Source organism: Megalops cyprinoides, chromosome 11 (genome assembly GCF_013368585.1).
Source record: "Megalops cyprinoides isolate fMegCyp1 chromosome 11, fMegCyp1.pri, whole genome shotgun sequence".
NCBI lineage: Eukaryota > Metazoa > Chordata > Actinopteri > Elopiformes > Megalopidae > Megalops > Megalops cyprinoides.
The window spans coordinates 17000000-17060947 of record NC_050593.1 but is presented as its reverse complement, the minus strand read 5'-3'; the positions used below and the strand labels follow the sequence as shown (position 1 = coordinate 17060947).

Here is a 60948-nt window from a genome sequence, read left to right as displayed (position 1 = left end):
AGTTCATTTCTCCCTGATTAACTAAAACCAGCACTGACGGTGACTCACCAAGAACAGGACCAAGAAACACTGTAGTTGACACTTGTGTCATTTTGGCAAGTTTCCTAATATGGCAATCTGTCCATAAAATTCTTTTTTTTTTCAGTGCATTCGGTGTGTACAATTGTCTCAGCTCTGCATAGCTCAGAATTCATACAATAGCTGCAGTAGCTCACAGACACTCCAGCCTGGGGTCTTCTGAGTGTGAATATACACTCAATGCAGAAATAATGTCTTAAAGTATGCAAAAGCCAGGATCTCAGTTGGATAGGATCAGGCATTTCCACTCTACTCTAAAAATGTATGTTAAAATAATACAGTGTGTGTAGATTATTGCAATAATATCAATGTGTCCATAAAGGAAACCATATTTGTAAAGTTAGTACAATGTTTATATGACATCCCCTTTACTTTAGTAATTCTGCCTCTAGTGTTTCAAATTAATAATCTCTGAAATCTTTACCTGACTCTTTTTTCCTTCAGATGACTACTACTGAAGTTACTTAAGTACTGAAGTTAACAGGGTTACCATAACACTGAATGAATAAGTTAGCAGGGCAGTCAAATTTTTTTCATTTAATCTTGCCCCTTGTCTCAGACAATCAATAAAAATGTTCCATATCAAAACTGTACTGGATACAACTGGATATTACAGAACCCTACTCTGAAATGGGTTAAACATTAAGTTAAACATTTAACACCTGCATTCATTCTGTGTTCTCCTGTGCAATCTTGTTGTGGTTTCTATACAAATCCTGTTTCCTGCTTGCCTGCAGCTGAAGTAACCTCATGGCTGACTGTAAACTACATATGTTAAATACTTTGCCTAAAACCTTGTATGAATCAGACAAGTGTGATGTTTCCCATCAAAATGCAAAATAAAACATATACTTCTCTGGTCATTAATTTATTTATAAATCCAAAAATACTCCATATCTTGTTTTGATTCAGTTATTTTACCAAATGACAATACAAGAAAGTATACACCAAACTCTAAATACATTTTCAGATCAGTGGATTGGGAAACAATGATTACACAACATAGTTACTGAAACCCATAGCAGCTTTAAAATACATGGGTGTAAATAAAGTAAAAAATTTGCTGCTTAATAAAATGCAGTACAGTATGAAGTATGATAGGACATTGATACTAAGACCCCTAAGAGACAGCGTTGAGTTGTGACATGAAACATAGCAATTCTTTGCTCGAATGTTATATGTAAGCAAAGTAATACTACTTAATACTACCTACCCAATACACAACACTCTTTGCACTACCTTACCACTGTGACACCATTATTTGTTAGCTGGGTACAACCTCCAACCACTGGTCAGAATACACTGATCAGCATGGATGTTATACATCTACTCTGCTCTGGATCCTTCTGCTCTGACTAGTGCAGATCTATCCCTGCCTGTTTCAGCAGACATTGGATGCTATGGCAGATGACATCAATACACTGTCTAGTGGTGAATTTTAACTGATTTAAAGGTATTTCCATTTAACAGTTGGACTGGGAACATTGTCTAATTTCAAAGTCCCTCCAACTGTGATTTTACAACATGTCAGTTTGGATATAAATTTATCACTAATTTTAATCACTGTTACTGTTTGCTTTTCTTGTTGCATCACGAGGATTATATAAAACAACATCAGAGCGACAATACTAGACGCTAAATTTTCCACTGAGGATACAATAGCTATAGATTGGGGTCTCAAAGGGTTAACAAACGAGAACGCATGTAGGGTGTCTTTTCAGCAGTGGAAACGGGTTATTCCGATCTTGTAGGCGAGAACATTCAAATACTTGTATGTAATTAATTAGCCTTATCTTTTAGTTGATGGTTACAACTACTTTATGATACAGTGATGTAGCTGTCCTGCTATTTACAGTATCGAAAACGCCTCTGCTCCTTTTAGGATAAGCTAGCTAGACATATCTTCCTTTCAACACAATGGATTTATGAACGTGGAACACATCTTAACAGCAAGTTCAAGCAACTTGAGGCAGTTGTTTGCTCAAGATCATGCAGCCACATTATGTCACCTACAAACAGTCAGGGTGATCTGACGGCTTTGATGGCAGGTTTAGAGATGACTAGCAAGCTACGTACATTTAGCACACAATCTATGATCGGGTAAGGAGTGCGACTCACATTCACCCAAGAATCCACTGAGTGAATGGCTTGGACAAGTGAAATCACGTTTCTATCACGTCAGAAAAACATGTTCTTCTTAACCATTACACCATGTTGCAAAAACATCACATTCTTGTACTGTGATTTGCACAAGACATAGACCGCATGCGCTAATCGGCGAGATTTTTTTAATACATTCCAGTCGTATTCAACTGACGCCTGCGCAGATCCATCTCACAGTCCCCAACTTATTTGGATATGTCAATTGTATAGCGTCGATCAACCAATCAGAAGGAGAAACTGTAGACATGTGGTTCTCAGAACCCGCTTTGTGGGCGGTGCCAAGTCTCGAGCTGGGCTTAAAACCAGTGAGTAAGACAGACAGAAGCGTTAGTAGAGGGAGGGCAAGAGAGAAAGTGCGGGGAACTGTGACACTTTGTTTTTAGCGAACTTATCGAATAACAAAACATTTAAATATCCCTTGCAAACCAATAACCTTCCCCAGGATTTAAGGTTTATTTTAATTAATTAAGGGAGAAGGACATCTATATTCACTGTTCTTACACTTTTTAAAGAATGTGTGAGACAGCTAACGTTAGCTACGCTATCTTGCTAGGCAAATTATTATTTTAGCGGAAGGAGACGGACAAAAGATTTTTTTTACTTTGGCAGACTGTACAGACACTAAGTCCATGCTGAACGTGTCATCACCAACACAATGCCCGTTTTACTTTTTCTGATAGACACGTCCGCTTCAATGAACCAGCGCACCCATCTGGGCACTACCTATCTGGACATTGCAAAAGGCGCTGTTGAGACTTTTATGAAGGTACTGTAACCCCCGGAGAGACCACACACAAAACGCCTTGCTTTTGCCTCACTAGACCGAGACAGTTTTATATGTCTTGTCACAGAATCTCCGCTATAATTTCGCCTCCGTGATCATTTATTTTTGTATTTTTCCACAGCTCAGAGCCAGAGATCCGGCGAGCCGCGGAGACAGGTATATGTTGGTGTCTTTCGAGGACGCTCCCAATGGAATCAAGGTAACGTGTTTTTTCCCAATCACATCCTCTTTTTATTAGGCAGCTAGCGTTTCCGGTGTTTACTTCAAAGATCCAGATTTTGACACTTATGTAAAATCGTTACAGGAGCTCGTATCTCTTCTGAAACATGGCCGACATTTTGTTCCAATATGCAGCAATGAACTATGGGTGATATTTATACCAATAGTGTCAAGTTGGGAGAAAAGAAGAGGGTAATTGAGAACATAGTTTACATTTGAGAGAATGTTGACACTTGTTTGTTCATATGTTCAGTTTTATTTATAAGCATGCTATTTCTTAATAGTTTTTAGCCAAACATCAATCTGTGAAGTGTCTATGAAGTTAGCTATTTTTGTTATGCCATATGATGTGGAAGAGCCCTAGCTAGTTACAGGACTCAAATTTATAACAGTACAATATTTTTACAAAATAATAACCATGAATTGCTATTTAATGTCTTATAGAATTTTGTGGAATTTAAATGAATTTACTATAATTGTTGAGGTTAACAATAAATAATTTCCCCTGTTTTTCTTTCTTCAGGCAGGCTGGAAAGAAAACCATGCTACATTCATGACAGAACTAAAGAACCTGCAAGCAGTTGGACTTACGACTGTTGGCCAATCATTAAGAACAGCTTTTGATTTGCTCAATCTCAATAGATTAGTTTCTGGGATAGACAACTATGGACAGGTATGTAGAAAGAGAAAAGGAACCTATGTTGACAAACCCTTTCCCTCCCATTCCCTCCTTTATCCTCAGTTCTACAAGCATTACACACCTGTACTATGCCCCCCGCCATATATATATATAGTATTTGTACACTTATTATTTATATTTATATATAATAGTTGTATATCAAACCCAGAATATTTCATTAGCCCCCCTCCCACACACACACATACACATGCACAGGCACACACTCTTATAAAATATTTGCCATATTTTGAGACTCCTGTATTACGCTGTGTGTTAAATAGCCCTGAGAAGACTAGAGTCTTTGCTGACACATTCACAATGGCCAACATATTTTTTTGAAAAACTAATTGAAAATGACTGAAATCAAAAAGGAGCCAGATTATGTCATAGTGTCTGACAAAGATTCAGATCACGTCTTGTGCAGTTGACATTTCTCAAGAGTTTTTTCAGATTTTTTTTTTTTTTATATTTTTGCTCTTTGGTTTCTTACATTTAGGGCTATAAATAGCAGTTCTACCTCCAACAGTTTGGAATTTAAATGGAAGGCAAAGTGTCTGAGAGCCAAAACCTAATATGTTGTAATAATATAATTGATCATTTTTACAAGTATACTGTCGATTCTAATGTAAGTCGGTTGGTGATCGGTGCAAGGGTTGTGTGTGCAGACATGTCCTATGGAGGTGCAGATGACATGTCTGGCATACTGTTCAGGCTAGAGAGGGTCTAGGTGTTGTGAAGCCCTACAGCCTCTTACATATTACCTACTGAACTGCAGCTCTCCCTGGCACTCTACAGATGAAATTTGCAAGAATGAAAGTCTTGAGAAAATGGGTAAATACTATTTAAATGTGTGTCAGTTCCATAGGTTTGGAGAAGAAGGTGAGCAGCAGAGTGAGGTATAGTCATACAGGTTGGCCTGTAACCACTGGGCTGTGGACTCCAGTGTTGCTTCTTCTGTGAGGTCATTTCGTGGTGGAGTTGTGTTCTAATAATGAACTGTAGATACCGGAGTTCTGGCTGAGACTTGCCAAGGCAGTCAGTCAGTGTCTATGTGTATTACTGCCTACTACTTCCACCACTGAATAGCATTGGCTTCTGCACTCTGAAGTAAATTGCTGAGGTTAAGAATAGCAAGGTGTTGAGGGTCAGGAGGCTGACCCATTGGGAGTGTATTTGTATGTGAATGTAGGTATAATTCAAATGGTCTGAAATGCAGAGGGAAGAGATCAAGGCCTTCATAGGCAGCACACATTTGTACTCTTTTACAGGTTCAATACCTTCCTGCTGTGCAAGAATCTGATTTGTGTAACAAACACAAACGCACACACACACACACACACAAGTGTAGGCGGGTTTTGTGCACTTTTGACAGGAGGTTGTGAGAGGGCAATAGGTGGCTGCCTCTCGATATTGCCTTCCCTCTCCCTTTTTGAAGCTGTGGGGGATGTTCAATGACACTTGTTGTGCTTGTAGCCTGGTGCAAAGTGCCGTAGTTTCGGTTGTCAAGGCAGAAGGCAGCCTGGCAGGCTGGCGTGGGCTGAGGGAAGGCTGTTAGAGGGCGGGGGTGTCGAGGGCAGATGTCACTTCTGCCAAGTGGAGGTATTGTGGCCCAGTATGATGGCCCTTACGTCTAACTCTGCCGAACACTGACTAACCCCACCTGCCTAACACTTCCCAGTTGAGAATGCTCAGACTCCTCCTTCACTATGCACAGGTTTAATTAGAAGGGTCTCCTGGTGGTGGACCGACAGCCTGAAGCCAGTCAAGGAACTATATGACGGAGGAGGGGGGAAAAAAATGTACATGTGAATAGGGAAGACTACATGGGAATTTTAAGCCAATTCATTTGCAGATTTAAATGTTTCTTGCTCAGGTGATCCTGATAACAAAGAGCTTTGTTGGCTTTAGAGCCAAGAATTGAAGAGCTTAAGATTCTTATTGAAGGGGTGGAAAACAGAACTCGTATTCAGTTAAAACGCTGATTGTATTTGCCGTGTGTCCCCCAGGGCTATTCTCTGAAAAAGAGATCTGTCATTTACCCTACAATTTCCATTTGGCACATATTTTTTGAAGCTTGTAATTCGAAGCTCTCTGTAAAAAAGTATTTAAAAACTTATTCCGTACGGGTATACTCAATATATCAAGGAAGCACCAAATTAATGGCCCTGAAGAAACTCATTCATAAATGGTTGGCACATCCAACCAAACTCATTCCCATGGTTTTTTTCCTCATAAAACCACCATGGGTGTCTTTTAAAGATTAGTATGCAGTTGTCATCCTTTGATCATCCTCATCATTCTTAACCTTTGAAAGCGACATCAGTATTTCAAAAATTGTTTGATTATAAAGCGACATAAATCGGCTTAAAAAAGTCAGGCCTTACTCTTCTGCACACTCATGAGAATCTTTCTGCTCACTTTCTCTTGTACACATTAAAGAATCCTTTGGATTGTTGCTCTCTCACAGAAAAAGCCAATTTTAGTTGGCAGTCCAGACATAATATGTTTTTCCCTTGGAGACAGTCTATTAGATCATCATGTCTGAACATGCCTTTGTGTCATCATGTTTTACCACATGGCTGCCAAGATCTTCTGTGGTTCCGAATCCAGTGAAATGTCTCTCAGGGGCTTAACCTGCATCTGAAGTGTCAATTTTCACACTGAGCCGTGAGTTCTCTAAACCAGGGGAGTCAAACTCATTTGGTATTAGAGCAGAAATGGGTAGACTGCATACATCGGCCACTGTTTGCATATTACCCTCTCCCTAGGTGTCTTAGTTAAACGCCTGCTTCAAATGAAAAGAGCCTTCTCTTTGGTGCCCAGTTAGGCTGCCTGTCTAAATACAGCATGCGCAATAATCTAAACTGTGTTGTAAATTGGATGTTTGGCAATTGAATCCTGTTTTGCCATTAACACAATGCCATATATGGGGGCTGTGTTCCTGAACACAAGCTAGAAAAACAATTTTAAACCCAAAGAGGCTGCATCAACATGGGAGTAGGCTAAATCAAATATTCATACAAAATGAATAGTGTATAAGGGTATTAAAATACAGTTAATTTTGTCTCTCTCTGCTCTCCATATTACCATCAGTGTTTAATCCTCATAGAATTATTGATTTAAAGTAGTGGATCTGCAAAAGAGTGCAATTAAATTAATCAGAGTAATTGCACTCATTAAATCATCACAAAATGTCTAACATGCATGTCTCCTGTTTACAGTGTGGCGAAGTATGAAAACTCCTGTGTGTGTGCGCGCGTGTGTGCATGTGTGTGTCTGACCCCACTTTTTTCCTCTCTGCAGGGAAGGAACCCTTTCTTCCTGGAGCCCTCCATCATCGTCACCATCACGGATGGGAACAAGCTGACCAGCAGCAGTGGCGTGCAGGAGGAGGTCAGGCTGGGGGTCATGAGAGTCTGTGACAACTTCCTGTCAGTCAGCTGGAAGGCTCCCAAGCCTTCTGTGTGTGAGGGGGCTGACTGACTTTGCTGCTTTTGCGATGTAAAAGGGTTTTCAACCCCTGGTCCAGACATGGATGGGGTCTTCAGCATTGGTTAAAGAAAAAATTGTAATTATCATTTAGCAATGGTTTGAATCTAAATTGCATATCATATTGGTTTCAACCACAACTAGGGTCAGTAAAGTTGGAGGGCGTCTTGTATGGTTACGTTGTTATCGTGTGTATTATTCATGACGAGCGGCCTAATATAGCAACATTTAAGAGATGGGCCATATTTTGTTTGAGGGATGCTTGCTCCTGCTAACCCCCTGTACAACCTTGACATCGGAAGGAAACTTCAAACCGTCAGGGTAGGCAGTTGATCCCCCACCAAGCTGCGGCTTGCTGTGGGTGGGTCTGCGCAATGCCCATGTATAACCTAAAGTTAGAATATATACACACACACACATACACATATTCTTGCACACTCATAGTACCACATACTCCTGTCCACAGATCAAGATGTCATCCCTCTAGTCAGCCTGGAGCCCATTTTTCTAAACACAGCACAATGTGTCAAATGTCTTGGGGTGGGGGGGGGGGGGGGGGGATGTGGAAAATAACTTAATGAAAAATTCTTTCTGTAGACACGCCTGAACTTTTATTGCATTTATTGAGTTTCTTTCCTGTATGTAACAGAGGGTAAATGTGTTTTTTAATGAGTTGTTTTGAAAAGAGCTGCTGTCTCTGTGTGCTCCAGCTCCACCTGCCCCTCACCACACCGCTGCCGGGCAGCGAGCTGACCAAGGAGCCGTTCCGGTGGGACCAGCGCCTGTTCGCCTTGGTCCTGCGCATTCCGGGACACGCCGCCCCCGGCCCGGAGCCCCTTGGGGGCGTCCCGCCCGACCAGTCCGCCATTACTCCCATGTGTGAGGTCACTGGAGGTGAGTCACACTGTCTCATTTGGTGTCTGCCGTTCTGAGGAGGTGGAGGGGTGAGGGTTGTCTCAGGTTTTGGCTTCACTTCCTCATTGGATAAGTATGGAGCTGAGGAAACCACAGGACAGACGACTTGCCTCGGTAGAGCAAGGGACCGCTCCTGACATGTTGTAGCCTCTTTGCCTGGGCTCTGGGCCCCAGTTCACGAAGGGCATTTACAACAGCCCTGCTGTAGGCCTTTTTTTTAACCAGCCACAAAACTCACCAAAGCTTGGCATTTTAAAATGGCTGAACTGCGAGTGCGAGAGCACTGCGAGAGCACAGGAAACGTCACTCATCGTGACAAGGCTTTTATGGGTTTGGTGGCGGGAGAGGAAAATGTATCCTGAAATGGCTTTATGATTTGGGGCCAGCACATCCCCGACGGTGACCTTTGGACACATTTGGAGTGTGCTGTAATGTTGAGAACAATGCTGCTGGAAAGGGTCCGAGGCTGAGTGTCAGAAATAGTGCTGATGGTTATTAAGAGAAAAGGGCACTGTCCCGAGTGAGGCTTTCTGTGGGAATTGAATGCAAACGTGAGACGGAACAATAGCTCCGGCTGTGCCCATATGTACTGCCTGTGCGTTTAGTGCTGATGAAAGACTGGGAACAATGGGACTGAGTCGAGCCCTGCGCGTATGTCCACTCACTATCGAGGATTGTGGGAGACAATAGCAAAGGGAGCGACCGAGCCTGTGTGCGCTCCTGTGCGTCTGTCACTGTGGTACGCGGGCTGCTGGTTGCAGCGTAAGAGCAGAAGAGCTCCCCCTGTGTGTTAGCCTTAGTACTGCTCTGTGCAAGTCTCTTCTTTTGTTTTGTCTTTGTATAAATTCTGGCCCTGTCACTGTCTCTTCATTTGAATCACTTGAAGTTGTTGTAGAACAGCGAACGGTAATGAAAACGCATCGTGTCATTCACAACGCACCCTCTGCCATACATGCAGATACGCTGTACTTTTAACGGTCACTGTGTTGCAACTTCATGTTCCACACATTGCGTGAGTGAATGCTGCTCTCTTTTTAAAAATGAATACACATATGTATGTATATAATAAAAATCATGTCGGTGGTAAACATTCTGTTCTGATTGATGTGCTCTGCATACGTGTTACTTGTAGTGGCAATCGCAGCAAATCCCTTTCCCTCGCAGGGATGACTTACGTTCTATTTCCAGGTCGCTCCTATAGCGTGCTCTCCCAGCGGATGCTGAACCAGTGCCTGGAGTCTCTGGTGCAGAAGATCCAGAGTGGAGTGGTGATCAACTTTGAGAAGACTGGGCCTGACCCCCCACCTGTGGAAGGTAAGACGAGGAGGGGGATGAGGAGGAGGAGGCGGCACTGGGAAGTGTAACAGCAGTAGGGTCTCAATCGGCACACGACAGCATGGTGCGTTTTATGACTTTTCTCAGTCCGCATCATCACCTCTTCAACAACAAACGTGAGAGAATTCAGGACTTTGTCTGATCATTTGTCACATGTTCCTGATATTACTGTTTAACCGTGCCCCTCCCCTTCCAGATTGTCCACCAGAGATCGTAAAACCGGGGCCCCAGCCTTGGCACTGCTGCCACAAGCTTATCTACGTGCGCCCCAATCCCAAAACCGGCGTGCCTCTCGGACACTGGCCAATCCCGGAGGCCTTCTGGCCAGATCAGAATTCGCCCACACTGGTGAGGTCCCATAGGGTGGGTGAGGGACTTAGCGGGGCAAAGGCCACGGGTTTCAGGGGTGCCAGGCTGTCTTGGGTCTTCAGCTGAGTCTCATTCAGTCGTCACACCAAGAGCTGCACAGTCACTGTTCTGGCGACTGCGATGGTGGTTTCCTGGCTGAATGAAAACTAATGAGGCTGAAATTGCATTACTTCAGAATTTTGAGGTTGCCAAGATACCCTTGTGGTTGGTGCCAAACCTTGATGTTATGTCACCCGTGTTATGCCATCAAGTTACATTGCAGTTGCTGAGTACACTCTCTTATCCAGAGACACTTGCATAGCTTATGATTTTTGCATGTTAGCCATTTATACAACTGAATAGATTTTGAGGCAATACAGAGAGCTAGCTTACTCAGTGGTACAACAGCAGTGTTCTGTCAGGGATTCAAACCAGCAACCTCTGGCTCACAAGCCCTGTTCCTTCCCACTGTCCCACAGTGTGTGGTTTTGACCTCTTCACTGACCAGTGCCTTCCCGCCCCCCAGCCCCCTCGCTCGGCCCACCCGCACGTGCGCTTCTCCTGTGTGGACGCAGAGCCCATGGTCATCGACAAAATGCCCTTCGACAAGTACGAGCTGGAGCCCTCGCCCCTGACCCAGTACATCCTGGAGAGGAAGTCCCCTCACACCTGCTGGCAGGTAGGCCCCACCCCGCCAGGGTGCACAGACCCGGATATCCGTGTAGCACTGAGACCTTTATCAGAGGGAAGGGAGCCGGAGCTGGAGCATGCATGCATGACACTCGCTGCAAGTCCACTGCACTGGTCCTTTTCTAAGAGGAGGAACATAACTGGTTGTGCTTGCTTTGTGTGGGTGTTTTGTTTTAATGCCACTTCAGTTGCTCCCTTTGGCATGTTATTCCTGACACCCTGTCTAACTTAAAACATTTGCAAGAAGGTGCTGGCTGGCTGTTTATAGGATGTTTTCTTTATGTCTGCACCTTATGTTGTTATTCATTGTAATGTGGAATCTGATATGGTGAGAGACACTGACACAGAGTAATGGTTACACTGGAGATTTTGGTCCTGCAGCACTGTTATTATATCTCTGGAACGAGTGACTTCACTTGCGTTGCTGTGATACTGAATTGTGGGTGGCGATAGGAAAGGGCGTTTTACCAAATGAATGAATGTGCTCTTGTGTACCACTGAAGGTGATCCAAAGAGCTCACTCTGCCTTTCTCCATTGCCCTTCTCCAGGTGTTTGTGTGTAACAGCGCTAAATACAGTGACCTGGGCCAGCCCTTTGGCTACCTTAAAGCCAGCACTGCTCTCAACTGTGTCAACCTCTTCGTCATGCCATACAACTACCCTGTCCTGTTGCCCCTACTGGGTGAGTGTGTGTGGCTCCTTGCCATATGTAACCCCCCCTTACACGCTCTATCACACAGCTGGAGAAAGAACTAGGCTGTTTTTTTCACTGTGCTTCTTTACCATTGCAGATGACTTGCTTAGAGTCCACAAGTTTAAACCCACTCTGAAATGGCGGCAGTCTTTTGAAAACTACCTGAAGACGATGCCTCCGTACTACATTGGGGTAAGCTGACGAGGCTGGCCAGGCTTTCTTGGGCTTTTGGCTTTGGATAGGGTCATACAAAGACTTCAGGTTCTCACTAGTTGTGATCTAGGACTAAAACGTGGACTTGAGGGAAGTTGTTGGTCTAAAGAGTGGTTGAAATGGAAGATCGTGCTGGGTGCATGTGATTGTATGTGTCATAAGCTGTAATGGGCTCAATGATTTGGGTAGAAAACCTACTGGATGTGAGAGTTCATCATAAGACCTGATCATGCCTCATCTGCAGGCCCTTAGGAAAGCACTGAGGACAATGGGAGCTCCCAACCTCCTCGCCGACAACATGGAGTACGGCCTGAGCTACAGTGTAGTCTCATACCTCAAGAAGCTCAGTCAGCAGGTACAGTCATCCCATCTGTGTCAGTGCTACACGAATACAGTCATTAGGTTTAGGGCAGGAGTGTACATTAATGGCTATGGTGCTGAATGCGTCAAACCCTGTGTGGGACACTGTAGTTGTGCAAATCCAGCTTTACAAATGAGCTACGGAGAGTTGAACTGTAATCCTTGTGTTGCCTTAGAGTAAGGAAATAAATAACATTAATAGAAATGACCACCAACACAGGCATACTTCTTTAAGATTCAGAGCCATTGCCAAATGGCTTTAAAAGCAGTGTGCCTCCTGTTTGAATAGAGGGTTATAATAATAAAGCATGCGCACATTACTCACGCTGTTTGGATTGCACCTCTACTTAAAGGCGTATCTGTTGAGCTCTGTACATACGGTTAATCAAACAGATGGCAGACTTGTTGATCAACTCATTATGTGTGCTTTGAATCCGATAAATATGTTGGTGTGAAGTACTGGTGCATGTTGCAATGCCCGCGTCTGTGTGAGAACATCTTTCAAAGCGTGCAGAGCTGAAATGCCAGCTCCGATCCGCTTTGCTTTACGGCCTGTTCTGCGTGTCCATTCGCAGGCTAAGGTGGAGTCGGAGAGGGTCCTCGCCTCTGTGGGGAAGAGGCCAGCTCCGGAGGGAGGGATCAAGGTGCGTCCTCGCCCCAGCACTCTCTCCCTCATCCAGCGCAAAGACTTCACACAGCTGCTGCAGAGCATTACCGCAGAGGTGCCTGTCTGTCCCCTGGAGCTCAACCCAAAGGAATTTGCTGGATTTCACCTGGGCACACTCAACAAGGTGAGCATACCCCTGGCCGCACCCACCACACCTGGATTATGCCTAAGGAATGAAGAATAATGTGACTTGAAGGGTTTAGATACAGAGGTTTAGTATGGTGTCCTGACAGAGTATTAGTGTTGTTGCTGAATGGTTTTGTGTGTGTGTGTGTGTGTGTGTGTGTCAGTAGAATGTTGATCTGTTCATGTTGGAATGATGGAACATTTGCTTTCTGCATCAAAATTTAGTCTGGAGCGCTGTCTCTATCCTTCCGTCCTCAGAACGTGAAGCCACAGAGTTTCCGGAACGCCTACGACATTCCCAGGAGACACCTACTGGACCAGCTGACTCGCATGAGGAGGAACCTGGTGAAGGCCGCCAGATGTTCCCTGCGAGGCCAAGATGAAGGTGACACGCACAGGAAACTCCAGTCCCCCCACTCCTTACTGCACTGCTCCCTGACCATGGAAGGAGTGTAGGCCTCAGACACTGAGAGCTGTGAGGTCACCCATACACCCACTGCTGGTACACCCATCTAACTCACCCCAGTCTTGAGCTGCTGGTGAAGATGGCTGCTTCTGTGGTGCAACCTGCTACAGAAACACCCTGCCTGACTCCAGGCTAAGAGAACAGAATATCATTTGCAGATTACTGAGCGGACCAGGACAGTAACATAGACCAGCTTGATTTATAGACCCCGATGACAACTAATCAAATGCATAGTGGTCTCAAATGGGCTCTAAAAGGGCCCCTATCTGATGCAAATAAGCAGCGGTTCATTTGTGTGGGGAGTAGCTTTGGGGACTGACGAGGTAATGAGGCTAGAGAAACCATTGATTGATTAGACTTGAGGAAACTTCTCTATGACCCCTTATTTATGAAGTGAATTGCAGTGAACGTTTCTCTTGGGTAAAATTACAGTGGCAAATGTATTACTTCTCGTTTTCAAGTGCTTGAGTGCATTACGTAATTTAGTAAACGTTTACCAGAATTTTGTGTGAAAGCACATTATTTTGAAAAGGTAATTTTGTAGGCCTCATTATGCACCGTAAATTCCCAAACGTGCAGTTATGTGTCTGCATATTTGGTCTTTCTCAAGGCGCTTGTTTCTGGCTGTGTTTCTGTGCTGACCCGTGCATGCTGACAGTGCTGTTCTCTCCCTCAGACCATTTGCACAGCGTCCCCATTGCGCAGATGGGCAACTACCAGGACTTCCTCAAGCACTGCCCCCAGCCACTGAGGGAGGCAGACCCAGACCAGCCCAAACGCCTGCACACCTTTGGGAACCCCTTCAAGCTGGACAAGAAGGTTTGTATCCTTGAGCTGATCTGTGGTGCGTTTTGAGAGCTGCTCTGGTTGGTCGTCGGTGTGTTAGGAGAACTTCTCCGATTGGCCCGTGTCTGTTGCCTTCCCTTTCTTAGGGGATGATGATCGACGAGGCGGATGAGTTTGTCTCCGGCCCCCAGAGCAAAAGCAAGCGCCCCGGGGATCCCAGCATGCTCGGCGGCAGCGCCCCCAAGAGACGGCGCTGCATGTCCCCGCTGCTGCGCCCCGGGCGTCCCTTCTCTCCTTTCCTCACCAATAGCAACCATGTCGGAGGGAGCGGTCCCCCGTCCCCTCTCAGCCCATCATCCACTCCCATGGCCAACTGCACCAAGCTGATGCCCATTCCCAAAGGTGAGCCTGTCTCCACCCAGGTTTCTTCTCATGGGTGGGCCTGCCAACTAACATAGGAAACGCATTACAACAAACTCAAACATATCTGTATTGGGGTGGAGGGTATTTGCTGCATTTTTTTTTTACATCATAAATGTCTTTCGCTTTTTTTAAACGGTGTGGATTAAGATTTCCAGGACATCCCTAGGTTTAGTACAAAGAAACTAGTGAATGGATATCTTCACATAAGTATGATACAGTGTGTGACTGGCCCCCTATAGCTCCTGAACCCAACCACAAGATGCTGGACAGCGTGTTCGGCAACCACATGGGGAACCGCTACGACCCTGAGAGGGCTCCCGACCCCGTGGATCACCTGGGGCCTGAGGGTTTTCCCGGTTTGGCGCGGCACGAGCGGATGAACCACTCGAGCGAGGGGGAGGACGAGTGGGACGGGCCGCCCGGCGCCGGCGGGCTCTCGGAGGGCAGCGAGGACGGGGACTTCGGCCCGGAGGATGCACTGCGCCCCCCCTCCGCGGGCCAGCTGAAGAAGCTGAGGAACAACGAGGGCCAGCAGTACAACGCGGAGCTGAGGGTCCTCATCACCAAGGAGATCAGGAAGCCGGGGCGACGTACGTACCGCCATGTTTGTGAGGGTGAAGCCCAACGCTCCGGGAGGCTGGAACTGCTCTGCGCCTCTAAGCAGGGGAAATACTAAATCATAACCTTTGACCTGTCGTCAGTCAGAAAATGTCCACCTTTTCAGTTATAAATATAGACGTTCATGCTTTGTGGTTGCAGCTGGCACTGCTGGATATTGATATTGTTTCCTTTGCCTGATGAAATTGATCGCATATGTTTTCTTAGCCCATTTTCTCTGAATCTCTCTCCATTTCTCAGGCTATGAAAGAATCTTCTACTTCCTGAAGCAAGTCCAGGGAAGCTTGGAGACGCGGATGATATTCCTGCAGAACATTATCCGAGAGGCTGCCAGGTACACAATTTAATCTCCTGCGGCGGCTCCTCCCGGTGTGCGTTCTTTCTGGGGAAGCAAAAATGATGGGCAGATCAGACCTCAGAGCTGAGGGAGTGGCCAGATTGCGCTCTTGCTGAATAGCCCTATTAGTTTCTTATTACACAAGGCAACCCTCCATCTCCTGCTGCCATTCATCTGCATTCTGTGCTTTGTGTGGTTTCTCTTCCAAGCAGACAATCTTATCGGGGGGGGCTTTGTTTTTTTTCCAATTTCATGTAATTCAAAGACAGTGAGACAGTGGAAGTAATGACTAAGATTACCACCCCTTTGTTCCAGACCAAAAAACAATAGTTTAAGGGACTGTTAGAAATAACAAAGAGGGGAAATTGAATTTTGAGTGCCATGGCATTGTTTGTGAAATGACAATGTTTTCCAATACACACTTCCCTCCAGAATGTTGCAGTACCATAGATTACTTATATTCAGACACACTGAGTGGAGAGCGCAGTGAGGGGGTTGACTGTCTGCAGACTGTAAGCTATGAGCCTTGTTTTAGCTGTCTAAAAAGCTGCCTGATGAGCTAAAACAAAATGTGTTACCTAGCATTAACAAGCGCTTATATGTCAGTGCTAAGCAGCCTGATGGCAACTAGTTTGTACTCGCCCAAACACTCAGTCTATCTACATACCTGGTTATTGGGACAAAGTACTTTTAAGGTTGGTCTTACATTTGTGGTAGTTTGGATGGCAGCAGCGGGTAAAAGATTGTTACTGGCTTGTCAGAATTCTGAGCAGGTGGATGGTTAATCAACAGTGTTATGCAGATATGCAGTGCAGATATGTGCAAATTTAAAGTTTAGTTTGTGGCATGACCATATAACTAATGTACATACTAATGGACAGCTTGAATTTGATGAAGAAAGATGTGGCCCGGAGAAAAGATTTTCAGCCTGTTTGATCCCAAAACAAATCATACTCCTGACTGTGGGTGTGGCATAGAAACTGCAACTCTTCCAGCCACTGTGTGGTGCTGTGGGGATAGAATAGTTCTTGGCTGTAGTGAATGGGTCAGGTGTTGCGCTGTCAGGGAGCCCAGCTGAAAGCACACCGTCTCGTCCCTTTGCAGGTTTAAAAGGAGAGTCCTGATCGAGCAGCTGGAGAGCTTCCTGGAGGAGCTCCACACACGGGCCAACCACTTTAACCACCTGGACGCATTCTGAGAGTCTGATGACTGACCCCCTTCATGGGCGTGACACTCAGTGCTGGAGCACTGCGGGTAGCTGTGTCTCCAAGGAGCAGGTTCTGGGCACAGACACACACGCACACAAACACACGCGCTCTCTCTCCGCTAGGAGAGTGAAGCGGACACTGAAACGGTAAAAAGGTTCAGACTGGGCACTGCCCTCCGATAGCTGTGGTATGCGCTCCGTATTGTACAGTACTTGCACTAAGGGAGTGGTGGTGCAGAGTGGACTCATCATTTGGGCTTGCCGCCTATGCTGTCAACCTCTCGACGTTTTGGGGAGTTCCTCTGGACTAAAGATGGTAACTCACTAGATCACTGTCTTTGCTGTCCTATTGTGACCTTAGGGTAGAACTACATTCCCTTTCCACATCTGCTCGTAGGGGAGCACCGCACTGCTGCCTCGCTGGGGAGACTGCGGTAAAGTCTGAACTTCCATCTCACTGAACATTTCTGTCCGGCGTCGTAGGACACGAAGACAAAGCGGGAAAGTCATGTCTCTCACCTTACTGTCCTACTACATTTCAGTTAAAAAAAAAAAAAGAGTAGTGTTTGTCTTCTGTTCATACTTGACCGGAAAGACATCCGTTGCAATTGACTGTAATGGACTGAGATCCTCAGGCATCTGCATTTCCTGGCAGCACTTTGATTTAGACCCTACGGCGAATCCGAATATGTTCCTGTGTGAGAGTCTCGGGGAAAAAACCACCGTTCGATGCGGAGCATAAACAATAGGGCGTCACTGAGTCCCTGCAGAACCACTGGCCTAAACAGTGTTAGAGCTGTGTCTCCGTCTGTGGGGGGGAAAAAAGGGGAAGAAGTAGTCAAACGCACACTTCTTGCTGCGCCACAGTAAAATGGCTCCCTCAGTCAGTGGAGTGTTACAGGCAGCTTATGGCCTTGTGTCCAGGGCTGGCCCGCCCTCAGTTATACCTCCAGCATTACGTTGCCAAATATGACAACTCTGCTACACCACTTTCCCCCTTCTCCCACCCTTTCTTCGAGGACCAAATATTTGCCATACTTGTCCTTCTTTAGAAACTTTCAGAATATGCTACAAAAAGAAAGTATTTTGAATACTGTGTATACATGTAAATAGACAAATTTGAGAACTTTGAGAAGTACAAAGAAATTCCTTTTGTAAGTATTTCATTGAACAAAGTTTCTATTTTACACTGTGAATGGCTGATGGGAATAAAAGATGAATAGCCTCTCTAAAATTGTCTGCTGAATGTCTCAGAGTTCCAGACTTGCTTTTTGATTTTATTTTCAGAAGTGTCAAGAAAAAAATGAACATGAAACCAGTGTGAATTGTGGCTTTTCAGACAACTCCACTGAATCATTGAAGTCTTCCTCAGAATCCATTTCAGCCCCATATCAATCTTGCACCTCACTTCCACTCTGTGGAAGCTGAATTCAGTCTATAAAGAAGACTGCTTGTATTGTATTTCACACATAGGGCACTAATCATGAATCTGTTGCAGAAGTGAGTATTTTATTATTAACAGTTTTTCTAAATTCAAATGTGGTTTAAAATGGCAGTCTCTCCCTTCAAACATCACTTGAGTTTCTCAGACAAATGGAGTGTGTGACTTTTACATTTTAAATAACTTTTGATTAGTTTCTTTCAAAAAGTAAGATTGTATTAAAAGCTTTTATGTATGTGGGCTGTATGCAGAGAAGTCACAGGATGTTGTGGTTAAGTGTCAGTCTTTAAGTTACTGATGGTATGGTAATATGAGCTGCCTGCTGTTCTGGGTGTAAAAATGACTCTGCAGGAGTGTGACTCTTAAGAGCCACTCAGTTCTCCTCTAACACTATTACTCACTACCCCCCTGGCCCTGCCCCCTGAACCCAATTTAATGATGCAGTCTGGTAAAGGTGAGAAAACACTCTGTACACTTGAAATGAAAAAGAACCGTGTATTCAAATTTTATTTACAGATATGTACAAGAATATTATCCCTCTTCCTGAAGTAGGAGTCTGCAGAGCCTCCAGTCCGTCCCCAATAAATATGATCAGTGAGCAGCACCACGCAGGGGGGGTGGGGGTTGGGGGTGGGGGCAGCTGCAGGGCTCAGGGCGCCTGCTCCGCTGGGTTCATCACACGCCCCATGAATAGTACAGATCCTACAGGGGACAGATGAGGGATTTAGAGCATGCCATTTTCAAAGACAAACTGTTTCTGATAACCCATACTCTAAAGAAATACTTGTAGTAAAGTGTACAGTAATGTAACAGACATCTGTAACAGGCAAGTTCTCATTGCCTTTTTAAGGGGGCTTGACCAGAGAATTTGCCCAGAACTGGTCTGTGTGGAAACTCCCCCAGTCCCTGCTGATGGGTACTCTTACCTGTGCTGACTTCTCTCAGGAGGAAGAGAAATGGCCTGTCTGCCTTGAACACAGGAGCACGGGATCGTTTAAGTAGCACCATCGCTGTAAGCATGAGCAGAAACATGCATGAGTGACAGCGTTTTTTACCCTCATAAATATTAACCCAAGCATAATGGGTTTCCAAACTCTAACTGCAGGATCCTTTTCCAGGGACTAGTACAGGACAGTAAGCACTGTAGTACACACTGCAGTGTATGACTGGAGGCCTACCTGTAGCTGCTGCTGCCTTGGTTCCCTCTTCAGTTACCTCTATTTTGGCTTCATGGATGGCTTCTGACACGTACAGACCATCCTCTGCTGGGAGATAAATTGGGTCACACAGTGTCACAATGATCCTGGCATTTTCTGAAGTGTCTTATGCTAGGGGCATCTTTCCTAGAGCTGGAGCAGGCCTCCAGGGGTAGCCACACTCACTAAAGCTGGGTCAAGAAGGTTGGCTGTATGCTGTTTGATAAGCTCAGATCTATGAATATGGGTAGTGTTATGTGGGGGACTTCAGGAAGGGGAAGTGAGTATTCAGGGGTAAATTCCTGTCAATCGGGTGGAAAAAGGGGGGCAGGAGTTACCTGAGATTCCTCCGAAGTCTGCAGCTGCAGGATCAAAGATGTCAGAAATGCCCAGTGAAAGAAGAGCTGACTTCAAGTTGAATCTGTTCTGGATCTTGAACCTTTAAGAAATTGTAAAACAGCATATTGCATGATACAGGAAACCTGTTAAAACCACTTTTTTGTGCTGACAAAATTGGGCATGTTTCACAGTTTGTGCTACTGATTCATCTAACAAAGCTGTGGGGAACGGCTTTAAATTGAACTTGGAATTGCTTGACACAAAGTTGGGTTGGGCTATTAAGAGCGAGACATCAACTGGACTTGATTGCAGATGACCATATTTTAAAGTCACTCTCACCTGGGCAGGAAAACGTCCATCTTGGTCCGCCGCAGCCCGCTGGCCCAGAGTCCCACAGCGTGAGGGCTGACCTGCAGCTCCAGCTGGGACAGGGGGACCTTCCGGTCGCTGGGTAGGGCCACCAGCAGGCTGAGGGACTCCCCCAGGTACGGCAGCTCCACAACCGTGTACCTGTGGTCCGTGGGGGTGCGGAACTGACCTGCAGGTGACGCACATACAGGGCAGAGTATTAACCAACAAGATGCAAGGTACATCTGCTCCAGCATGCGCGGTGAGCTTTGCAGTGCCGAGACACTAAAAATGTCATTTGGATGAAGGAACTAACTAAGCAGTGATAGATGAGTGTATCATTGTAAAATATCAAAACACTTGTTCATTTGGGATAAGAGAAGCAAATCGCATACTTAATTACAGTGTAGCAGTAAGGAGGAAAAGTAATGGAAGAACGGTGACCAGAGTGGAAAAAAACTGAATATTGCTGGCTTTTGGGGTAGAACTGTAGAAGAACCCAGGTCAAGCAGGCTTTATTCACATAACTTTGTCTTACTAGAAAACTAGAAAAGCCCCTGATGAAGACATTCCTTTTCATCCCCAAAGTGGCAGTAGTTGCCTGCAAACTTACTTTTATTATTTTCTAGCAAGAAAAAGCCATGTGTATAAAGGCCTTTTCATTTTATAACTTGAAAACAGGTGTGATGGATCCCTCTTTAAATTGGTTCAAGGCAAACATCAGCACCACTCTGACGCATATTGTTTTTGTTCTCTCAAATACATTCTGTTCCCATAACTTACAGTTCCTAGTTTCTTTTCAAGCTTAACTTGTGCTTTTGTGCTAAAGTCTTGAAATGGAGGTACAGTGTAATTCAGCCAGTATGTTCCCAACCCTGGGCTACATGAACACGAGTGCTGGCAGCCAGGAGGTTATAATGTACTGTATTGTTTCTTTACCAAAGTTGACTTCTGAGGCCTGGTACATCATTGGCACTTTGATGGTGGTGCCGTCTGAGAGGGTGAAGGGCAGGTTCTGGGTGTCAGCGAAAAGGAACTGCTTCTGCCAGGCGCCCCTGAAGGCTACCGTGGTAACCAGGGCCATCTGCAACTGACCCCACCTGGGGGGGTCACCCTGTGGCTCTGCCAAACCCGAGAGGTCTCCAGGTGGGAGGGCGTGGGCCTCACCTGAAGAGAGGACCACCAGGGACCCATTAAGATACGGTCAAGCACACGCCACAACTCACTCTTGAGTACACAACAAATGCTATTATATAAAAATTTAGAGCGCAGAGCAACTGTATTAGCCCTTCTCAGTGTGTTGCAATGAAATAACTTTTCATTGCCACACTAGCCAACATGTTATGTCTTTTTTCTCTTGCAATTTCTTTATCGCAGTAAACCTATGGTTTACCATACTTGCAAGAAATCATATCTAGAATATTTGCTGCGTTTCATAGAATAATCTGTATGGTTTGTGTGGGATGTGTGTGTATGCCTCTTTGTTCAGACGACAGGCTGACAGCTGAGTGGCACAGACCCCTTGGCGCAGCACTAAGTGGGAGAGTGCTCACCCTCCAATCCTCCTCACTGTCACCATACCCAGAGAGGAAGAAAAGGCCTGTCATTGATGTTTTCAGCCTGATGTACGTTCTGTAGAAGGACTTCATTTATGGTGCAGACTGACTGGAGCCACTATGACGGGGCTGCACTTGTGAGTCCAGCAGGGATCGGAGACATGGAGGGTGCAGCACTGATGTGTGACGGGGTGTAGGTGGTGTTTTTCTGAGGGAGCAGTGCTTGCGAGGAGTGGATTGTGGGAGAAACAGTGAGAACCTCCCAGTGTCGCTTACCGTTGCCGTGGCTGCGGATCCATTGCTCCATCTGGCTGCGGGTGTGATTGGGCTGGCTGAAGTTGGTGTGGAGCACGCTGCTGTTGCCCCACGCCGATGCATGCTGGGTAAACACCGGAGAGAGCTGCATCCCGCTCTCAACAAAGAGGGCGCAAGCCAGCTGCACCCGCACGGCCTGACTGGAGTTACCCGTGTCCCCTGGCACCTGCATCAGGAAGTCCTGCATGCGCACCTCTGGAAGAGCACAACAATGTGGTTGGTGATGATGCCACATCCACAACATCCATTCTCATTTGAAAGTCACAGTCTTTAGTCTATTTCTCAGTTTTAATAATCTGAACAGCATCCACTGTCCAACATTTCCTCAGTGTTTGTGTCACATACAAACAGTATGATAATGTTGCTAGGACATGTCTACACAAATGTCAAGAGTTGGCTGGATAGCTCTAGTTCAGAGAGGGATCATGCAAAGTCCGGGGTGCCAAAGTTTCTGGTTTTACCTCCTCTGTGAGCTCATTCTCGAAATTGTAAGTTGAATCTATTTTTAGCACATCTCTCAGGATGGAAAGAATCAGTAAAACCCTGCATGCGTCCAGGCTTGAGGGACTTGAGTCACACAGTCTCCACCAAATCTCAAAGCTTCCAAAACTCGTTAGGCTGCTAACTGTTTAAGTACTAACTGTGACACTGATGTTGTCCCACACTCTCTGAAGCCTTCCTGAATGCAACCTGCAGTACTGAGTTACCAAATGAAACTAATTCACTTTTCTAGCTGCATGTCATTTAAGCCCAGGCTGGCAAGAGACATCGTCCACTGCAGGAGAAACAGACAACTGAGAGCGGACTTTTCCTCCATGTGGCGGACGCTGCACAGCACTGTTTTTATGCTGCGTTACATTGGCCTCTCAGCCACGGAGTTACTCAGCATTACCCACAGAATAATGAGATTACAGGGGAAGGCATTAGGGCTCCAGACACCACGCTGCACCCAGGGTACGAGGGACCTGGCACCGCTCTGCAGTACCAGGCCGGCACACTGTTTTTCTCCAGGCACCTTATTAAGGTCTTACGGTGTGCGAGTGAGGTGCTGTAATATCAGAAATGAGTCCCTGCAGCAATGTGAAGCAGGATGAAAAACTCTGGAAAGGGGAGCAGTTTGTTGAAGAACCTCTGTAACAAAGGCCTCAATTATACAGTGCAGCACTGGTAAATATTGGTGGTAGTGGTTGGTACTTGTCATTCACTACTGATCTGCAGAGGTGGTCCCTATTCTGACATCTGAATCAAATTTTATTTGTTGTAGTGCATGTTTACAACTGAATTGATGCCAAGTGCTGACAAAAGAGCTTTTTCAATAGAGAACTGAAAAGAACTGGAAAATGATTCTTTGACCCTGGGAAAGGGTGGTGTAATGACTCAAACTAGTAACCATGAGCATCGCCGTTGTCATCGCTGGGTCTTACCATTGGAGTTGTACCTCAGTGCTCCCTCCAGTTGGGACAGTGTGTTCCCCCTGGCCCCGAACTGCAGCAGCCCCAAGGACACAGAGATGCTCACTGGAGACACGATCAGGTTGGAGTTGTTGTCGGTCTCTGTGAGCGTTTGGTAGAGGCTGACGGCGAACTCGGTGTGCAGCTCCCCGAGGGTGTCCCCGAGGCCCCCGTGGCTCTTCCTGACCAGCCACAGGCAGATGAAGAGCGAGGTCATCGACAGGCGACACATTGCAGCATGGGGTTGGGTGGCTGGGGCCTGGGCAATGGCAGGGGGAGGATAGGTCCACAGCACTGATGTCACTGAAATACAAATAATATGAGTTTATACATTACCATAGTAGTTATTTCATTGCCTGGGTCTACATCTTGTTTGGCGTTATGAATGTTGATCCTTGCATTAAGACAACACTGTTTCCCGTTGAAGTGAATGAGAAAATGATAGTCTAGATCAGACAATTTACTGTGCACCAGCTCTGAATTTCAAAATTGAAACAGAACCCTAATATACAGTATGTTTAGTTTTATTTATTTTCTTGTGTGACACAGACATGTTTGTGTCCAAATGCTAAAAATATGTCAGAATGAGTAGCAAAAGTGTTTGTAGCTTTTAATTTCAGTATACGCTACAGCAGACTCACTGGCAAACACAGACAGTGCCCTCGTATATAGTGTTCTTCACTGACTTTAACAAAGATTTTTCTGACGTTGGAGGCTGTGCGCTCTCTACCGCTCAGTAGCTGATCCGCCCAGAGGAGGAGAATATTGACTTTTGTGAGGAAAGACTTGGAAGTGTTTCTCTCCTAAATTAGCTAAACCGCGAACCCATACTACTCCTGCCAAATTAGGAAGCATATTGTTTACTACAGTAAGAAGAATGCCTGTACATGTCTTCGCTTAGCACCAATAAACTTTTTTCCACACATATTAACGGTGTGTGTCAGTGAAAAAAAAAAATGCAACTTGATAAGAGGCGCGGTAACATTGCAGCATTTAAACAAGGAAAACGTATAAAAGGTCTTGATTTCTTCAGTACAAGAAATAATTATCTTCCGGCGTATTAGAACGTATTATAACGCATTATCTGGAACTAGAGGAAACTTATGATGTGAAATTGTTCTGCATCAGTTCACATTAATAACGTACAACGTAAATTCGGTGTTAGAATACACCCCATAAACGTAATTGTGCGTACACTACAAAGAAAACAAAAAATTACGTTTTCTTCTCGGAGCACATAATTTACGATTATAAGAAACATCTATTACCTTAATCCACACCAAAATAATGCATTAGTTGTAAAAGGAATAATTTCATAATTTATAATGCCAAGTACACTGTATCACATAGTCTTTGCATCGGATGCTACGGAATGCTACACAATGTGCTATTAACTATTTTCGACAAACTCAAACCAAGATACTGTTTGATAAATTAAGTCATCTTGAATTTCCAAAATATTGCATGGACTAGGATCCGCAGGTTACTGAGAATTTAGTGGCAAGAGGAAAAGTCCATAGGTCTGAAAGGAGCAGCAGCAACTCACCGCTTGGTACAGTGGGTCGTTTCAGCCCACTGAGGTAGCGAGAGGATAGCGCTGTTGGCTCAGTTTGATGTCTCGCCTGAATATTCCTGTCACTGAGCGCTAGTCTGCTGTTATATCCCTGTCACTTCTGATGTCGGATCGTTTTGACTGTCCGCAACTTTCGCAGCTGGCCGATTGAGGTCTGTTCAGTCATAAGACCGTGTTTAAAGGGGATGGTCCGTGTTTGCACTCTCTATCGGCGATGTCCGTACCACTCGATCAGAATTCCTGCAGGCTGGGGCTATAAAGAGCCAGGCGGCGAGAGGCATGTCACTGACCAGCAAATCCGAGAACGGGCTGAGAAAAGCCACACGCTCGCACACACACATGTCCGGTGCATGAATCGAGCCGCACAAACTCCGAGAGAAAGAGAGGGAGACACATTCATTAGTTACACAACACTCGCGCTTTTGTTGTGCGGAATCCAAAGTCATCCCGGCAACCAAAGCATACACTTGCAGTCAATCATGACAATGCATGGCAAGTACTTGAAGTTTTATGACAAATTCCTCTCAGATTAATTTAATGAATGATCATAGTTATATCAGTGTATTTATGTTGCATATATTTGTGTTGCATTTTACAGTAGCTTGCTGCTTGCTGCTGCCCATAAGCAAATGTTACAATTCTCAGTGTAGAATTAATTGAAAATTTAATAACTTCCTCAATTAGAAGTGCAATAAAATCTCAAGGCATGTGTCGCAATTTGTTATTTAATATGAATGCACTTATGAGAGTTTTTCCATCATGTGTAGGGTGATCTGTGAGAGATGAGTGTTTATGATATCCTGTTTAGCGGATGGTGTGCTTATCCTACCCTTGTCTTCGTGTTAGTCAGCATGGCCCTTCATTAAGTCCTTGTTCCAATTCAGGTAATTGGGGGCCCCTTCATTGTCATTTCATTTCATTTACATTTAGCCATTGAGCAGTCGCTCTTATTCAGAGTGACCTACAAAAACAGCGGAACTCAGCAAAACAGACCACACCAGAAATCCTCACGGTTTTTATCTGAATTGCCATTAGTACTAATTTGCTTGTAGTAGAAATAATTACTTGAAATGATGCGTATATGCACAATTAGTAAAAAAAAAAAACTTCACATAACGACAGAATCACATTTTCATTATTTAATAGCTCTTTAATTTCAGTATTTTCATTTAAAGCACATAGAGATATTTGTGGTTCATAATAAACATTTCTGCCTGTAATTTGACCTTTCCTTTGCAGTGCCATCAAGCCAAGACTCTTAATTGACACTGCCATGTCAATAAGCTTAAAAAGAGAGATGGGAAAAATGACATTTTCCCATGATAAACTTTGAAGGGACCGTGATTGGTAGAAATAAGGTATTTGCCTGCATTGTCCCATTGGATTCTCTCCATTACTGGGTCATGCTAATTGGCAGCGCATATTTGGACACATCAATAGAGATGCCACATTCCTTAATACCAGTGTTCCATCAAAGGCATTTGGAATTTGAGGACTTGAGTGGAAGAAATGTCACGGTAATTGAACATAAACAACAGTCTGAATTACTGCCTAAATAAAAGATGGCTTTCATTGTCAGGGTCATCTCTGGAAAAGAAGTCAGATGACTTGAACCTGAAAAAAAAATCACCACAATACTGGCTTGCTTTCCATCTGATTTTCCCAAGAAAGTGACCAATTGATTATATTCCTGGAGCACCACCCTGTCTGGATGTTTCCCAGTTCCTCTCCAGATGCTGAGCTGTGCATCGGTCTAATGGGATGCCCACTCCATGGAGACTCTGATCATGGATGCAGTGAGGGACCCAGGCTGACCTCCACATCTGAGCAGTAGCTGAGAAATGCTGGTCATGGAGAGCAGGTCAACCTGCTCAGATAGCATGACATATCCAGATATTAGATATTAGGTATAGGTGGTGTATACTACACACATCTTACAGTTTCAAGCCAGCCTTCTCCTTTTAAGACAGGAAGAGATTACACAATACTTCAAGCCAGGTGTTTTAGTCCGTGGCAAGCCTGCCCTGCTTTTACTTGTAGGTGTGTCTTTTCGCAACAACAGCGATTAACTCTGATCTGGCGAATTGGCAGGTTTGTTTGACTTTCGTCATCTCGGTTACATCACCATCTGGTCTGCCTCAAGTCCCACACTGACTTCCAGGAGTCCAGCAGATGAATATACTGTTAAAGTAAACACTAAGGACAGGGATGTTTCAGTTTAAGCATACGTCCCTCAAATATATTGTGCCAGGATGAATGCCCTGATCAATGTATCTGATCAGCACAGCACTGCACATTCACTGTGTACTGGCCATGACTGTTGGTCAGTGTTCACTGCTCTTTGGGACTAATTCTTGTTGCAAGTACAAGGACACAGTGTGGGATGGTCAGACTTTTTCCCATTTAGACTTATTGATATACAATAAGAAATTAAAACTATTTCCCTCTCATGTTATTTATGTGAAACTGTAACTGGGAAATGGTAAATATGTCTTCAAAAGGCTGCACTTTCTGCACTGTATGTGAAACTTTGGTGTGTTACAGTTCCTTTCTTTCAAAAATTCTGGAAAAAGAAGTGGAAAGGCCATTATTCACTTACTTTACCTCACAGGAAAATTGTGATTAAATTCAGAGCATTCACGTGGGTCATGGTACAGACACCATTCTTTAAGGGACTGAGACCCAAAGGAGCGTAAGTAACATTCTGGGCCAAAATGAGTTTCATATGTCAAAAGAAAGCTCTTGACGAGATCTATCTATTGGGAAAAGGACACTTGCAAAGTCTCTTAACTGCACTAAGGACAAAACAAGAAGGACCGAACCCCCCACTTTGTGGAGTGGATCATATGACATGATTGATCATCAAATTCTTTAAGTGAGCTTAAAAAGTATGGCTGGCTTGGCAGGGGATTCAGTTTGTTTATCAGGTTTTAGTTTGTGCAGATCAAAGATGCTTCAACTGAATGTATTTAGTTACCCTGAGATAACGAGTTGAGATGGCCATTGCTCTTTCCCCTACATATTTTGCTCCTTGAGGAGGTAGATAACTCCAACTTCTCTGTCACTAGAGTTCATGCCTCTAGATCCCAGATGGCTTTGTGATGTCATATCATGATTTGTCCTAAATACAGATGGCTTTCCTTTAACTCCAAAAGCAGAGACTAGAGATCTTATTGCAGATTCTGCTCTCTCTGTGGAATTTATGTAAAAAGAGTAACCCTTTTTTTTACATTGGAATCATTGTAAAACTAAAACACCTCCTATCTCTCTAGCACGTTGAAAAACATGCCTTTGCCTGCCTATGTGTCCTCACAACTGGATTATTGCAATGCCTTACTATTTGGCAGCTCAGACTGAATTTGGACAACTCTCCAAATGGTCCAAAATGCCGCACCAAGGATTTTCATTAAAACAAAAAATCTTGCTGGACCCTTGCAGTCTCAGCTTTCCGCTTATCCCTAAAATTTCAAAATCTAAAATATTCAGCAGGGCATTTCATTACAGGGCTCAGAACTTACAGAATGACTTGCCTCCTCCCCTGCAGAGATTTAATTTGAGATTAAAATCTCATGTCTTTATCCTATTTCACCTTTAAATACCACCTCCCTGTAGTGTGAACCTTGCAGCTATGCTTCCACAGTTGAACTGCTGAGGTGCCCTCATGTCACTTATGGTGTTATGAGACTGTGAAGCTATCATACCCATATTATCAACCATTTTCCACCTGGGAGCCTACACGCTCCAATTTCTTCTTCCTTTGTCTTTTTCCCACCATCTCTTGGATGGGGATCAATATCCCACATCCACTACAACATAATATACTCCATATCCATGCAAGAAACTGCAACTGCAGACAGCTTTCCTCTGCTCTTTGTCCTGAAGTTAATCTCTGGTTTCCACAGGAGGACTGAAGGGACTCCCACTTTTTTCCTCATTAACATCTGAGTTTTTTTTCTTTTCAAGTACTAGTCATCAATAGATGTTATATTGCGTGTAACTGTTACATCTTCTACTGCACTCTAGTCAGCACACTGTGACAATTCCTTTGAAAAAAAAAAACTATATCAATTGAATTTCAGTGACTGGGTTTGGAGCTATCATAACTTGTACTAAAGTCCAGTTTCCCCCCTGTGGCTTATGGCTTTGGTCTCTGAGTTGCATAACCTGCCCACGCGCATCCATGCACACACATGCACACGCAGAGTCACGTGCGCAGTTTATGTGGTGAATGTAAGGTGGAAAACAGGAGGAGATTCCTGGGTGACTTTGGCATACTGAACAGGGTGAATTAGGGCCATAGTGCACTGTGGGAAAGCTTGGCAGAGACCTGTGATGTGTGTGTGTGTGTTTGTCTGTGTGTGTGTCTCTGAGTGTCCTGAGTGCATCTCAGTCAGCTTACCACTCACTGGCAGTTCCTGTCCCCTGGGCCCCAGCATGGGCCACAGGCCGCAGAGATTTGCCTGCTCGCTTTGGCTGGCGCTGGACCCTGGCAATCCGCCTGGCTCCCGCATGCACTGGAGGAGAGCACTCAGGGACATGTTCTCCCACAGCCAGTAGGAAATATCTCTGTGGGAGAGTGGGTCTATGGAGGGGCTACTCAAACTGGATGTAGAGTGCGTGGAGGAGGCACTGAGTCTGGTTGCAGGGTGGTGTGTGGATGGGGGCACACAGACTGGATGCTTGGTGTATGTGTGTGTGTGTGTGTGTTGGGGGGGCACTGAGAGTGGATGAAGGGTGTGTGGAGGTGCCACTGAGACTGAATGCATTGTGCATGTGTGTGTTTGTGGGGGGTGTTACTGAGACTGGATGTATGCTGTGTACAGAGGGCAAGGAGACTGGGTTCAGGGTGTGTAGAGAAGATTTGGGGATGATGTGGATTGATGATTATGAAGATTTTATAAATATGTCAAAGCAAAAAGGAATTGCTTTTTTAGTTAGTACTAATAGCCAACAATTAGAAATGAAGGTTTATACTGGAGTTGTTGCAGACATCTGTCTTTTACTTGTCTAAGATAACTCCATGTAGTATTTTTTAAGCAATTAATTGTATTTCATTTGCCTATTCACAAATGTATATCATTTACCTATTCTGCACTCCTGTCTCTCCTAATGCTCTGAAAGTTGCCCTGGCTAAGATGAAAAGAACAATAATTACTGTTCACTGCTCAGTTTGCAGAACAGAAGCATTTGTAAAATATTTTATTGCAATAAGTCGAGCAGTAGTTTTCAACTGCATTTGAGATGGAAAAAAAAAAACATTAGCCTTAAAAAAAGGATTTGGAAAGAAATGACTTTTACTTTCATTTAGTTTAAAACCAGCTCATTTACTGATTTAAAAGAGCATAACCTGTGCTTAAACAATCGAAGGCAGTTTGAAGTTATTTATTGCGTCTGACCTCTTGTGCCCTACTTCCACAGAAAGCAGGCCCTCAGGCTGGATTAGCGGGATCCCGGGGTGCGGAGCGCGGCTGCGATGTGAGCCGGTGTCGCTGCAGCGATCTGCCAGGTACGCGCTGGGATTAGAGCCCAAGCGGCCCTGGCGCCATTAGCGCAATCGCTGCACGGCCCACGGGAAAGCAGCGCGTGCACGTCCCGTTCACAAGGCGAGGGGGGCTGTGCTGCGGACAGACTTCATTTAAAATCCCCCCACCTGCTGATCAGCGTCCCATCAGATTTTGCTTTCAACGGACCCGCACGATTCAACAATATCACAGGGCAATCTGAGTCAATGTTTGGTTTTGAAATGCTCCACTCAAATACTGCTGTGTTCTATATGCTGTTTGTGCTTGAATGCACTGTATTAGATATAACATAGAATGACAAAGAGGAACCCAACAAAACAAAAAGGCAGCATCCCATGATGCTGAGCCTCACGGCTTGAATGTGTTGAAATCCTAATCCGTGAGAGGGCTGCCTCCAGTGGCCGGACCGCTGCATCACAACGTTTCTTCAGCGTGTGGCAGGCGAAATGTTGTTTAATACCCTCTGTTGTCAAGTTGCAGTAACATTCAGAAGTGGATTAAAGTGCTTTTGAAGATGTCCATTATGTCACATGTGTCTTAATTAATTGACTGCCTCCACTGGTGTTGAGATTAAATGGGAGCGACTTCAAAAAGGAAAAAGTCATAAAAACAAAATAATAATCAGAGAAGAAGACAACCGTGATGATCAAAGGCTGTTAAAAACAGACATCAAAATATTCAGAGAAAGAGTAAAGAAATCCTGACAGGAAAACAGGATGGCATTTATTGAGAGGTAACATAAAAACATCTGAGAAAAATACACACAAAGTTAACAAAAACCACAGAAAATGTATACCCATCATATGGAGTCATGAATTGTCAGATTCCCTAAGTGTGACCACCAGCCAAATTTAAAGGAAGATGTGATACTGAAATAACTTTAATAAGCACCTGATCACATTAGCTTTTGAAATTTACACTCCATTACAGTAAACTGTGGACATTGTAAATCATTCATTTATCAAATACAAGGTTTACATAGGTTTCATAAATAAGCAGGATAAACAATGTAGTGTTTCTCCCATGAGTTATGCCTCCCATCAGGCTATACATGAATATTTACCAATGTGCCAAAACATTACTGTATCACATGCCTTGATACTCTGCACTGTATCCATCCATATATATGCACATATGCATATATGTGCTTCTCTGTGTGATAATAATACCATCATAGCTTTCCTGGTAATAGGGCCTTGCACCTCAATACAGCAAACATAACTGTTACCAATGACCTGCACTAGGGGCTCTGTTTTGGGATGTCCTTGAGCTGGGCTGTAGTGATGAACTACGCAAATCTACAGTGCAACGTAAATTTCACCTGTCTCTAATATGCCATACTGCTTTTTTCATGACTACAGATACAACTCATAGGAGCGAGAATGAAGCATTTGCCGTTGAAGAAAATTTAAAAAGCCTCTGTCAGAGTTAGGGATATAGCACCCCCTTTTGGCCAGAGAGGGGGAAAAAGCTTACAGCACCGGGTATTCCCAGGCGGTCTCCCATCCAAGTACTAACCCGGCCCGACCCTGCTTAGCTTCCGAGATCGGACGAGATCGGGCGTGTTCAGGGTGGTATGGCCGTAAGCGACAGCAAGGGGGTGTAAAAGTCATCTTATAGGCTACAGTTCGTCAGTCTCTAGACTAGACCGATGCCGGTCCTTGGGAAGCTGCGGATTGGTCTTTCAATGCCACTTTGCGAGCATGTAGGCTCCCTAGCTAGTAAATATGCTAACGCTAACGGACTGTATGGGAAATTTAGTGACAAACGTTTGATAATGAGTTAACATTAGTTAGCTACATGAAAGCTCACGGTTGTGGTACACTTGTCATATTTTCGTCTTGGAGTTTGTGTCTCCAACAACGCAACTTTTGAAACTGTTGAAAGATAGGCTAAGTTACACATGACCAGGAGATATGAAGTAAAAGACGCTGCACGCCGTAGCGGGTTGTTTCTAGCTACATTCGTGTTTATCAACAGTTTTGCATCAACGCCATGAACACCGCCACGAACAGTTTTCAAACAATTTCATTTTATCTTGTAAACAACTCAAACACAGTGTTTCTAAAGTCGATGACTAGAATTGTCTAAATTTGATCACTTATTATACCGGACGTAACTAAAGTACATTTGTCATCTGCAATAAATTAGCAAATTAGCAAGCCATGCGTATGAACATGAAATATAGGTGAGGTGTGACTGCAGGAGTAGCATTACTTAGAAAAATGCCTTTTCAATCACAATACTGCAGTGCCTTAGGGATGCCCACAGTTCCCCAGAATTGACCGATGTCCAGCAGGAGAATCAACGGAGGTTGATTAAACCAATTTTTAATAATTGAATCAATATTCATTGTTAAGATTAAAATTCAAGCGACGTCTTTTACAATTAAATTATTACTCATTGTTGGATTGTTTCTGAATGCTGAAAGCTGTATAAGCTTTATAAAATGGTTGAGAGGATGTTCACTCACTCTCAGCGTCTCCACCCTTTAACCTTTACTGGCCGCACCAACAAAGTCGCTTACCCACTTTACAGTGAAAACTATAACATCTCAAAGATGTTCATCATACTGAAGTTCTCATCATACCTGCTATGATTTGCAGCCGGTGTTCTCTGTTGGCCTTTAAGGCATTCCCACTGTCTCGTGGTCCAGTCCTCATATTTTCCCATAAAGCCTCAGGCTTCGCTACTCAGCACAACATTCCTCTGCGTGTACCTGTTTAAATAGTTTGGACTTCAGATGTGTTTTCTCCTGTTATCTTTGCTTTAAATCTTCAGAGTAAAAGCAGAAAATATCCATTTTACATTTATTTTGTCATTCATATTTGTGATCAGTTTCTGTTTAATGTCTTACTTGCCAACTTATTGTGAAATACATACAATTTCTGACAAGGTTTGTTTTAATTTCTGTTTTAACACATTAAATTTCAGAATGACTTTTCCTGTATATATAGGTCTTGAGAACACCTTAGAATCATGTTTCCTGTATTTGTCTGTTTTAGATTAAAACCTGTAAATGAAACTGTAAGTGCCTGAAAAATTCATGTTGTTCAAGCAAATTGAACATGAGCAGCTGAAGGAGTTGAATTGGGTGATTTTATTAAGACTGTTAATACCACCTGTTATATTGATATGGTGGAGGAAATATTTAGCATATAGAAAACTCTAAACTATAAAAACAAAAACAGAAATGGAGACAAAGCTTATCCAGAAGGGGGAAGATGATCTACAGCAGTAAGTATCAACCAACGTACATTCAAATGGAATCTCTCTTATTTGTCTGTCTCCATACACCACCAAATTACTCCTTTTTTTTAGATTTAATCATCATGTTGCCTGTACTTGTCTACTTTAGGCCAAGGACCAGGAAGACTCTGTACAGCAAGCTGACAAACTGCTGCTGTCAGTTATACAACAAAACATCAGGTGCCCCATCCTGGGAAAGATAAGCCCTGTCCAATGTGACTTTTACCCCTCTAGCCATAATCCCGTGGTAACCAAATATTTTCCCGGATTGTAATCTGTGTCTTGTTGGTCGAATGTTTAGTATATCAATGAATGATATTTAATTTACTAGTGAGCATGATAACTGTAAATAGTAAGTATCTAACTGTATCAGAGGCTGATGTACATAGTCTCACTCTGCTATCCAGCATGATTGAGACTAGTGACCAGATCCCTGACTGCTAGACCTGGTTCATCTTCCTGCATTGTCTTGATCTGAAGATCACTAATGTATTGAGTCTTCTCCCTGATCATCCTGTGCTTTGTCTCTTCCAGATGTGACTGCATTGGGGACTTCTGCCAACTGTTCTGGTGTTAAGGACGCTGGAAATCAGCTCCAGAAACAGCCAACATGCCAGCAGGATGAGATCTCTCTAAAGTAGCATGTATTTAAAAAGACACAGTCACAGGAAAGATAGGAGTTTTGCACTTATGGAACTGTAAATTGGGCATCATCTAGTTTAGAATGTTCATGTTATTTCAAATTTAGCTGTAACCAAGAACACCAGATATTATTTTGAAGAACACCAGATAAAACAAGCAACAACCCCTACACTAAATCCTCATATTGTAATTCCTTAAATTGTTCAAATCCTTTTATAGGGACTGACTTACTGGATTTTCTCAAACTATGAGATGTAATAGATGCTGAAAGCTACAAAAATTAGGATGTGAAAATAACGAGCTGTTCAGTGGAAGGCTGAAGACCCTGTGTTCTGTGTCTTGCAGGAAACTGGCTCAGAAGAAGTGCAGGTGGTGCAAGGGGGCCAAAAATACATCAGTTCTGGAGAAAGCAGGAGAATATCCAGCACTCTAACCAGATCCAAGTGAGAAGGTTCAGCGAGGACTAATACTGAGTACTCCTTGTGCAAGACTGCACTTTTCCTGTGTTATATAATTATACAGCAATTTAGAATTTTATTCCTCTAATTTCAGCATTTAGTAAGGATTTGTCATGGATTCTCACCATGATTTGAAACAGTACTGAAGACATAATATTATAATATTTGGAATGTAGTCCTGCTGTGGGGTATACTGCATTTCACTTCAATCATTTCCACATTTGTGGTGTCAGCACCGTTTGGCACTGATGCATGTGAATATGGTTGTTAGTGCCCAGTTTGTCCAACTTTTCATGCCACTTTATTAGATCATGCTCTCATTCTGTATGTTGTTCTCAATAAGTGGATCTACAAGATGTAAATGCAATTTATTAGTTTATCATTCTTTCCTTCCAGTTGAAATGGTGTGCAACAGAAGGAGGCAGAGAGGAAGGAAGAAGAAGGCCAGCCAGCCTTCAGAAGAGCCACACAGAGAAGGCCTTGCAACAGGGATTTCTATCAGCACTGTGACTGATAGAGACATCAATTATTAAATGAATATACATTAAATCAAAAGTTGCAATCATTAAAAAAGAAATATTGTGTTCATGCAAAGGCCTTTAGGTAATATTATTTGTTTGAAAAATTTGTTCCAAAAATACAAAAAAAACTAAACCTGGTTATAAAACTTTCTCATACAGAACCCCTATGTTATGATGTTGTCTACAAAATTTAGTCTTGGGATCAGGCATAATGTCAGTTTTATATCTTTACAATCTGTCTTATAGTCTTATAGGAGGAGGCCAAGCTCATACCTGTTTTGGGTGCTAACAACTTCCCTTTCTGTCAGCTAATTTTTTGTGGGTGTACCCTGTTCTAAAAGGGCTGGGACAGTCTTGGATCATCTTCATATACAGAGGCCCTAACCCTACTACTCACTTCCTTTTGCATGCTAGGGATGCAAGGGAACATGCTACAATGCACAAAATAGTGTAAATGTTCATAGAAAAATATTTTTATATTTTCAGTTTGACTGGCCTTGAAATGCAGTATCATTACAAAGGTTACAAAGATGTGTTTATATTTCAGCAATTAAACAACTGACCAAAATGATGAAAAACAAGAAAGCAAAAATGGTACCACAATGTGTCTCTTTGACACTTTATTTATGAATTTCTGTTACCTGTTCATGGTTTGGTTTTGTACAACAGATTAGAGTGGTAAGTAAATGGTATAATAAATATTCATGTAAATTCCTAATAAAACTTTCTAAATATATTTATTACTTGCTATGTTGTTTAAAAATGGTTAAAAAAATGATTTCCCACCTTTTCAGAGGTACATCCTAGATTCAGAGGACATTTTTCATGTTGACCACCAGGAGGCGCTAATGAATAAGAAGTTTGCAAAGAGATCCTCCTTTTATCTGCCTGGGATTTAAATGGGTCCTGGTGAGCTTCTAAGTTAACTCTCAGCAGCTTAGAGAACATATCTGTGGACATGGCTCATTTGCATTTTTATTTTGCTACATAGCTTCAATGACCAAGGTGTTCTATGTCCTCAATTTGCCTTCTGTAGCGTTTAAGAAAACTTGACATAGCATGTGCATTTTAATCCCATACCATGATAATAGAAAATAAGGAAAATAACAATTACTAAACTACTCTGAAATTTCCCTGTGTCTGTCACTACAGTCCTCATTACTGCATTCTTTCAACTATAATGTGACACTGTGAATGTGTGTGTGTGTGTGTGTGTCTGTGTGTGTCTGTGTGCAGACACAGGAGACAGGAGATGGATCATACGGGACATGAGGGACAGTGGCTGCAGTGCTCCTGTTCCTCTCTGTAGTTCTGTTTGCAGTAAACAGGGGGCAGTACTACAGTGTATCAAGTAACAGTGTGCTCAGTTCTCTGCCTTGGCGATCCATCGCCCCCTTGTGGTTCATATATAGAATTCCTGCTCCTCCTCTGATTGTGCACCTGCAAGGCTGCTGTGCTCAGCTTCCTTGCTGTGGCCGCTGTTACTCGAGCCCAGAGGGAGGCAGGCGCTGTGAGGGCGTGGTTGGGGCTGGACCGGGGGAGCGGCGGAGGCAGAGTGGCTGCTTCGTAGCAGGGCATTGCGGCCAAGTGTGGACGTAGAGCCGCGGGACAGCCCGGGAAAGGAGGGGGAATCCCGGGCCGGCGTAGAGAGGGGGCGGGACAGGGGAAACAGGGGCCGAGAGTAGGCCGACACCACCGACAGGTCCACTGTGCCGCTGTCCATCTTCTGCCCGGTGTCCACGTCAGTCTCCTCGGCGCCCACCAGCGTGTCCACGTTGAGCCGGAACGGAGGGATCAGGGAGGAGCGGCGGGAGCGGGCAGGGGAGGAGGAGGAAGACTGGAACCCCCCGCTCGTGGGCAGGCAGAAGAGGGAACGGGTGTGGTGCCCCGCCCACCAGGCGCGCGCGGCCTCGGGGTCGCGGTGCGGGACGGCCTCGTCCTCTTTACAGGCGCAGGGCAGGTCCTGCTGGGACCCCCGCATCTGAGCCTGGTGCCGGGGGTGCGGCGAGGTCCGGTGGTAGCGCCGGTTCCTGTAGGTGGCGGGGCCCCGGCCGTATGAAGAGGCGGGGGCAGGTTCCAGAGGGGTAGGTGACGGTACGGGTTTGGGCTCCGACGGCAGGTTGGTGAACTGAGCGATGGTGTGTCTGCGTCTGTATCGGGATGAGCCTCGGACCTGCATTCATAAGCAAGAGACAGAGTGTGAACCAAAAAACCTTAAATCAGCTGCAAAAAAACATTCTGACATTTTAGAATCAACAAGCTTTTCCCTTCACACCTGCTGTTTTTACTGTAAGCAAATAAATGTTTCCTGGCTCAAAGAGGGTGCATATCAGGTCACTAATTATGTCATTATGGAGTACTATTCTAACTGCGCACTGGAGTGGACCAGTTTTGTTTCAGACCTAATTGGAAGCTGGAACAGTCCAGAGTTTTGGTTTGTCCCTAACCAGACACTGAATTGGTTCAGATTTGTTTCAGACCTAATTGGACAATGTAATAGTCTAGAGTCCTGGTTCCCTCATGATTGGACACACTGAAATAGCCCAAAGTTCTAGTTCCATTCTAACTGCACCCTGGAAAGGTTCACAGTTCTGGTTCAGTGACAGGGGTCTAAGCTTGCAGTGAGCTTGCAAAGTGGTGTACAGGGAGGGTAGAGATATCCCATTCTCCGAGTAACAGCCAGCACAAAGCATGCAGGATGATGGGGAACTGGGGCCTCCACCAGAGACACAGAGATCACAGACAGACAGAAGAGTGATGTGTTTGTCTTCCAACAGTGACTACCTAGCAGGTTTACAACACGGCAGGCACTGGCAGGCTATCCTCAATGAAGACAGCGTTCCATGCTTATTCACGCAGAGCTGAACAGGAAGCGAAGGCCTCCTTGGGTGAAGCTGAGAGGGGGCGCATTTTTGGGATCACCCCCTTTGTCTTCCACTCTGGGGGGGTGCGCAACCCAGGGTAGAGAAGGGGGCGAGAGGGAGATCCCATCACTGAAGAGCATGACCCTAGAGTGTCGTAAGGGACCGAGGTAAGGATGGGGGTGGCGGGGCATTCCCCGCTGATGTGACCCCAGTGTCCAACTCTTCTGGTTTATGATTCGCTGCAGCAGCTGGAGAAGACATCAGCAGCAACAAACAGCACCTTTATGCACTCTGACGCATAAGTCACCCTCGCTGTGACTGCTCAGGTATCCACCAGGCTTCACAGCAGCGGTGTGTAAGTGGCAACAATCAGCGCAAGAATGTGTTTAAATAGAAATAATAATGTAAAGGGGTTTTAAGTAGGTAAAAGTCAATGTAAAAGAATATTTGACTGAAATCAAGATTAGTGTTTGGCTGGATCAACCGTGAATCTTCAGTATAATATCATGCTGTTATACCCAACTGTCCTGAATGAGGCCATCTGTTAAATGAAGGAGTTGTGTCATCAGGTATGATTGTAGTGAGGTTTTGGTGGAAACAATCTTAGGCTATCCACAAGATGAACCCAGAGAGACAGTGTCCGTGCTCTGGCTGCTCCACTATTCTGCTCTGACATCTGCTTTCACTGCGGGGTTTCCAGCCCTCACGCCTCCATGTGAAGCGTGCCGCAAGGCTTCCCACACTTCACTCAGATCATTTGTTTTTCCTCCATACCTTTCAGGTGCAATTTTTCTGAGAAAGCGGTTGCTCCTGAACTACCTGCGCTTGTTCCACTTTTCATTTTCTCTACTAGCGGCGACGGCTCACCCGTCTGAAAAAGCCAGTCTGTCAGCATTCCGTTAAGTGACTGCCGCGCTGTGCAGCTAGCTGTGATTGGACGTTTTGTCGCTCGAGTCTCGTGTTCTCCCTCATCCCGGCACTGCCAGGTGTAGGGGCTCCCGGGAGCACAGTCACAATGACCCAGTGTTCCCTCAGAGCACAAGCCACTGAACAGAGAGAGAGCACTGCTCCCCCCTCTCTTACTGCTGCCCAATGTCCCTTTTGCATGCCTTTGTTCCTGTCTATCAGACTCTGTCTCTCCTGTTGGGAGAGTGGGGGGGCTAACACATGAAACGGCAGCAGCCAGAATGGCCTGGTGTCCCTTTGAAAATGGAGCACAAGAAAGCACAATCGGATCTATTTGGCTTTTTGAAACTTTTTAGATGCGTGCATAACGTCCACTTAGAAGATCTCTGAGTGATTTAATTAGTAGAGGGAGGCGGGAGACTCTCATGTGGAGAAGGAGGGGCCACTGTGTGCGTGTGTGTGTGTCTGTGTATGTATGTGCGTTTTCACGTCTGTTGTTTTGGGCCAGAGGAAAAGGAGTGAGTGATGGGGGAGGGGGTTGGGCTAGACGATTTATGTTTTCATTGATTGAGCATTGTTTTCATGCAGTAGGAAAACTTCCACTTTGTTGTTCTTGAGGGTTGACAAACTAGCATGCAGTGAACAGGGAAAAGGGAGAAGAGAGCCAAATCATTCATTTTCATCTCAAAGTTCCCTGTATTGTCCTTGATTTTGCAACCCAATTTTAACTTCTGCACTGGTATTTTTGTCTGTGAGTGTGTGTGACAGAGTGTGTGTGTGTGTGTATGTGTGTGTGTGTCCCTGTGTGTGCACGTGCCTGCGTGTGTCTGTCTTTGTGGGGTATACAGGTGGTCTCTACTTTTACGACACAATGCATTCCTGGAAACCCCACTGGAATCTTGGTCATGGTAAATTGAATCCTGTCTTCCCGTAGATGTTACGCCATAAGCAGGAGTTATGTTCATGCACTCAGGCTAAAAATCACGTTTTCACAAAAATCCGCGACGAAACAGGGATCAGATCAAATGTTCATAAGATATTAAAGCTGCACAAACAGTTGCATTTTGAAATATACTTATGTAGATACGCATATATGTACATTATGTACATACGCACATATCCAGTAGAGTATAAAGTATTCAGTATTGCGATGTGCTCTGTATGACAGTTTGGGAACAACCTGGCGAGGGAGACAGTGCATATAAAAATGGGCATAAATAATTTTTCAGCTCCCTCTCAGGGGTGCACTGAGTGAAAACAACACATTAAAATGAAAAAGACTACAAAACAAAACTCAAACAAAGATCCTCAATGTTTGCGCTCTCAACTGTCCAATAGTGGTAATTGTAGAGAACAGAACACGACACTTTATTTGTTAAAAAAAGAGAATATAAAAACTAGGCATTTTTATAAATGTTGTTACTTGGGTCTTGTGCTCTGTTATAGCTGTTTGGGGTATGTGCTTGCTTGATGATGCATAGATTTGTATGCGTGCTTACGTTTGAAAGGAGGTGAATTGATCATGTGAAAATGTTCGTCTCTGTGAATGACTCCCATGGTGCTGTGCTACAACAGCAGGGGGTTCTGGGTAACGAGGCTGCTGTCATAACCACAATCTTCATTTCTCTCTGATTTTAACTGGGCTAATCCGGGTCATGCAGGTCTGACTGAATATGCTCAGTGACCCTGAGCTAACACAGTGCTGAGGAGATACGGCTTCAGGACACACAGACGTTCTGGAATTTCATGTAAAATTGCAGCCAAGTGTTGACTAAAATCTGACACTGGTGTGTGCATGTGTGTACACATACTTGCAGAGAAGTGTGTGTATGTATATGCGTGTGTGCATGTGGGTGCTGTTCTGTACTAATTGGTCATTGAAACAGCCCTTGGTTCTGGTTCAGCACCTTGGAAGTAAATTCTTGGCACAGCATGCTGCCGCATCACATTGAATTAAGTGGCAGTGAGGATAAATACACATGATCTGCCCAATCTCCGTAATGGAGTGGGCTCCCACCCTTAGTCTTAATCCCCCTCTTTATTTCACAAGCAGTCATGTAATTCCCATCTGACAAAAATCCCAGCTGTAAGTGATGGTCCTGAAAGGGACTGTGATCGGCACACCGCCCTGAAGTGTCTCTGACACCAGGTGCAAATAAGGTGTGTATATATGTGACTGTGTGTGTGTGTGTGTTGTGGTGAAAGGTGCAAAATACCCACCTGTTTACACAGATGTTACAGTTAAGGTCAGCTCTTCACTCTGTTAAATTTCGGACACTGCAGTTGTCTGCTTCCCTCTTGAGGGAGTACTTTCAGCATTCTGGTGAGAGTGTGCATTTTGGCCCATTTGTATGCATGTTTATTGTGTTTAAGTGTGCGGATGGGGGGTGGGGTCAGGATATCAACACCCTTAAAGATCTTCTCACCATCTAGTGGTAAAACAAAGGAACTGTACTTTTAGGGCTGCTTAGTCATGGTCAAATTCCCTACATAGACACATCTTCTACAAGACATGTGATCTGAGTCACACACAGAATGAAACATAACCATGTGTGTGCGCACACATGCTCATTCAGAGTCAGACAAACCTTTCTAGTGAAACACAACCTAACATGGTGTGTCACTGGACTACAGTTTCCCCCATGTAAACATGTGCTGTACATGTGGACCTGCTCAATCCCCTGGGCTGGGGAGATACATCAGGATTGCTCAGTCAAGGTCTGTCCCCTGACGTTTAACACATGGCATACTACTCCTCAAAACACATCTTCTCGCTGGAGGAATGGTTTTCTCCCAGTGTTTCATCATTGTTTATAAAAACGTAATTTACAGCTTGGAAAAATGATCTAGCCAAAAGTCTGCACTTGCCTGTGCTGACTAAATCTCAGACAGGCTGCTGCAGTGGACTCTGAGTCTGGGAACAGTATTGTATTCAAATGAATTTCATATTCTTTGTAAAAAGCCAACATATATTTGAAAATCAAAGCAAGGAAGTTGTTTGGTTGCCTGTATGATAATTCATATAAACAGGCGTCCTTAGGTAAGCTTATAAAGAAAATTTAGGAAATTAAACCTTCCAACCAATACATAAGATGATTCATCTGACATATAAAACGATCCAGCCGATATTATAACACAATCCAGCTGATAGATTACAAGATTCATATGATACATAACATGATCTAGCCTCTAGCGGATACATAACACGATCTAACCAATACATAACACGATCCAGCCGATATATAACACGACTCAGCCAATACATAACACAATCCAGCCAATACATAGCATGATTCATTCGGCCGATATATGACATGATTCAGCCGATACATAACACGATCCAGCCAATACATAACATGATTCGGCCGATATATGACATGTTTCAGTCAATATATAGTACGATCCAGCCGATATATGACATGATTCAGCTGATACATAACACGACTCCGCCGATACATGACACAACCTTATGGCATGAACATTCAGAACGTATTCTGTGTGTCCGCCAATGCTTACCTGCAGCAGGATCTTGTTCCCGTCGTAGTCCTCTGTCTGCCAGCGCACCTCACTGATGGGGGTGCAGGGCCGCGGGAGGAGGGGCACGAGCCCCCCTACGTCCCGGACGCGGAACTCCATGATGGCCGACTCGGTGGGGGCGGGGCTCTGACCCCGCGGAAGCCTCTTGAACGACAGCTGGATCTCCGTGTCCGGGTTCGAGTAGATCACGAAGAAGCAGAAGTCCTCCCTCCTCTGGGCCAGCTGCCTCTGCAGCAGCAGCCGGTACATGCTCACCATGTCCGGGAAGGTGTCGTGCCGGCAGTAGACGGTGAAGCGGACGATCTCCTTGCCGTAGTGCACCTGCCGCACGGCCCAGAGCGGCGTGCCGGGGGCGAGCGTGAAGAAGTCCTGGCTGCAGGGCACCAGCGGCAGCAGCCGGCCGTTGACGCGCTCCGTGTGGTGGTAGCGCCAGGGCGGGCGCTGCAGGGCATGGTGCAGCCGCAGGATCTGCTCCTCCCCGCCGTACTCCTCCTGCAGGAACAGGATGACGGCCAGCGCCGGCTGGCTCAGCGGCTCCCTCTGGGGGCCGGAGGAGGGGCGCGCGCGCTTGTGCCGCTGCTGCCAGGCGCCCCGCTCGGACACGCGGAACAGCTGCAGCTCGGGGTGGATCCAGGCCAGCAGGGAGTCGGCCGCGCGCTGCAGGAGCTTAGCCTGCCCGGGATCTGTGATGATGTGCACGCTGACCAGGAAGGGGTCCTGCAGGTCACCCATAAACAGCTCATCTGAAGTAAAAACAAGAGGAGACAGGAGACTGTAAAGTAAAGTAATGGTGGAACTAACAAGACATTTAAACAAACTCACACCTATATCAAAAACATAAGGCACATACATTTTACATTGTTTGAAGAATGTAATGATTAGATGGATGACAGATCACACTCTCTCCCTCCCACCCTGCTGCTCTACAGGGTTCTCTGGTTTCCCTGATGCAAAACAAGTGATGTCCTGTACCAGAGCTTTATCTCACTTGGTTGTGAGGGGGGTATTCTATTGGGTGTAACCTGTAATACAGCATCAGCAGAGCACCATCCTTTCTTTGCCTCTCTTGGGGCTCGGCCCACTTCAGCTGTCCTAACTGAGGGAGTCAGGGAACTGGCACATGGTGTTTCCACTGTGCCTGTATCACAGGCAACAAAGAGGAGACCGAAACAGGAGGAGTCAGGGGATGCGCTGTTACCTTCTGCAGTATCTCTCTCAAGGAGGCATTTTCTCAACGTCTCTGAAATGTTGTGAGAACGCTGAGGGATACCTGGGCAGGTTCTGCAGTCTCCAGAAATGTCAGAGAGAAACAGAAGGAAACAGAGGATGCACTGTTTACTGTTTACTCTGGGCAGAGAGAAAAGGCCACAGGACAGTTCCCTTACATCACAAAGGCCCCCAGAGACAGGCCCTCAGAACCTCAGATGACTGAAGGAGGCAGGAACACGTCCTCGGAGGGAAGGATAAACGAATACTTGACCAGGGGTGGCTGAATGTCAACACAGTCGGAACATGTTAGAGACAGTGCACACACAAACAAACCAACCACAAACACAGAGGTTCATCCACATTGATCTCATTAGCCTCTCAGCCTGCCTCAGTCTCTCCTTCCCTCCCTCTGCTCCAGCAAGTCCTGCTCCGTCGCTCTGCCCCTGCTCAGGTCCTTCCCTAAAATCCCAGCTGCTCACACACTGGGCCTCTCAGCGTTGTCCCCGTGACAACCTCAACAAAGCCTGACACACACATATGACACTGGGCTGGGGTGGAAAAAACCTGGAACGGAATTCATCCAGAGATACTTCTTCTGTGTTGTGAACCAAGCTGTTTTTTAAAGTGCAACAAGGTGAAAACGTAAGAGATGTTTGCTAAGTTGTTGCTGTGTGACAAATGAAAGCTGTATCCTGGAAGAGATGAGAGCAAGTGTTTATAAAGGGTGCTAAGAGCTTCTGCAGAGTGTCAGTAAGCTGTTAATCCCAATCTAAAGGGCCTATTACACCAAGGTGACTCGTGGAAACTTGACCGACTGCCAGTTCCTCTGAACAAATTAGAATTTTAGTATCATTCGGGGCAGACATACATCATCTCCTCACTCGGTCCCAGTGGGTCCTCCCACTGAGTTTGAATGAGAAGAACAAATGTAGCACTCCAGAACAGCAAGACTGATTTTCAGAACATGTTCATGGTTGCTTCATTTTGATTTGAACACTAGACATAGGAAAACTTTAAAAACTTTAAAATCGAAGGCAAAATACCGAAGGTATTTCTTCATCTTAAAAACACACTGCTTCCTTCCTCCTCCTTCAGTGACACATGCACTGCCATCAACACCACACAGAAATGATGGGTGATAACACAATGGAGGTTTTTTCCTCAGTTGTCCATTTCAGTTTTTCATCTTCCCAGTTGTTTATGATTGGAGACATAAACATGATTAAGGCTGTGTGGTGTGCCAGACAAGCCTTTAGTGTAGATGCCTGTGCCTGTAATTACAAAAGAAATGAAAGGAGAAACTCGTGAAGGCACCCCCTGCAAAAGTTTATTTAGTTCCACGCAGTACACCGTCACGCCAGCTTTACATGCTAAAAAAAGACTTTGTGTGTTGAAATTAGTAAACACGGGTTGTGCAGCGGGATCCAAACATCTAAGAGGCAGAATGAGTGATACTGCATCAGTAGTAATCAAGATACAGGACTCTATACTTTACACTGGAATCTATGTCCCTGCATTGTTTAAAATGACATTCTATAACCACAATTCAAGTTCATCACTTTAACCAAATATGTGCTGCGCCTCTGGATCAAAAAATTTCAAAGGAATGAATCCATGCAGGCCAAAAATAGCCACTGATCCACAATTCACTTTACTTAACTTTCCCTGCTGAAATCCTCTTAAGGGGGTGGGGGGTGGCGGTAGGAAATTCAAATCACATTAGCATCAAACAATATGCTAAGAAAGCTTCGAGACACCTGCAACACAACACACTACCAAATATTTTGGGGTTCTCAGAAAGCAATTATTAACAAACAACAAAAAAATGTCTGACTATCTGTAGACAAGTTTGTTCACCAGACATGAGAGGGTTAAATTGTGCCCAGCATTCCTTAGCTAGATTATGTCAGTGGTGCAGTGCAGTAGGAAGAGGGTGCACCTTTCCCTTCAGCAAAAAGGTGGTGTAGGGAGACATGTGCAGCTTGAGGACTCTTGGCCGTACTTGTTGGGCTTTGTAGGGCACTCAGACTTCAAAGACTATAGGATGAAAAAGCACAGAGACTTTTTTACCAATTAAATCTGATATATAAATGCAAAAGCGGCTTCACCTCACATTTTGAATATGGACAAGCATTTTCAGCTTGTCTTTACTAATTTATGGTGGTGCTTGCTGGGATGTGTGGTACTGAGTGTAACGTTATGGAAAATGTTTTCTAACACATCTGGAATATCAATACAGTTTTCAAATGCAAAAAAAAAACAGTCAAAGCTTCAGAGGCTTCAGACATAAGTTCTGAGTCAGAAGCAGACAGAGAGGCTCCTGGAGTAGGGCTTGAGAGGAGCAGGAAAGAGCTCTAGGTGATAAGGCAATTTCCACTGAGAGTAACTGAATGTACAAAGCACCAGGGCCCACAGTCAACTTATTCCAGATATACAGTGTCCTCAAGCACTGATCCTGAAACAGCTCACCAAATCCTGTCTTCAATCATTTTGATCCAAAGAGCTTGAACTTATCCAGAGCTATCCATCTGTATGTGTCGGCTTATCTTGGCAGAAATGACCTTCCAGAAGTCACGGAACATTCTTCTTTCATTCTTCACTCTCATCACTTCAGGAAAAAAGAGCAAGATTATCTCTTAGAGGTCTTTGTTCTGTACTAGCAAGAGGGGCATCATTCTATGTACCAAAATATCCAAACTGCCAGAGGCTGTTGCTTTTATAAAGGCCAGCTGATATCAAACCGATGACTCCCAGCTAATGGAATCCCCCCAGTCTGCCAGTTCATTGTGACATTTTTAAGATCTTTCAGGATGGATGGTCCACAGTTACCAGCACAGTCCTGACCTGGCCTACCCATTGAAGGTCTGTGAAAAGAACCAACTAAACACAGAACAACAGGATTGCCTTTTCAAAAGTAGTTCATGGTAGCTTTATCTTTATCTTTCAATAGCAAAAACACATACAATTACCACTAATTAATTCTTCAGTATCTGGTATGATTAGGTTGGGATAACATTTTTGACTGTTATGTTGGATTTCACACAGGTGCCCCAACTCTTATCGTCAGTCAATATGGTTGTCTTTATGAGCTGAGTCAAAAATGTTGTGAAGTACTGCAAATAGCAATTGGCTAAACACAGGGTTTCCCATTCATTTTTTATTCATTCTCAGTGCCAAGACCAACCTTTGTAAATACAACATCAGTGGTAATTTATGTATCATCTCCACCTGGCTCGGGAAATGCCCACTGAGTCTTCAGAATTCTAAAAGTACAATCTGGTCAACATGGGTCTCGTTATCTCCTGTTAACTCCCATTTGCTCCCAATTACCCATACATGCTGACCAGAGAGGTCCTGACCAGAGTCCTGCTAGGAGTCATTGGTATGATGTAAGCTGGCCTGGAGAATACTGAGAGAGACTCTGCACCTTCCTGTTGCTCTTTATTGCTTCCTTTCAATTGACCAGAGGGACACTGAGTGATTTCTCTCACTTGTGAAAAAACTGTACAGGGTTAAAAAATTGATATTGTGCATAAAGCCCTCTCTATCTATCTTCCTCCCCCTCTCGCGCCCTCTCTCAGAAAACTAGTCAGATCTCTCTCTGGTCCAGCCCCTGGTCTGTTATGCTCTCTTCACACTATAGTCACTTGTAACAGGATCAGGCTGATTTGACTGGATGTAAACAATTTTTGCAAGCAGGCACAGCTGCTTCAGTGTTAGAAGGAGAAGGTGAAACTCCACACAGTTATTTGCTTGGATAACCCCGAATGGATTCAAAATCAGCAACAACAAAGAACCAAACCAATTTGAATGAATAAAATATTACTTACACAGTACCTTTCCTCACTACATGACAAGGAAAGACATTACATCTTGTTAGCCTAAAGTACAAATGAACAGTAACTGGCTCATTTTAGAGTTAGCTGATTTCATAGTCAAAATGTAGCTAGCTGTCAATCAGACAATTCTCACATATGTAATATGCTTAAACCCTTTCTTTATTAGGTGTTAAACCAATCTCTAACCCATTTTAAACCACTATTTCAACAGGATTGTAACAACCAGTTTGAAGTCACATCAGACATATGCTACTTGAATGGCTGCAATCTGGTAATTTACCAGTCTGGACTGGTTACAACCCTTAAATTCCCTCTAGTGTGAATGGGGTATTAGACTGGCTGTCAGCACCTTCCTCTGGGTTATATAAAAAGGTGAGGCCAGTGATTCCCACCACACCAAGCCGTGTCCAGAACAGAGGCTGTGTCTGTATTTGTTTAGATTGACCTCGTGCTGTTTACAGCTCCCCTGGCACCAAGGTATCCATAATGATAGCAGGATGTCCCCCCGCACCAGAGCTAGCAGGCAGCATCTCTGGGGTGGGAAGTCAGAGGTCTCCTGCTTGCCTGTCAGACAGGCAGCAACCATGGTCCAATGAATATTTATGTGACAGCAAGGGCAACACTGTGTTCAGTTAAATGATGCTTTTGTGCTGTGGTGTACCTTCACTGCTTAGCATGAGCAGACAGAGGGTGCTGACAGGAACAAGTGCAAGCTTAGTGATTGTGACTCGTTACTGTAGGCTAATTTAAACAAGACCAACAGCGATAATTTCCTCTATACAGCTAACCAATGGCTGTAAATAGCATACTTATTTTTTTCAGTTTGGGTTAAACTGTGAGGGATCTGTATTTTCACTATTATTAAGGGGGGGAAACAGCATATCAGGATCTTGGCAGGTACATTTTCAATTGTTTTCTGTGCCCTGCCACTGCAAATTTGATGCACAATATTTTCTTTGAATTCCTCTCCTCAGGGTAGTAAATCTCTCATTTACCATAGAGACTACCATCTGACAAAAAGTACATCATTATGGTTGTAAAAAAGCCCATTTGGTGTATATAAAAATGTATGCACAAGTGCAACATACACTAACATAGCAAAGCTGCAAGGTACAGCAACCTGGTGGAAAATCAGACCATTTCTACCCAGGAACAGACGAGGTAGGAAAACACCGCCCACCATCTGGAACCAATCAAATTGCAATATTCACATAATTCTGCCCTCTCTCACACTGAGCAGAAAAACATACTGCTCAACACAGCTGTACCCTAATACTCTTCAAATTCATTCATATCCAATTCTTTGTATAGAAATGGCACATAATGACCTTAGGATACCATTGCCGTGATGGAATTCATTCTTCATAATGTGTTCACATTAGTCACATGGCACTGTTACAATGGATATGTCTCTATTTGCCTATTAAAAATACGTCATTCATTGCACTCATTCTCTCTTCAGAAAAGTAGCCTTCACAGCTCCGCATTTCTTGCCGCATTGCACTTTCATAAACAGCAGACAGGCTGCCAGGGCTTCTGAAGACCTTACTATTCCACACTGCCCTGCAACGACCAGAGAGACAATAGAAGGCAGAGCCAACCAGGGTTTAACAGAAAAAACAGGGAAAAGCGTCAACTGTGTCATGGTGTCCATGGCTTTGCACTTCCTGTGACTGCTATGGGATAATGCTGTTTCCTAGAGCAGAGATTAATGGGCTAATATTGGATATAATCCCACCATTGTGATCCAGGCTGGACCTGGCATCAGGGCTTGGGGAAGGTCAGTCCAACGCAAACACACGTGAGCACACAGACACCTCACCCCAACCCCTACTTACACCCCCTATTTCACCTTCAATAAGCAACCCCTCAATTCTCATCATTCCTTTACCCCCTTCTTCCTTCACCCCCACTGAACCCCCTCAGCACCCCACACCCCCTTACACCCATCCTCTTTCTCCATCAGTGACCCCTTCAACCCCGACACCCCCTTACCCCATCCTCTTGTATCCACTAACCCCTCAATTCCCATCCCCTCAGCTCCTCCACCACTACCCCGCATCCACTTTCACAGCTGCGTGGAGCCATATCTACAGCTAACTCTCAATTTAGAGAGATCAACAAATCTGAAGTGATTAAAGGGGCAGAACACAGCATGAGCGGTCCATCCAGGCTATTCTGCTGATTAGATGTTTATTCCTCCAACAATGTAAATGTAGTTAATTTCCCAACAATTTCAACTACCTGTTATTACAGTGAAAATTACGTGTGTATAAAAAGACTCAGTGTACTCACTGTTTGCAGAAGACATAGGGCTGTAATCAGACCTGTAGCAAAAAAGAGAAGTAACATAGGTTCAGTTCAGTGTCTGACTGTAAAAAGAGACAGTAAAAGAGATTAATACCCAAATTTCAAAGAAGCATCTGGATAAATAGAGGGCACAGACGCGATGAGCCCACAAACACTCAGATTAAATAAAAAGGCTATGGAGACGACACATGTACTGAACAGGGAAGTTTTTCACATTTCCTGAAAAGTTTCCTTGAGGCAGCTGGGGAACACCACTAATGCAGAAAGGGTATGAGTGACTACAAGGTAGTAGGCTATTGCTGGCTAAGTGAACCACTAGACAGACCACTCAGTGGACTGACACCCCTTTTCCACATACATGCTGCACCACGGAATTCAGAAAAAGTCTCAACTTACATGTGTTTGCACTACTGGGCAGCCCTGCTGAACAAACTTTGATATTTTTGGATGCTGAACAAGACTTTTCTGGTTCCTGCTCACCTTGGAATCACCTGGGCACGGTGATGCTAGCAGAAAGGAGGTATGAGTAAGCAACCGCGAGGCTCAACCAGAAGACGTCATTCCGTGAGTGACCAATGGGCTGGACATTAACCCGTCGCACCACAACGATTAAGGCAGAATCAGCACTAATGCGATATTTACCTCACTCCAATGGCCCAATGGCTAGACTTCACATGACTGTATTCTCTCTGGGGTCCTGGCCAAGACAAGCGCCAAGCATTGGCTCACGCTGTTAGACACCACCACCTCCCAGAATGCAGACCAGCCAACAGGGTGGAGTGGGGATCAGGGCACTGGGCTGGTGATAAAAGGGATGTGGGAGTGAACCCCCCGCGCTGACGTATCCTTGAGTGAGGCATTTCACGAAGTGTTCTTGTGTACTCTAATCCATATAAACAGATTACTGGGCTAAGATGTCAAATATAAATCAGCCTGAGCATAAAGGTCTTCCCTCAGATAAATACTGTATCCATCCCATCAGTCACGTGCAGAGTTTCAGTGGTGTTTTCCCTGTCACTGTACTGCTAACATAGGACCCCAGGAGTAAAGCTGCCCCTTCAGCAGCCCCCCGTGGTAAATCAGACAGCACGTATGACAAAAGCAAACTTTTAAGAATACAACAGGGAGACGAGGAATGCCTTGGATGCAGACGTTTTGCTGTTTTTCTTGGCCTGTGAATGACCCATTGTAATGCGGCATCTCTAAGGATCCATCTCTGCCTCTCTCTCGCCGGTCTCTGTGTTTGTTTTCCGAGAGCCGTGAGGGGAAGACTGCGCGGGGTCAGAATGGGTCTGTGCTCTGGGCTGTCTCTCCACACCCAATACTCCCTAAACAGACCGCCCCCCAACACCCCCACAGCGCCTAAAGGGCCAGTCTGCCAACACAGCCCCAACACGGTGGTCTCTGCTCTCCCTCCCCCCGCTCCCTCTTCCGTCACGCTGAATTTGAGCCCATGCTGTGGCATCAGGAGGTGTGGCCTGTCCCTGGTGATTGACACGGCGGGAGATCTGCGTTCCACGGCTACTCAAAGATAAAGAGTGCTTCTGAACTGCGTCTAGTTTTGGGGGTGACAAAGTGATTCTCACAAGCCTTTCCTTAGATCTGATCAAACCCTGAGGACACACATCTGCCCAGAGTTTTCCCTTGAATGTTTTTAATAAGTATGGGGATTTTGTGCATATGAAATTGAGAGTGAAAGATAACTTGCCTTTTTTTGCTCCAGTTGGTGGAACATCAGTGCAGCTTTAGTTTCCTGCTATTGCAAAGAGAGGTGATTAACACTAGCTTATATATGTGTATGTAACTATGCACTTGAGCATAAGTGTGCTTTTATAAGTACTTGTGTGTGATTTTGGAGATTTGCAGTACTGTGTGATGTATGTGTGCTTATGTGTATGAAGTATGTGCATGTATGCTTACCTGATGCTCGTGTGTGTCTCTGTACATGTGTCACTGTGTGTGTCTGAATGTGTGCATGGACACATTTTTTGGCATCCCCACAATCAAATCCAGGGTAACTCTGAACAGCACCATTAAAACATGAAACACTGCTCCTTCTTAGCCACACTTTACAACGGAGCAAATGTTAGACCAACTGGGAAAGCTGAAGGCTTATTAAATTCACCTCCGTGACTTCTCAGCAGGCTGGGCACCTCCAGGGGCATGCGATTCTTCACATGGAATTAAAGAGCCTTTGTTCATTTTAAAACACATTTCAGTTTTACTAAATCATTTTTTTGCAGTTTTGATTATTGTGAAGAAAAGTATATTTCAGCATATCGTGATCCATGGAGTAATAATACTTCTCAATTATGTTAAAAATGGTTCAATTAAAATCACATGGCCTGCAATTTACCTGAAGAGTATTTTAAAGCACCTTAATTAAGGATGGAAGCACAGGTGAAACACAACACCTCAATAATTACTTTCACTGCTATTTTTAACAGATCATTAGGTGGCCAGATCAATAATATCCCCTAGGAATTGGATATAATGACATGCAGTAAACCCTGTCTCCTTTCAAGACCTATATTTTACACAGTAATACAGAGTAATTCAAGACTCACTAAACCATTGATTAGATTATTATTCCCCTCTATCCTCTGTGTGCTGTCATTCTTTATGTGAGTGATGAGAACAACTGGTAAGTGCTCACTTTGCTTAATGGCTGTGTTCTGGAAACTCTGTCCCTCAAACAGATGCATGCTGGTGGGTGACTCCCATTGTCCTAAGTGTCCATTGCAGGTTCACCATCATCCTGCTCTTCCTCAGTCTTTAGGGCCTCCCCTCTGCCTGATACTCCTCCAGTCCCCCTCCAAAGAGGCAGGTTAGTCAGACAGCTCACGCACACAGCCAAGTCATACAGGTGTGCTTCTCTTGGTTCTTCCTTCTCCCTTGCCTCTTGTCCTCATGGAGGTCATAGAACATCAAGTCAACATAATTCACCAGATTCAGTACCTGATGATGCCCAACATTTCGGAATGCTAACTGGACTTTATCTTTCACAGTTGCAAGTATGATACTTTGGACTTTGACATGAATAATTGCATGCATACAGCTGGAGTGTGTGGACAGGAGGGGAGGAATTATGGAACTTTCTCCTTGAGAAACCGCTGTAATACACACGTGTATAACAGGAGTAAAACAAGGGAATGCCCTCCCTGACAGTCTGAATGGATTATCTGTCCACTCTGCTCCCAGTGACATCCCAGTAAACAACACAGCAATTACTGTTCTTCCATGAAAATGGAGTTAATTGGAGGTCTCATAAAAACACACAGACAAACACACACACACTCACGCATGCTTTCACCAAGAAGTCTAAGGGGACTGGAGCATCTTCCCTCCAAGGTAGCTCACAATGTACATGTACTGTATCATTATTACAATACTGTCAACACTGCCATGTGTGTAGAGAAGACCACTGCCATTGTGGAGATCATGTTTTTACTATTTTTAATTGCATACTATTCCAGGCTTTCACTAAGGCTGGCAACTGCCACACCAATTTGGCACAGCCTCACAGTTAACACTGAACAGCACTGTAGAGTCAGTTTACATTTTCACAAGAAATACCTCCACTGAGTGGACTGTGGACTCTGTTTTTATGTGGCAATAACAACAGTGACAACAGGAAAAAACAAATAGTAATGTAGGCATGTTTTGTGTTGGGTATCACTGTATTCAAGTATAATGTTATAAAAAGGACCCCGCAATAAGGGAATCGACCTGTGGAGCGGCAGAAACAGAAACAGTCATAACAAAAGGGGCAGATGATGACACAGACCTACAACTGTGAGTGAAATTCTAAATTAGCAATTCTAATTCTACCAGCTCACATTAAACTTTTATACCAGACTCAGAGTAATTTTGTTCTTCTCTATTACTGAATTTAAGCATTAAATCACCAAATATAATTCTATAGTCAAAGAAAAAACTGTGAGCTAAAGGAAATTCTCATAGCAATATGGGAAGGTGATGACATTGAACAGGAAACTGGGGGCTAAAAGCACTTTCAGCCTGAATGGAAAATGCTTGCCAATGGTAACCAAATACAATAAAACAGGTAAAAAAAATACCAAAAAAGGAAACTATACTAGGTCCCTTGTGTTGCACATAAACCACAGTGTTTTTGCAAGCATTCATATCATGAATACAGATATCTACATGGTGGTTTTCGGAAGCAATACAGGGAGAGCTACAGCATATGTGAGAACACCATTTAAGTGGCTGCCAAAACTGGGGCCGAAGCCTAATTAGCACCACCAAAAACACACTGTCGCATAGATTTAGCGAACCAAAATCAGATAAAAGCCATTTTAGCTCAGCGCTCATACGGAAGAGAAGAGAGTGGGAACTGTAAAAGTTTACGGGCCTTCAGAGGGACCGTGTCTGCTATTGAGTGCCAGTGTTCTCATGGGCTTTGGAAGGCCTCCTAAAGGCCCAGTTAACAGAGCTCTCTCAGTCTCTCTCCCTGAATAATTATGCTTGTTTATTTCATCCCCAGCCAAGGAAAATAAACAAACTCCAGCTCATTTAAACAAATCTCGCTGATGTACATTAAATCCCCCCAACTGATCTGCTGTGCACTTCTCTTACGCCAACAGCATTACTTATAGGACCTTCTTAATCTTCGATTAGCAGGAGAAATGTGTCCTCCTTAAGGGTAGGAAATGAGGTTTTACAGTAAGTCTGCAGCAAAGTAGTAGTCTTATGAGAATTCCACTCACACTGAGTGTCAGACCATCTGGGAGAATCTGCAAATTCAGTGTTTCCTGTTGTTCTCTAAGGTGTCCTCTCTGACTCACACATACTACTTGTAAAATAAATGCGTAAATCTATCCAACTACATGACAGCAATCACACACAAACGGTTGTTTGTGCTTGCTGTAACCTCCACATCCTGGCATCCTTGCAAGAATGCTGTCTGTTTGAGGACTTGATGCTACAGGTGCTTCTGAAGTCAAATGAGTAAGACATTTTGGAAAGGGCAGGGGATCAGCCTGACAGTGCAGTGTATTTAATCCTTGTATAAATACTAACTATGGGTTCCCTGGGACTGCATGGCATACATTGTCTTATGCCGACTCAAGATAGAGGTGATTTCAAATGCGATCTGGTTTGGCAATTAAACAAATGCTGATTTGTCATAAATGTCAGTTTGAAAACAAAATGTTGTGTAAGTTGCAATTTTGTATAAAATGTGTTATAAAGAGCTAAAGCCAAACTCCTTACCGTTTGGATAGAATAATCCCTTACTCACACACAATCACCTTCAAGTCATCACTAAAGTCATCAGCCACATACCTAACCAGGAAACATCTTTGCTTAGCAATAATTTTGCTGAAAATACAGAATGGACATGCATCAAACAAACACGTAAATAACCTGTTCATAGAGAATCTGACCTTTCTTCCCCTTTAACCATTAACAGAAATCTGTCATCGTTTTAATCATTTGCTGTGTTAGTTAAAGCAGTAAAATGTAACATTTACAGTGTACTAGTGTGTGCTATATTTAAAATACCGAACCCCTTCCATCCTTTGCCATTGCCCATACGTACATTTCCAGAAACGCATGTATGAAATCCCCACTGCAGCTGTCGCAGCTCTAATGGCAAACAGCACACGGATGAAATTATCTCCCGTCAAACTTGCTTTAATGTTTCCAGAAGTTAATAAAGTTTCGTGGGTCTACGACAAATCTAGGAACATTGCGTCATCACGTAGCTAATCTCTAATCTGTCAAAATAATGAACACACTTTGTATTAGTGCCTGATTTCTAAGGAGATCCCTCTACAGCTGCTTCTTTTTTCAGATCTCAGCCAAGTTGGCAATCAGCATAAATCACACATACCGTGAATATATGGCTAACAGATGTACGGTGACTAACATGAATTAAATACATTTCAGTCCCGTCCACTGCTTCCACTCCAACTCCCATACACTCACCCTCCGGTCTCTGCTCCTGAGTCCACACACTCATCTTCGGTGGAATTCTTCTCCATTTCAGATGATAGAGACATATTTCTTTTGCATTCTCTTACAGCGGGTCACACGTCGCTGTGTTGCTCAGAAGACGGCGGGCAGGAGGGGATGCAGCGGCGCGGTCCGCTATTCTCACAACCTGATTGTTCGTGCAACAGGCTTCTTTCCCCCCTCCTCTACTTTGTCTCGCTGCGTCATCCGCACGAGTCGAGGCAACGCCTCTCCCACGCTGTGGTGTTGGAGCGGAGCGTTTTCTGCACACGCAGCAGCCGCGGAGATTTTAATTAAACTGTGGAGCTATTATTGTGGTGTGGTGACGGACAGCGTGTTACAAAGCAGCTATAACTAATCTCCAGCGTCAGTATCAAGCTCTTACTCATAAGAACCGAGTTGCGTGAATAAAGCAGATGACAGCATGGTTTGGAAAATTAATGTTGTTGTCATTAATTGTTCAGACAACTAAGTCATATTTCAGTAAACGTAACTTAGATTTCTAAAACAGAATTAATTATAATGGTATTACATGTAGTTAATAGATACTTCCAGAATTCCTTTCCACGCTCACTGGTACATCAATCATGCATGATGTCAGTTTAAACGAAATTTTGTTGCAAATACGTATGAAATTATACCATATATCCAGAGGGTGCTGGAGAAAAGAAAATAGCCCTCTGGACTTTTTGCCTGGGGTTGAGCGCTGGCCTCTGAACGAGCATTCTGGATGAAACTCTCCTTAAACATGCTCTTTAATTGCTAATGCAACCCACAGTGTTATTACTGGGATGACGTATGTATTACATTAAACAGACCATGTAAATTCAGAAAAAGTCTGTGTGTGGCAGATGTTTCCCCATATTATACTCGCATAATAATCACACACTGGTGTAAAATGTCTGCAATGTTTTGCCCGTAGAATTTTGAAGGCCAGGAAACACTTCCAAGCTCTGTAGTATGTCGCAAGTTTTCTGATAGTGCATGGGAGACAGGCACTTCTGTGCCATCACTTCACAATATGTTCCAAGCAGTAACCCTTCCCATGTCCTCAGTCCGAGGTCCCACAGCGAAGACCTGCTTACTGTACGTTAACGTGAACAGGGGAGGTTTTTCGCGGTTCCAGCTCACTTTGAAATTGTAGTGCTGGATTTCCCATCATATTGAAAACAACCCACTCTAGCAAAAAGGAGATCTTCCTCATAAACGGTTCATAGATGATACGCATAATGTTTATATCCTCGTCATTCTTGAAAAAGCAAACGTTGTTAACATGGAAACCGTGACTTATGCAAGCCAATCGATAAATAAGCATCCAAATAGCGATATAATTCACAATTGGATCAGTTGTTCAGTACGGTTGGGACAAATCTGAAATGCATAGAATTAAAATTATAATCGAGGAGTGTTGCACTTGAACGCGAGCCAACAAAAGAAAAGGACTGCACAAACGATCAAACCGAGTTTACAGTAGCACACATGATTTGCAAATGGTTTACACATTAATCTAACACAGTTAATCAAAAACCCATAAACATTTCAGGCTTATTTTCAGGCAAGTTTCCTCAATATTAGATGTCTTTTAATGTTAGCGTGGAATTATTTATATGTTTAATTGTATCTCAATTTTAATGTGAATTTACTAGTAAACCATGTTTGAACCATGCCGGTTCGATTCCCCGCTGCACCCTTGGGCAAGGTATTTAACCCACAATTGCCTCAGTAAATAATCATCTGTATAAATGGATAACAGTGTAAAAAATGTACCTGATGTAAGTCGCTCTGGATAAGAGCGTCTGCTAAATCCCAGTAATAATACCAATGTAAGAATGTAATGAATTTGATGAAACAGTTAATACTGTTCTACAGTATGTGTCAACATACCACATTAGCTGGTTATAGTGCATTGTTGCACCTAAGTATAGCATTTCATCACAATATCTGCAGCAAAATTACTGCCACTAAGATGAAATACAAAATATAAATGCAACAAAACCTCAGGTTAATTATTAGTTTTATTGAAACTTAATTAAAGTATGTGATGAAGAGAAAAGATAATCAATCAAGACGTTGCCTTTGAAACGTATGGTAAAACGCTAAAATCAAAAGCTGAAAGCGAATTAAAGACTATTACCTTAAGGACCAGGAAGATACAATTCACAGATTTTACCACTACATGGCAATATTTTGTTGCATGTGTGTTTAGGCTAACGATAGTAGGGAAATGCAAATCTGTTATCTGGATATGGTACCATAAATAAGTACAATATTATTCCAATCACGTGATAATAATAGGTGAGCTTTTATTGAAACGCTGCAAATTCAGTCAGCAGAATGAGGCCGCGTCTTCACAAAGTGTCCCAAGATACCGCAGATCTGACTTCGTGTAGCCTCAATTTTGGCCTCTACTGCCATCTAAAGGACACAATGAGTGATTTCTTAGGCAGGCAGGCGTCAAAGAGAAGACGTCAAACGGACAGCGCAGTATCATGACATAAATACTAAAATATGTTTTAAGCTATTTTGGTGTATGTGTCAAATTTTATTGATATTTTGATTCATTTCTGAACTTTAAATTGCCATTTGTTCTAGGATGCTTATATATCAATATTTGTAATGGTTGCAAAGGATGTATCAGTTTCAGTTTTCACACTTTTATCCACGTGTACTGATTTTTTCACTAAGTAACCTGACTGTATCACATCAACAGTGAACACACTGAAGACATTTTCATTCAGAAACTAGGTGATTCTTTTAACTAGTGATTTGACTGTTATTCATATTTTTAACCACATCTTAACTGTAAGAAAGTGTCCATGCATTATGACTTTGATGATTATTTTGTCACAGTAATATACATCATATATCAAAACTATATATTCCAGAATATTTTGCCAAGTATTATTTTCTTTAAACTTATAGTGAATGATGGGACAAAGTGTACTTCTAAAGGAATATGCATGATTTAACTCTGATAAAAGGACATTGAAATTGACAAAATGTTTAAATAGAAACAGAGCACCTTTTGATTAGGGCTAAAACTCCTGCTGTGGTAATATTTACTCAGCAGGGTAGGGGCTAACTACAGATGCAAGGGCAGCTACTAAGCTGTATAACTGAAAGTGAAAACAGCTGTAGAATGGTTGACTGGCTACAGGCAGTGCTGCGGTGTGAACCTTGGCAGACAACTGCAAAAACATATCATGATAAATGCAGAGAAAATTTGTCTCCATAATGTGTTTTAGCCCTGCTGTATTAACAGACTTTACTGTAGTTCTTAAGAATGAATAAATGTATCAATCAGTTGAATACCCCTTTTAAGTTTGGACTTGGATTGATAAAATTCTTGTATAACAAACTGAAAGAAAAAGAAATCAATTCACTGTCCTCATTCATGTCCTCACCTAAATTTCCCAAGACCACATCCTTAGTTTGTCTTTCTGCTCCTTCTTCCTCCTCCTGTATCTACATCAGAGCAACCTGGGCTGTAGGGCTACAAATATTGTTATGAAGGGCATTAATTACTTTTACCCAGAGCACTCTGTCGTGGCAATAGTGGCATTAATCCTGTGATGTTTGTCAGGTTTCTGGTGTTTGCTGTTATTGACACAAACAGCTCTGCAAGGAGTTCATTTAGGAAGGTCACCATGACAAGTAGTCCACATCATACTTGTGAATGATGATACTCTCTTGAGAATAAACTGTTGAATTCTAGAAACGAGTAATGAACTGGCCGATTGACATAGGAATAGCTCACAGAACTATAAACAAAACTGGACTGTCTAATGCACACTCTAACTCAGTACTCTAAATGGGAATGAATAATCAAATGAAACATTTCAAGTGAGGTGAATTATGGTTTGTTTCCAGTGGCTTTGTAAACCAGCACTACACTTCAAAGTGGTTTTCTTCAAAGTGTGCACTACATTTTTCAGGGCGATGTCAGAGTCAGAACTTCAGAGTGAAATGGTTTTTGTCTGAAAATAAAAGGGATTGAGCAAACCTCTAAGAGAGGGGCAAGTACACCAGTAATTTTGCTGCTTTTATTTCTCATCTTGACTGAACAATATCTGTAGAGCAATATTTTCTGAACACAACAATACGATTTATTTTACATTTACATTTATATTCATGATAAAAAAATTGCATATAGTTCGATATCAATGGTATGGCTACCTGTTAGCTTGCAAAAATAACCCAATTGTAAAACGTGGTTGTTATGGTAAAATGTTTTTTTTTTTTTGGTAGTGTTCCAGAAAATGGACTCATGAAGCTAAAAGTTCATATGTGACTGTTGTTGGACACTACAGTAGGGTTTTTAGATGCACTACTTCAGTAAAATATATGTATAAAATAAAGTTATAAAGTGTTTCAGACTACGATGCCAACTGTGAAATCAGTCACTCCGATGTGTAGCGTACAGAAAACGAAAGTTCGTGGGGCTGGTCAGTAAAGCACTCAGCAGTTTGGACCTCACTACAGCGAACTCACTAACCCTTTTTGTTTTGACGTGCCTCCAAATCTGATTGGTGGTGTTGACGCCGACGCCTCCGGACGACCTGTCAAGTAGAAAGAGACTCCACCCCGCCGGCCTTTTTGTCGACGTCACTAGAAGGAGGCGAGCATGGTTACCGGTTCACGGTGTTAGGACTCCTTTACAAGGAGCCAGGCGACGACAATAAAACGCCAGCGGCTGTCCACCTTCGATCATTCAAGGACAAAGCTTACATGAACGGTACAATGGCGGCATCATCAGACAGGATCATGCTGGGTCCGCTCGTCGCAGCCATTGATCAAGGCACAAGCTCCACAAGGTTCTTGGTGAGTCACTTCCCGCACTCGCACTGTTTCTTCCGTTGTGATTCATTGAAGATGTCCTTTGGAATAACCCTTACCATCAACTGAGCAACAGAGGTTGTCCTGCACAGCTAGCTATCTGCAAATGTCCGTGTGCGTTCGATGCGCGGAGACATGTTTTTGGGATTTGGAACACGTCATTTTGCAGCTTTGTCGACACATTGGCTCAATTACCTTTAGCGACCCCCTGTCTTGATACCAGCACGTTCTAGATCTAAACCCTACGCGTGGTGCACCGG

General features: G+C 43.9%; 4 protein-coding genes and 1 non-coding gene across 12 annotated transcripts in view; 2 read left to right on the top strand and 3 right to left on the bottom strand.

Annotated features, from left to right (window-relative positions):
* Positions 1 to 2593: 2593 nt before the first annotated feature.
* On the top strand, positions 2594 to 16699 carry ints6 (integrator complex subunit 6). The gene is made up of 18 exons (XM_036540727.1): positions 2594 to 3007; positions 3147 to 3224; positions 3768 to 3917; positions 7227 to 7316; positions 8123 to 8306; positions 9516 to 9641; positions 9859 to 10010; positions 10537 to 10689; positions 11250 to 11382; positions 11492 to 11586; positions 11852 to 11962; positions 12543 to 12758; positions 13019 to 13145; positions 13903 to 14045; positions 14159 to 14414; positions 14675 to 15025; positions 15294 to 15387; positions 16495 to 16699. Exons 1-18 carry the CDS (start codon positions 2897 to 2899, stop codon positions 16586 to 16588), a joined length of 2664 nt encoding a protein of 887 aa, XP_036396620.1. The 5' UTR covers positions 2594 to 2896; the 3' UTR covers positions 16589 to 16699.
* A 1965-nt stretch (positions 16700 to 18664) lies between these two features.
* On the bottom strand, positions 18665 to 23475 carry serpine3 (serpin peptidase inhibitor, clade E (nexin, plasminogen activator inhibitor type 1), member 3). The gene is made up of 8 exons (XM_036539915.1): positions 23217 to 23475; positions 21754 to 21987; positions 20861 to 21088; positions 19913 to 20111; positions 19573 to 19673; positions 19217 to 19303; positions 18965 to 19048; positions 18665 to 18740 (listed from the first exon to the last, which is right to left on the bottom strand). The coding sequence occupies exons 1-8, from the start codon at positions 23473 to 23475 to the stop codon at positions 18688 to 18690; spliced, it is 1245 nt and encodes a 414-aa protein (XP_036395808.1). The 3' UTR covers positions 18665 to 18687.
* An 8332-nt stretch (positions 23476 to 31807) lies between these two features.
* LOC118786323 lies at positions 31808 to 31926 on the bottom strand. The gene has a single exon (XR_005005323.1). It is a non-coding gene; the product is annotated as a 5S ribosomal RNA (ribosomal RNA).
* Positions 31927 to 36355: 4429 nt separating this feature from the next.
* LOC118786306 (protein FAM124A-like) lies at positions 36356 to 55889 on the bottom strand. Its single transcript, XM_036541440.1, has 4 exons — positions 55826 to 55889; positions 49859 to 49890; positions 42495 to 43258; positions 36356 to 37381 (listed from the first exon to the last, which is right to left on the bottom strand). The coding sequence occupies exons 1-4, from the start codon at positions 55879 to 55881 to the stop codon at positions 36611 to 36613; spliced, it is 1623 nt and encodes a 540-aa protein (XP_036397333.1). The 5' UTR covers positions 55882 to 55889; the 3' UTR covers positions 36356 to 36610.
* A 4572-nt stretch (positions 55890 to 60461) lies between these two features.
* The window catches only part of LOC118785553 (glycerol kinase-like), a 20040-nt gene continuing 19553 nt past the window's right edge, over positions 60462 to 60948 (top strand). For all 8 annotated transcript variants that reach the window (XR_005005297.1, XM_036540299.1, XM_036540303.1 and 5 more), the window contains exon 1: positions 60462 to 60673. Coding sequence is in view for 7 of the 8 variants with exons in the window: in XM_036540299.1 (XP_036396192.1) it covers positions 60581 to 60673 (93 nt within the window). In the remaining variant the exon portion in view is untranslated. The remainder of the gene's footprint in view (positions 60674 to 60948) is intronic.

Bases quoted from the DNA above. Each gene is read 5' to 3' on its own strand.
- ints6 (XM_036540727.1), top strand. From the start codon at position 2,897: ATGCCCGTTTTACTTTTTCTGATAGACACGTCCGCTTCAATGAACCAG. The intron at 8,307-9,515 runs GTGAGTCACACT...TTCTATTTCCAG, and splicing joins CATGTGTGAGGTCACTGGAG to GTCGCTCCTATAGCGTGCTC. The intron at 10,690-11,249 runs GTAGGCCCCACC...GCCCTTCTCCAG, and splicing joins CCCCTCACACCTGCTGGCAG to GTGTTTGTGTGTAACAGCGC.
- serpine3 (XM_036539915.1), bottom strand. From the start codon at position 23,475: ATGTGTCGCCTGTCGATGACCTCGCTCTTCATCTGCCTGTGGCTGGTC. The intron at 20,112-20,860 runs GTAAAGAAACAA...CGTCACCTGCAG, and splicing joins GGCCTCAGAAGTCAACTTTG to GTCAGTTCCGCACCCCCACG. The intron at 19,049-19,216 runs GTAGGCCTCCAG...TCATGCTTACAG, and splicing joins CAAGGCAGCAGCAGCTACAG to CGATGGTGCTACTTAAACGA.
- LOC118786306 (XM_036541440.1), bottom strand. From the start codon at position 55,881: ATGGAGAAGAATTCCACCGAAGATGAGTGTGTGGACTCAGGAGCAGAG. The intron at 49,891-55,825 runs GTGAGTGTATGG...TTTTTGCTACAG, and splicing joins TCAGGAGCAGAGACCGGAGG to GTCTGATTACAGCCCTATGT. The intron at 43,259-49,858 runs GTGAGTACACTG...TTTTTACTTCAG, and splicing joins CCCTATGTCTTCTGCAAACA to ATGAGCTGTTTATGGGTGAC.